At 49.0% G+C, this 66081-nt stretch overlaps 7 protein-coding genes, 3 non-coding genes and 1 pseudogene across 18 annotated transcripts in view; 6 read left to right on the top strand and 5 right to left on the bottom strand.

Annotated features, from left to right (window-relative positions):
- Positions 1 to 2605, bottom strand: part of LST1 (leukocyte specific transcript 1) — a 3046-nt gene extending 441 nt beyond the window's left edge. The window contains exons 1-3 of the mRNA XM_087438330.1: positions 2526 to 2605; positions 944 to 1040; positions 333 to 355 (exon numbers count right to left, since the gene is read on the bottom strand). Of these exons, the coding sequence (XP_087294456.1) occupies positions 333 to 355; positions 944 to 1040 (120 nt within the window). The 5' untranslated portion in view covers positions 2526 to 2605. The remainder of the gene's footprint in view (positions 1 to 332; positions 356 to 943; positions 1041 to 2525) is intronic.
- Positions 2606 to 5416: 2811 nt separating this feature from the next.
- Positions 5417 to 7349, top strand: LTB (lymphotoxin beta). Of its 3 annotated transcripts, XM_087438329.1 has the most exons (5): positions 5417 to 5578; positions 6001 to 6052; positions 6246 to 6317; positions 6466 to 6555; positions 6720 to 7349. In XM_087438329.1, the coding sequence occupies exons 1-5, from the start codon at positions 5417 to 5419 to the stop codon at positions 7172 to 7174; spliced, it is 831 nt and encodes a 276-aa protein (XP_087294455.1). In that variant the 3' UTR covers positions 7175 to 7349. The 3 variants fall into 3 exon arrangements, with proteins under 3 accessions (XP_087294455.1, XP_004424428.2, XP_014638463.1); XM_004424371.3 differs by lacking the exon at positions 6466 to 6555; XM_014782977.2 differs by lacking the exons at positions 6001 to 6052; positions 6466 to 6555; positions 6720 to 7349.
- A 2039-nt stretch (positions 7350 to 9388) lies between these two features.
- On the bottom strand, positions 9389 to 12204 carry TNF (tumor necrosis factor). The gene is made up of 4 exons (XM_004424372.3): positions 11804 to 12204; positions 11170 to 11215; positions 10937 to 10984; positions 9389 to 10611 (listed from the first exon to the last, which is right to left on the bottom strand). The coding sequence occupies exons 1-4, from the start codon at positions 11987 to 11989 to the stop codon at positions 10190 to 10192; spliced, it is 702 nt and encodes a 233-aa protein (XP_004424429.1). The 5' UTR covers positions 11990 to 12204; the 3' UTR covers positions 9389 to 10189.
- Positions 12205 to 13829: 1625 nt separating this feature from the next.
- LTA (lymphotoxin alpha) lies at positions 13830 to 15139 on the bottom strand. Its single transcript, XM_014782980.2, has 3 exons — positions 14960 to 15139; positions 14764 to 14869; positions 13830 to 14524 (listed from the first exon to the last, which is right to left on the bottom strand). Exons 1-3 carry the CDS (start codon positions 15056 to 15058, stop codon positions 14112 to 14114), a joined length of 618 nt encoding a protein of 205 aa, XP_014638466.1. The 5' UTR covers positions 15059 to 15139; the 3' UTR covers positions 13830 to 14111.
- Positions 15140 to 25971: 10832 nt separating this feature from the next.
- On the bottom strand, positions 25972 to 34496 carry NFKBIL1 (NFKB inhibitor like 1). Of its 7 annotated transcripts, none has more exons than XM_087438323.1 (4): positions 34442 to 34496; positions 32651 to 32927; positions 26953 to 27174; positions 25972 to 26773 (listed from the first exon to the last, which is right to left on the bottom strand). In XM_087438323.1, the coding sequence occupies exons 1-4, from the start codon at positions 34469 to 34471 to the stop codon at positions 26187 to 26189; spliced, it is 1116 nt and encodes a 371-aa protein (XP_087294449.1). In that variant the 5' UTR covers positions 34472 to 34496; the 3' UTR covers positions 25972 to 26186. The 7 variants fall into 7 exon arrangements, with proteins under 7 accessions (XP_087294449.1, XP_087294453.1, XP_087294454.1 ...); XM_087438327.1 differs by lacking the exon at positions 34442 to 34496 and adding an exon at positions 34195 to 34266; XM_087438328.1 differs by lacking the exon at positions 34442 to 34496 and adding an exon at positions 34091 to 34113.
- On the top strand, positions 34426 to 36567 carry ATP6V1G2 (ATPase H+ transporting V1 subunit G2). Its single transcript, XM_004424376.3, has 3 exons — positions 34426 to 34563; positions 34836 to 34936; positions 35443 to 36567. The coding sequence occupies exons 1-3, from the start codon at positions 34482 to 34484 to the stop codon at positions 35614 to 35616; spliced, it is 357 nt and encodes a 118-aa protein (XP_004424433.1). The 5' UTR covers positions 34426 to 34481; the 3' UTR covers positions 35617 to 36567.
- A 1522-nt stretch (positions 36568 to 38089) lies between these two features.
- Positions 38090 to 49463, top strand: DDX39B (DExD-box helicase 39B). Its single transcript, XM_004424378.3, has 11 exons — positions 38090 to 38219; positions 39535 to 39873; positions 40683 to 40810; positions 41102 to 41194; positions 43694 to 43877; positions 45269 to 45387; positions 47391 to 47522; positions 48277 to 48386; positions 48480 to 48624; positions 48757 to 48904; positions 49243 to 49463. Exons 2-11 carry the CDS (start codon positions 39663 to 39665, stop codon positions 49257 to 49259), a joined length of 1287 nt encoding a protein of 428 aa, XP_004424435.1. The 5' UTR covers positions 38090 to 38219; positions 39535 to 39662; the 3' UTR covers positions 49260 to 49463.
- Positions 38993 to 39070, top strand: LOC147915673 (small nucleolar RNA SNORD83). Its single transcript, XR_015554197.1, has one exon. It is a non-coding gene; the product is annotated as a small nucleolar RNA SNORD83 (small nucleolar RNA).
- On the top strand, positions 40878 to 40942 carry LOC147915672 (small nucleolar RNA SNORD83). The gene has a single exon (XR_015554199.1). It is a non-coding gene; the product is annotated as a small nucleolar RNA SNORD83 (small nucleolar RNA).
- On the top strand, positions 43929 to 44005 carry LOC147915671 (small nucleolar RNA SNORD83). The gene has a single exon (XR_015554198.1). It is a non-coding gene; the product is annotated as a small nucleolar RNA SNORD83 (small nucleolar RNA).
- Positions 49464 to 58130: 8667 nt separating the features above from the next.
- Positions 58131 to 60532, bottom strand: LOC101390729 (heterogeneous nuclear ribonucleoprotein A/B pseudogene; annotated as a pseudogene).
- Positions 60533 to 66081: the final 5549 nt, after the last annotated feature.

Raw genomic sequence — 66081 nt, 5'->3', positions numbered from 1 at the left:
TCCCCACTCTTAATCTCTCTTACTTTTCCTCTTGGTTTCTCTCTCATTTTCCCAGTCTCTCTCTAATTTTCTCTCACTCCTCATCGCTTTGTCTCTCTCATTTCTTTCTCTCTTTCTCTCTCCTTTCTGTCTTATTTCCTCTTCCTGTCTCTACACCATTTCTTTCTTCTCTTCTCATTCTCTTATTTCTCTTTTCTGCCTCTCTCTCTCTATTTTCTCTGTCCCTCTAACTCTCTCATGCCCCTGCTTTCTCTCTCTTCTCTTGCCCCCCCCTCTCAGCCCTCAGCCCCCTCTTGTCACCCCATCACCCACTTCCCTGCCCCCAGACTCACCCAGCTCCTCTCCAGCCTCCTCACTGGAAGGAAAGAAGAAGCTCAGCACGGCCCTCCCATTGTGTCTTCCAGCCCTCCTCACGTGCTCCCCACACCCCCACGGAAGTGTCCTCACTTGCTGACTTCCCTGTGGTTCTCACACCAAAGCCTTGGCCTTTCTCATTGGACACTCTCCCCTCTCCTCTCTGCCTGACCTCTACCATCTTCCTCCCCCAGGGCGTGTCAGGCTTGATGGGGACTTCTGGGAAAGCAGTAGGAAAGGGTGGTGGCTTGGGGCCGGCCCCATGGCATAGCGGTTAAGGGCGCGCACCCCGCTGCTGGTGGTCCAGGTTCGGATCCCGGGCGCGCACCGACACACCGCTTGTCAGGCCACGCTGTGGCGGCATCCCACATAAAGTAGAGGAAGATAGGCACGGATGTTAGCTCAGGGCCAGTCTTCCTCAGCAAAAAGAGGAGGATTGGCATGGATGTTAGCTCAGGGCTGATCTTCCTCACAAAAAAAAAAAAAAAAGGAAAGGGTGGTGGGGGGCAACCAGGGGCACTGCTGTGGGACGAATGAGGAAGATGAGGGTGGGGCTTACGAGGGTGGGGCTTACGAGGGTGGGGCTTACCTCTCCGATGGAGCCGACACAGACAGGCAGACAGAACAACCACAACCAGGAGCAGGAGCCCCCCCAGCCCCAAGCTCCCATATGTAGGAAGCTGCATCTGTGTGGGGAAAAGGCGTCAGTATTAGAAGGCCCTTTTCTCTCTTCAGTTTACCCATCCTCCTGGTTGGCGTGGATGTCTCAGCTCCCCTCTCCAACAGTTTTAGAGGCAGAAAAACATCCTCTCAGAGAGTCTTCACCCCAGACTATGTTACCTCACCTCCTACGAGAGGTACCCATCCCTTATCTGTTACCCCATTCATACCCAAGACCGCTCACCCCTCAGAGGCTTCCCACCACCATCCCGGCCATCTCTTGGCTTCCCCATAAAGTCCCTTGTCTACCTGTACTGGCTGGTTCTGAGAGGCCCTGGCCACCTACTCATGAACCACACACACTACTTTTCACCTATTGTTCCCTGTGCACCCACAACCCCCTCTGTGCAGAACGTTACCTCACCCACCTCTGCTGATATCATTTGGTTGGAGACTGAAGACTGGCTCATATTATTAGGTCGGAGACTGAAGACTGGCCTGGAGGTCAGGAAACCTAGCCCCTGTTCTTCCAGGCTAAATGGCCTGGGGGAGTCACGTGCCTCAAGTTCCTCATCTGTAAAGTGTGGGGCCCTCTGTTACAATTGTTCCCAGCCTGAGGAGCCTCACTTGTGCCAACCCTGAACCAGGCACCCTGCCATTTGTCACTGCTAATCCCCACAACGTAGGGTATTACGGTGCCCATTTCCCTGGTGAGGAACCCGAGACTTGAGCCCAGACTCTTACTAGGACATTCAGCTGGGGTTCAAGGGCAGCTTTGTCCAGCCCCAGAGCCCACCCCTTTTCCCCTGCCCTAAGCTGACCAGGTGGTTCAGAGGGGCCTTTTCGGCACTGGATAGTTCTAGGTTCTGGTGAGGGGGCTGATGGAGGAGGAGGAGCCAGGGTCTGGAGTGCATGTGGGGACTGGTGGAAAAGTAGGGAAGGCAGTGTCCAGCACCACCTGGCAGCTGGGGCCGCTCCCTCAGCTCCAGAGCAGCTTGGGAGAGCAGAGCCCTACTTGGCTCGTGCGTGCGGAGAGCTGCTTCCCAGGGGCAGATACTGTTGGGGCTGAAGTGGGGCAGGGAGGAGTGTCTGGGGCTGCATAACTTCCCCTCAGGCACTTCCTGCCCTACAACCACTGGTTCCTGTTTGAGGGCAAAGAGGGGGCCACTGACTTCCCGCCAGAGCCAGATGCAGACCAGGGTCTGGAAACTGAGACCTTCCTGGGTTCAAGAGGAATGCTGGGGTGTGTGTGAGGGAGTGGGAAGCAGAAGCACAGGTGGAGAGGAGGGCCTGAGGTGGCCAGGAGGGGCAGTGGGGGCAGAAGTGGATTGTTTTTAATTTCTTTGAGGCGCAGAGATAGAGGCTGGACAGAGGATTCCTCCAGGTCCCAGGGAACCTCAAAGCCATACTCTCCCTTCCCTCATCTTAGCCTCACCTCACTCAGGGATGTGACTGTCCTCCTACCCCCACTGGATTTCCCCCACTAGGGTCCCTGCTCTCTCTCAGCTTACCCAGAGCCTGTGGCCTGTGGATGGACAGACTCCAGACTGGCCAGAGCTGCCTGGGTAGAGAGCAGTGTTGCCACCTCAGACATTCCCACGCCTCCTCTGGCTTTAACTTCTCCTCCGGCCTCAGCACCTCCGCAGTAACGTTAGGAGAGGAAGTTAGGCTTTGGGGGTTAGGGTTATGACATCTTTCCTTTCAGATTTCTGTGACTGTAACTAAACCGGTAATCCCCCTCAGCTCCAGCCATCCTATTGATCCTGCAAGTAGTCAGTGAATGTACACCTCCTCTGAGTGCCTTCCCTGATTAACTTTTTCCCAATTATCCCTCACACTGCATCCAGTGAGGGCTCACGATCTCAGTGTATGTGTGTGGACACACACCCGGCTCCCACATCAGACTGTGAGCTCTGGTGGATTCGGGGTGACTCACCTGGTGTTCTGGGGCTGTACCTAGCAGTGTGCTTGGCCAACTGATTAACAAACAGGAGAGTCAGAGGCAGCCAGACTAGATCTACATGAGCACCGCTGATAGATCTAGGAGAAAAAGTTGATGACAAGTTGGTGTTGGGAAAGGAGGTATGGGCAATCCAGGCGGACTTCCTGCAGGAGGCAGCATTCTGATGTTGGGCACAAAAGTAAATAAGGGCAGTGGTCCGAGGCCCTCTGGATAGAGACCTGGATGAAGGCCTCTTAGTGGTACTGTGATGAGAAGGGAGATGGGTGCTAGAGGATTACACACCCAGTCTTTGAGGAGGGTGATGACCGGGGAGCTCATGTGGAGGCAAAGGGTGAGGAGATCTGGTGCCTGGGTCCATATCATTTGCATTTCCTTCTCCAAATTCAGAAACTTTCTGCTACTTCTGCCCCCTCCCCCCATCCACAATGTTCCCCATGCAGGACAGTAGGACAATATTCAGGGTTTTTTTTTTTTTTAATTTTATTATTAAAATATTCAAACAGAAAAAAATTGAAAGAACTATACAGTGAACATATCCCCACCACCTAGATTCTACAAGTAACATTTTTCTATATTTGCTTTATCACATATCTATCAATGCATCTTATTTTTTGATACCTTTCAAAGTTGCAAACCTCAATACATTTTACCTCTAAACCCTTTACCATGCTTATCATTGACTATCAGTATTTGCTCCCCCCTCCCCCCCTTTTTTTTTTGTGAGGAAGATTAGCCCTGAGCTAACATCCGATGCCAATCCTCCTCTTTTTGCTGAGGAAGACTGGCCCTCGGCCAACATCCATGCCCATCTTCCTCTACTTTATATGGGACGCCGCCACAGCACGGCTTGACAAGCAGTGCATCCGTGCACACCCTGGATCCGAACCTGAGAACCCTGGGCCGCCGAAGCGGAGTGTGAGCACTTAACCGCTATGCCACCGGCTGGCCCCTCCCCATTTCTTTTTTGAGAGGACTGAGAAAGGCAAGATTTACATACACTAAAATGCACAAATCTGAAGTTAGTACTTGGTTTTTAAACTGTCTTGTGGTCAAGGCTCTGGGGCCAGACTGCCTGGGTTCAAATCCTGACTCTGCCACCACTGTGTGATCTCCCACAAATTCCTTACCCTCTCTGTGCCTCAGTTCCCTATTACGGTTTTTGTCAGGATTAAAAGCATTATTATATATAAAGTGTGTAGATCAGTGGCAGGCACATGCTAAATGCTATTTGTATATTAGCCATATTATTATTTTTTGTGTGTATAAGGAAGATCAGCCCTGAGCTAACATCCATGCCAATCCTTCTCTTTTTGCTGAGGAAGACTGGCCCTGGGCTAACATCCGTGCCCATCTTCCACTACTTTATATGGGACTCCGCCGCAGCATGGCTTGACAAGCAGTGCATCGGTGCACACCCAGGATCCAAACCTGTGAAGCCTGGGCCGCCAAAGCGGAGCGCGTGCACTTAACTGCTGCGCCACCAGGCCGGCCCCTAGCCATATTATTGTTATTGCCTGAACATGCAGAGATGTCATCAAGAAGGGGAGATGATCTGGGACCACGTCCAACTTCTTTGGCTGGTCTTTCCCCTCTTCAACTCCTACTGCACTGCCTACCATGCCATTCATTTGATCCTTGCTGCTTTGTTTTGCTTACTCATTCATTTGTCCTTTCTTGCCCTGACTTAACATTTAGTCAGCACCTACTAAAGGTATGGGGCTCATTCCAGACTGCGAAGCTCTTTGAGGGTGGGGGTGTGCCTCCTCTCTCCTGCCTGCACTCTGTGTAGCCAGGGAGGTAATGCTCCATGTCCACCCCTCCTCGGTGAGTCAGTAGTCAGTGGTGAGGCTGAGACCCCTTCAGCTGCCATGGCTGTGGACTGGCTTAACTCTGCCTTTCTCACCGAGCTCCAGGGGCTAGGAGTGAGCAAGGGAATGGGAGGAGGAGGTCAGACCAGTGTGGGGATAGGTTCCTCTCAGGGGACCATTCATCCCTGAAGACCCCAGTTCTTGTCCTATTCCAGCCCTTGACCTCAGGGATGCGGATGTAGCCTTCCCTCCAGTACCCACCTCTGGAGTGTAGAAGAAGGCAGACTGTGCTGGAAATCTGGAGTTCTGTGTCCTCCCTGCAGCTTCACTGCCTGACTTTCTGCAAGCTACCTTCCTGCCCTGGGCCTGTTTCCCTCCCTGCTGAGCCAGAAGATCTCTAAGGCCCCCTCCAGCTCTACCCTGAAAGCCTGTCTCTTCACCCCAACTCCTTCCCCAGTTCAGAGAACCCAGGCATCCAGCTGCCCCACCCTAGCTCTGGGTAAACAGGAAGCTGGGTGAGGGGAGCAGGGGTGTGTGGAAAGTCCCAGCCAGGTGTGTGGGTCTATGGGGAAGGGGTGGCCCCACCCCTGAGCTATGAAAGCCCCCCTGCCCTGGCCCTGGCTCAGTCTCAATGGGGACACTGGGGCTGGAGGGCCGGGGTAGGAGGCCCCAGGGGAAGGGCTGCCTCCTGCTGGCTGTGGCAGGAGCCACTTCCCTGGTGACCCTGCTGCTGGCTGTGCCTATCACTGTCCTGGCTGTGTTGGCCTTGGTGCCTCAGGAGCAGGGAGGACTGGTGAGTGGCTGCAACAAGTCCCCCAGAGGGCTGTCTATTGCTGATGCTCACTTACCTCTGGCTATGCCCGGGAGTTTCTTGGCCTCATCCTGCTCAGCTGGTTTGGTTGTCCCCAGTGGGGATGTCTTGTCTGTTTCTGGCTGGCTCTCTTTCCACATTCCTGTGAGGCTGTTGTGTCCTCATGTCTCCAAGCCCCTTCCTGGTCGTCTGTCTGTCTCTTCTTCCCTTCCCAAGACATACTCAGGCCTCTGTCGCTCTGCCCAAGTACCCATGCCTTGCTTGCTCTCTCTTCCAGGGAGAGGTACGTTGGGGATGGGGCTGGTAGGAGAAACCCCAGGCCTGGAGCTTGGGTCTATGTTGGAAAGGGTGGGGTTGGCGTTAGCTAAGACTGAACTCTGAGCACTGTGACCCCACCCACCCAGGTAACAGGGACCGCTGACCCAGGAGCACAGGCACAGGCCCAGCTGCGATTGGGTAAGAGCAGACCATCTCCCCCTCCCCTGCTCCAGCCCTCAGGGACTTCCAGCTCCCACCCATCTGGATCCCCAGATACTTTTCCTCCAGGAACCCAGGTGACCCATCCCTGGGCCCTGGCACCCTGTCCCCTCAGGGGGACTGTGCGTGGGTGACTGCCCTACCTCAATCATGGACTCTTCGCCCCTTCCAGGGTCCCAGGAGCTCCCAGAGGAGGAGGCAGAAACAGATGTCAGCCCTAGGCTCCCGGCTGCCCATCTCATAGGTAAGAATCTCAGAGACCTCAATAGTCCAAGGTCTGCTCACCCACAGTTAGAGTCCTTTTGCTCTGTTATTGCAGAGCTTGGTTTCCGAGCCGCCTCACCACCTCTCCCCCTAAAGAGCCCACCCTTCCGCTTGCTTCCCTCCTGGAGCATGCAAAACCCGGCCTGGATCTCCCCACCACAGCGCTCCGCACCCCACACCCGGGTGCCCTCAGTCCCCAACTCATACTCATTGCAGAGGTAGCACCAGCACCCCACTCCCCTTCCCCGGCTCGGTTCCTGCAGGGGTTAAAGGTCCCCCTCCCCTTAGCCCCTCCCCGCCCCGCCCCCCGCAGAAGTCCCGGGCCTGGATCGCTCCTCTCAGGATCGGATTCCCGAGAGCTCACAGGCCCGTTTCTTCGCAGGCGCTTGGACCAAAGGGCAGGGGCTAGGCTGGGAAGCGAAGAAAGAAGAGGCATTTCTAAGGAGCGGAACGCAGTTCTCCGGCTCTGAGGGGCTGGCTCTCCCGCAGGACGGCATCTATTACCTCTACTGTCACGTCGGTTACCGAGGCCGGGCGCCCCCTGCCGGCGGGGGCCCCCTCGACCACTCGGTCACGCTGCACAGCCGGCTGTACCGGGCAGGGGGTGCCTACGGGCCGGGAGCTCCCGAGCTGCTGCTCGAGGGTGCCGAGACCGTGACCCCGGTCGTGGACCCAGCCCGGAGGCGCGAGTACGGGCCCCTCTGGTACACGAGCGTGGGGTTCGGCGGCCTGGTGCAGCTCCGGAGGGGTGAGAGGGTCTTTGTCAACATCAGTCATCCCGATATGGTGGACTACAGGAGAGGGAAGACCTTCTTTGGGGCCGTGATGGTGGGGTGAGGGCCGCCCACGTCCCGGGGAAAACGAATGCACGGTGGGAGTGTGGGAATCAGTCCGGATATTGGGGACCCAGTCACCAGGGACCCCATGGCCATGGGAAAAATGTAAGAGACTGGAAACTGATACTGAGCCTGTTGAAAATAAAGAATGTAATGCTTTAGTGCTGCCAAATACAGATGCTGAGATGTTAACTTGTCTTCATTCAGGGTGGGTACACAAGAGTTGGTTAAATATTCGCTGTACTTTTCTGGTTGCCTGAAACGGTTCATAACACTTGGCATGGCCTCTGCTCACTGGGCTGGCAGTCTACCGGTCCCACCCACCCCTGCCTCGGAAGGGCCCTGCCCCAGCATTAGCCCAGTTGGAGGTAGAATGAAGGGGATCTCCTCAAACCCCAAAGCATCTCCAAGCATCCTGATTCTCAGAGCCACCTGGTCCCCACCAGACTCCACACTCCTCCCTTTTCTCTTGAGTTCCTCCTCACAGTGAGAGGGGTCATTACAGGGGAAGGCAAACATCACTCAGAAAGGCCCAGCGCAGGGGTCCCCCCTGGCCTAGCAGTTAAGTTCGTGCTCTCCGCTTTGCAGCCTGGGGTTCGCAGCTTCGGATCCCGGGTGCGGACATAACGCACCATTATCAAGCCATGCTGTGGCGGTGTCCCATATAAACTAGAGGAAGATGCGCACGAATGTTATCTCGTTAGCCCAGGGCCAATATTCCTTAGCAAAAAAGAGAAGGATTGGCAACAGATGTTAGCTCAAGGCTAATCTTCCTCAAAAAAAAAAAAAAAGAAAGAAAGAAAGAAAGAAAAGTAAAGAAAAAAGAAAGGCCCAGTGCAGAGTAAACCCAAATATGGCTGAGGAGTGAAGTACTGAGGTGAACTACTGAGAGAGGGACCCAGCACTTCTCCCCTGCTGGTTACCTGAAGACCCCTTTAGCTACTACCCCACAGCCAACTCTTCTCCAAGGAGCAAGAACCACAGCTCATGGTGTGTGAAGGGGGAGGGTGATTGAGAGAGAGAGATAGGGTGCGGGTAGTGCCTGAGGACACTGGGGAGAACCTGGGGAGGAGGGGAGGGGGAAAAACTGAGGCCATCTGGCCCTGTCCATGGTGGGATGGAAAGTCCTCACCCCTCTTTCACACTTCAGGTCCCCTTCCTGTAAGTGGGCAAGTGTGAGGGCCTCGGGGTGAGTAACAGCAGCCCCTTCACTCTATGACCGACTTTCAGCCCTGGGCTGGAGGAGGCAGAGGGGGACCCAAGGCCCTAACTGTGTCACCCTACCCCTGGGGGACACCACACGATTTTCCCCTGCCTGGCTACCCTGGCAGGAAAGAAAGCCCAACTTCTGAGCCCAATGGGGGCTTCCACTCTCTGGGTCTACATTTCTGACTCCATATTTGTCTTTGACTCTGTGTCCAAAAGACCCTTCTGGGGGAGGGAGTGCTTTTTTCTTTTCAGTTCATCTACCTCACATCCCTCCTCTCATCATTCTCCAAGAAAATTGGAGTGAGCTGGCATGTGAGTCCTTCACTCACATCTTATACCTGTTTTTAAATTTTCTTCAGTCTCTTCAATTCTACCCGCTGAAAGATGGAAGGGGATAGAACAGCTGGGGGCTGGATAAAGGTAGAAAGCCAGAATTCACTGAGTGCTTACTACGCTAAGTGCCGTGCTAGGTGCGCTGAGGTAGCTTAGGTCTTCTGTTCTCTCATGGCCCCATATGTGGTGGTTCCTATCTCCATTTGATAGATGAGGTTCAGTGACTGGTTCAGGTCGCACAGTTAGGACAGGGCTGGCTGAGGGGCCAGGGATCAGGATGATTTGGAGCCCAGGTGTCTGAATGTCTAGTGCCTTGGCTGTGATTCAGGTGCCTGAGAATGTGGCCCTTCCCTGGCTCTCCCTCAGGCAGCAACAGCCGGAAATCTCACCTGAGCACCTGAGCTGCAGGACTTCCCCGGCTGGGATTGGAATTCCCAGAGTTGGAAATTCCCACGCCCTGAGGGAAAGGAAATTAGGTTCGGGCTCCCGTTTCCTGGGGGAGGGGCATATTAGTCTAAGAATTGTTTCACGTCCAGTCTCCTGAGCCCCAGTAATTGGAGGACTGGGGACTAGGTCCAGGGATCTTAAGCCTTGTGGAGAAAGGACTTCAGGGAGTGGCCTCCCACCCTCAGGGAGAGCAGATGCAGAATTAATTCCAAGAAAGAGACCTTGTTTCTTTTCTAAGCATACTTTATTTCTCGCCACTGACCAGTAGGGCGGTTACAGATACAACTCCCCTGGGGAGCAGAGGTTCCTCGATGTAGCGACAGTCGGTCACCAAATCAGCATTATTTAGACAACTTGATCAGATAATATTATTTAAAAACATAAGCAAAAGGAGGCACAGAGGCCAGGAGGCCAGGTGGGAACAGCCTACAGTTCAGCTCCGTTTTCACAGAAAACATGTCTGAGCCAAGGCAGCCCCTATGTTGGGTCTCCCAGGAAACTTCCACCTCCTGAATAAATACATTCATTAGTAAATAAATAAATAATAAATAAATAATAAATAATCACAAGTGCAAACATAAATAGAGGGAGACTGCCCCGTGGGGGAGGGCCTGGGCTCTACATCTCAGGGAAGAGTCTGGACAGATTTGAAAAAAGGGATGCCTGAGGTCCACTCTTGTCAAGTTCTAGGTGAGATCTCAAGGGATGTTCTGAAGTGTTCTGGCCAGAACCAAAGGTTCCCTGGGCCCCACATTCCAGATGTCCCAGGTTGTATTAAGGGATCCAAACCTGAGCCCCTCAGTGAGCTCTGGAAGCCCCAGTTTGAATTCTTGGTGGTGGCCAGTGCCCCATTTTCCAGGTCACACATCCCTGCATTCTAGGTTTCTAAGTGTTGTTGTTTCAAGTTCTAAGCTTGGGGCCTGGCCCTGAGCCCCTAATTCCCTTTCTAAACCAGAAGGGGATGAGGGGGTCTGAAGGAGTGGATAATAAAGGAATTGAGGTGGGCGAGGACAGATGTCCTGCCCCCTCACAGGGCAATGATCCCAAAGTAGACCTGCCCAGACTCAGCAAAGTCCAGATAGTCGGGCAGATTGATCTCGGCGCTGAGTCGATCACCCTTCTCCAGCTTGAAGACTCCTCCCAGGTAGATGGGCTCATACCAGGGCTTGGCCTCAGCCCCTTCTGGGGTCTCCGTCTGGCAAGGGCTCTTGATGGCAGAGAGGAGGTTGACCTTGGTCTGGTAGGAGACGGCGAAGCGGCTGATGGTGTGGGTGAGGAGCACATGGGTGGAAGAGCAGCCTTGGCCTCTGAAGAGGACCTGGGAGTAGATAAGGTACAGCCCGTCCACTGGCACCACCAGCTGGTTGTCTGTCAGCTCCACGCCATTGGCCAGGAGGGCATTGGCACGCCCGCTCAGCCACTGGAGCTGCCCTTCGGCTTGAGGGTTTGCTGGAGGGAGAGAGAGAAAGAGGGAGAAGTGAGTCAGTGTGACCCTGTCAGTTCCACTCTCCACATCCTGGCCCTCAAGTTCTGCCCACCTCCCACATCCGGTTCCTGTCCCCTGTCTGTCTTTCCACATCCCATCTGGCCATGAGGTTCTGAGTATCCCCCTCAAGGCCTGTGCTGTTCCTTCACCCTCTCCTGGAGCGCAGCGAATCCTTGTCACACTGTCCCCAAGCTTTGTCTACTCTCAGCCTGGGTTCAGCCCCCAAATCCTATTCCTCCATATCCCATCTGCTTCTTCATCCCCCAGACACATCCTCGGAACTCTTACCTACAACATGGGCTACAGGCTTGTCACTTGGGTTTCGAGAAGATGATCCTGAGGAGGAAAAGGAAAACAAAAAGGTGAGACCCTTAAGCTTCCCAGAAAATATCCTGCTACTTTGACCTCCATTCCTCCTCCCCCAAAAACAAAACTCTAAATTTCCCCCACTGCTTCCCTCCCAGGACTAACCCCCACCCTCATTCAAACCCAGAATTAGGAGAGGTTTTGGAAACACTTACTGAGTGTCTGGGCCAGAGGGTTGTTAAACGGGAAGCCATTTGGTAACTGTTGGGGAGAAGAGAGAGGATTAGCATCAGAGAAAGTCATCCCTAAGGGAGAAACAGCCAGGCTGTTTACCTAGCCCGTACTCTCTGCCCTGATGTGTCTAGTTTTCTCTCTCCATTCATCCATTTATTCATCCCTCCATCCATTCAACAACTCTTTCATTGAGTTCCTTCCATGTACCAGACATCCTATCTTTATCTTTCCTTATCTCTTTCCCTCATCTCTCTCCTTATCTTTCATATCTCCCATATCTCGTTCTGTCTCACCATCTTTATTCATATTAGTTGTTTTTTCCCCATCTCTCTTCTCACACCCCACATCTCTCTTTATATACATATATCTGCTTGCTCATTCATTCATTCCACAAATGTTTAGTGAGCACCTTCCATGTGCCAAGCACCCCATCTCACCATCCCTCTCTGTCTTCCTCCATCTCTCTCCACATCTCCTTCTGCCTCCCCATCTTTCTCCATGTTTTCCCTCCCACCCCTCCCCATCAACACACCTCTTCCCCCCCCACCTCTCCTCCTCTTTCTCCCCCATTTCTCTCTGAGTAGGAGAATGAGCCAAGGCTGGCAAGGCACTCACCTCTTCCCTCTGGGGGCCGATCACCCCGAAGTGCAGCAGGCAGAAGAGCGTGGTGGCTCCTGCGACGAGGAGGAAGGAAAAGAGGCTGAGGCACAAACACCGTCTGGAGCTCTGGGGGCCCCCTGCCTTCCTGGCAAGCTCCTCCTCGGCCAGCTCCACATCGCGGATCATGCTTTCAGTGCTCATGGTGTCCTTTCCAGAGGGGCTCAAATTCAGCTGGGAGATGGTGGAGCCCTGGGGCGTGTGTTAGAGGGAGAAAATCGCCTGGTTGTTTGTCCGGGGGGTGTGTCCTCTGAGAGGTTATTTCCAGGGGTCTCTGAAGTTGCTTCTCTCTCTCTTGGCTGGTCCCCTGGTGTCCTCGCTGAGGGAGCTTCTGCTGGCTGGGTGTGCAAACAGCTGCATTTATATGCCCCGGGCGAGAGGAGGGCGGGGAAAGGCTCTCATTCAACCAGCGGAAAACTTCCTTGGTGGAGAAACCCATGAGCTCATCTGGAGGAAGCGGTAGTGGGCCCTACACCTTCTGTCTCGGTTTCTTCTCCATCATGGGGGCGGAGGTTTGGAAAGTTGGGGACACCCAGGCATCAAGGATACTTCCCACTCTCCCCACTCAGATTCTGAGGGGGCTTGCTGGGCCGGTTACTGTGTAACTGTGTATGGAGGACCCTGGAGGCTGGACCCCAGTTCTCCTCTCCCCACAATTCCCATTGCCTCCATTTCTTTTGGGAGCCATTTCCCTCTGATTGCTGTACAGGACACACGTAGGGATAGAACTAGCAATGAGAGGGGCTTCAGAAAGCTGAGTCCTTGATGGGGAGAAAACTTGGGGGGGAAGTTGTGCTGGGTCCTTACATGTGTTTGGGTCCCTGGGGAAAAGGAGCTGGGGGAAGGGGAGCTTGAGGTGAGGGGCATGGATGGAGCTTCTGGATGGGCTGGGTGGGAATGGCCAGGACAAGCCTGGGACAACCCCAGAGGGAGTGAAAGCAACCCTGGGAATTCACGAACCCCACGAGGGCAGGCCTTCTTCTTTCATTCTGACCAAGGACTCACGGTGCTGGTTTCAGTCTTGGCTTCCAAGGGAATCTGACGCCTCGATTTTTGCATGAAGCCCCCCACCCCTCAGAGCCCCCGTGTGGCTGTGTATCCCCAAAGAACTCCTGCTCCCTCCAGATTCCTGGAGACAGCTCTAGGCCTCAGAGCCCCTGTGCATGACCATGTCTCCTCAGATGTTTCCTGTATCCTCAGCTCCCAGCCTTGGAGGCTTTCCCACTCCTCAGGGCTCTGCGCATGGCCATGTCTTCCAGGGGGTCCCTGTGCTCCACCTCCATGGCCCTGAATACCCTGTGGTATGATCCCTTCTCCCCAGAGGCCTCCTGTAACCCCCCATTCCTCGGAGCCTCTACCTGTGGCCATATTTGCCCGGGCTCCCCTGACCTCCACCCCTCCAGACCTTGGACCCTCATTTTCCCTTTGTCTTCTCAGCTTATCCTTTGGTTCCCCTGGGGCTATCTAGCTGCCCCGCCCCTGTGAGTTCGCCACATTTCCCCAGAGCTCCTCAGGCCCCTTTATCTCCTTGTATGTCCACAGCTCCTGTCCCCTCTGAGGCCTCTGTCCTCCCTCCTTTCCTTAGAGAGACCTGGGAAATTCTCCCCTCCCAGACAGACAGACACAGACAGACAGCATTTCAGAGAAAGGAGGTTTATTGGGCTTCAACGAGGGCGCAGATGTCTCCTTGTGGGGTGTCTAGTCAAGCAATGACTGGCTCGTAAGAGCCTTTCGCTTCCTTCTAGAGCCCCTCGGTCCCTCAGACCCACTTTATTTCTCTCTCGCTAGGTCATCCTTGTGCCGACAACCTCTTTTCATCTATTGGGCATATTTCTCTCTCTCTTCTTCATATCCCTCTATTATTCCCTTCTCTCCATCCTCCATAAATAAATAATTTAATTTTCCCTTCATAAATAATCCCCCCTCCCTGCCTCCAGTCATCCACCCAAACTCCCCCACATGTCTGTTCCCCCTCCATGTCTAGGGCTAGGCCCCCCCTAGACTGGTAGGACAGATGAAGAGTTCTGGGAGGGAATTCTAGGCAGGCTTAAAATCCTCAGCCAAGCACCCGGGGTAGTTCAGGGAGGTGTGGTCCCCTGGGGTGCCTAGAATTCCTTCTTTTGGAAGCTCCAGGTGATGTGAGTGGGGAAGGCTTGAGACTGTTGGAATGGTCAAAGGAGAGATGTGGTGACCCCTGAAATGGTCAGAATGGAGGCAAAATAGGGAGAAGGCCTTGAAACCAATTTTTTTTTCTTTCTGGATTTTTCTACAGAGCAAAGGCTCCAAAGAAGACGCTACTGGGACTGAGGAGTAGGTGGGAGATGCCGTCTGTGTGAGTGGATAGCTGGTCTCCCTGGGTGAGCAGGAATACAGCCCCCTGGTACACCGAGTGCACCCAGGGTCCCTGTGGCCCTGGGCACACGGACTTCTGAGCGCTGAGGAGAGGCACATGGAAGGGGTACTGGGAGGAGAAGAGCTGGACCTCATGGGCCAGGTAGAGAGGAGTCGGGGTGGCCTTGGGGAAGCAGCCTTCCCCAGAGAAGACCACCTGGGAGTAGACGAAGTAGAGGCCACTGGTGGGGACCAGGAGGGAATTGTTGCTCAAAGAGAAGCCATGGCGGAGGAAGGCACGATCCGTGTTCGCTCTCCAGCGCAACGAGTTCTGGGTGCTGGGGTCTCCTAGGAAGAGCCATTGGGGATGGGGGTCAAAGACCTGGGGGTCAGAGGTCTCAATCCCTAAGGAAGCAGGTGCTGGACTGAGTTCCTAGGGGATGGTTAGGAGGACAGATGCCAGTGGGATGCCTCTGATTTGGGAGTTGGGGAAGTTGAGGGAGAGGTGGAGTGGATGCTTGGGTCCCTGAAGGGGGGTTAGGAGGAGAGCTGGGGCTACATGTCTGGGAGGTCAGGTGGATGTTTACCAACAAGGTGGGCGGCAGGTTTGAGGGTGTCTTGGGTGAAGTGCTTCTGGGGGTGCTGATGGGCAGTCCGGGCTGCTGAAGGTGACAGGCCAACACCAGGGAGCCCCTAAGGGAGAACAGAGTTGAGGGAGGCTCTAGGGCTGGACCAAGGTTCAGCTGGGCCTCCCCCACAGCCCCCATTCTCCTGCTGCCTCACCTGGGCCTCAGGCGGCAGGGCCAGCAGCAGCCCCAGAAGGAGGAGGAGGAGGGGGGTGCCGCACACCCTCGGGAGGTAGAGACGTCCAGATGGTGTCATGGGGAGAACCTGCAGAGAGAGAGACAGTGAGCGGGGCGGGGCGCTGCGGAAGACAGGCCTCCTGCCCGCGGAGACAGCCACCACGAGACACAGGGCGAGAGACAGAGAAGGGGACAAGATGCAGTCAGGGAAACCCCGAGGTGAGCAGGGGGAGACAGAAAGAGAAACAGAGCAGAGAAGGGAACAGAGAAGGGTCGCGGCAGAAACAGAAAACGTGTGAAAGAGGCACAGAGAAGGAGACTGACAGACGGAGCATCAGAGAGAGGGGAACAAACCAAAACCAAACCCACCGAGGCCCAGGCCCAGGCAGGAGTGCAGGAGGGGCCGGGGTGCACGCTGAGGGGCCGAACGCCTGCCCAGGGAAGGAGTCCGCCGCCTGGGCAGCCCAAGGAGATGGGGCCGGAGAGTCTCACCTGCTGTGCAGGGCCCCTGGGCTGGGACGCCTGGGTCCCTTTATAGAGGAAGCGGCAGTGGCAGCGTGGCAGGCGGCGGGCGGGTTCTAGGCCGGGGCTGGGGCCCGGGGAAGCCCCCAGGGCTTAGAAGATGCTGCTGTTTCAGTCGAAGGCAGGAAAGGCTGAGGCCTAGGAGAGAACCGCAGGCTGGGGGCTCAGATGACTGAGTTCTGGGAAAGGGAGTGGGGTCAGGGGAACCGTGGGCTGGGAGGGCCAGGGAGCAGGGTCAGGCTTAGGAGTTCCTGAGAAGGGACAGTCAATTCGGGGGAGGAGAAGGGGGAGCAGCTGGGGTGTGGGCTGGAGGCCTGGTTCCCTGAAGAGTGATTATATATAACACCTCTGCACCCTTGGCTGATTACAGGCTTCTCTCTGGGCCCATTTCCTTCTCTGTACCCCCGTCCTTGTCCCAAATGGTTCAAATCACACTTGTCCCAGTATGTGTACTTTCCAGGTCCTCTGGCTGGTTTCCTATCAAGAAGTTCCATTATATACCCCTGTGCCTGGGACATCCTGGTTTATGCCTGCTGTCCTGGTGAAAATATTCTTGGAGCCCCTTTCGCTCTCAAAAGTGTCCTGGTTTGGAAGATAAGTGTCACGGTTCCCTACCCAGGGGTGAGGCCATGCACTCATGTATGCTGAGGTGTCATCTCACTCCTGAGGATGCCCTCCACCTCATCCTGACCTTAGGGGCCCCCAAAGATCAGATTTATATAACCCCAAACACACGCCAGGATCCAGGAATGTGGGGGACAACTTCCAGAGTTCTCTACCGGGGAAGCTTTGGAATTCCACACAGGAAGATCTTAAGAGTGTTGACCTAGGGTGGGGTGGCAACAGCTAAGGGACTTAGCATTTGCAGAGTCAATACATCATTTTTTTTTATTGAGGTAACACTGGTTTATAACATTATATCAATTTCAAGTGTACATCATTATATTTCGACTTCTGTATAGACTGCATCGTGTTCACCACCAACAGTCTAGCTGCCATGAGTCAATACACTTTTAAAATCATGAAGGATTTCCCCCTTTTACTGATATAGAACTTAGGTGCAGTGAGGTGTGCACACCTCCTAAGTGACAGCCTGATGAACTTTTCCACCTGTGTATAGCCATGTAGCCACCAGCTAGTCCAACATATTATCAGGTCCCCAGAAGGTTCTCTCGTGCCCCCTCTGAGCTGATACCCTCCAAAGATAACCAATCACTTTCTGACCTCTACTATCATAGATTAGTTCTTCCTGCTTTTGAACTTCATATAAATGAAATCACACAGAATGTACTCGTTTGTGTTTGGCTTCTTTCACTTGGCATTATGTTTGTGCGATTCATCTATGTGGTTGCACATATCAGTAGTGTTTTTTTAAATTGCAATGTAATATTCTATTATATTTATCCATTCTTCTACTGATGGGCATTTGGTTTGTTTCCATTTTTTGGCTAATATGAAAAACGCTGATATGAACATTCTTGAACATGAGCCAGTTTTCACTTAGCTTGTAAGTTGCAGGTTTAAAACAACAAGGTTTCTAAAGATGATTTTATTCACCTTTCATAAGATTGAGGAAATAACAATTGGCCACCTCAAATATCATTATTACTCTTACTGATGTTGTTATGCTTTCATGTGGAGGGTTTTGGAGGGGCTGGTGCTGAGGATAGTGGTGATGGAGGCTAAAGTCCTCCCATGTTGCACTGGGCACATTGCTGTTCTCCTTTGGCACAGAGTTCCCAAAGGGTCTTGCGGTCCTGTGGCACAGAATTACCATTCAGGGTGTATATAAGCTATTTCTCCTATTTTCCTCCTCCTACTTGAGGCCCTGCAACTTTGCCTTTCATGCCTTACTAGTCTTATCTGTTATTACTTTTCATTCTCATTCCATCTCTTTAGCTTTCTCTCTATTCCACAAACATTTACTGAGCACCTTGTACAAGGATACAGATGCGAAAGACAGTCTGCTGACCTCCAGGAGCTCAAAGATCAGTGTGTTAAGTTATCAGATAATTACAGTAAAGTGTGATAAGTTCCATGACACTGGGCTTATGGCAGCCCATAGAAAAGCCATCAAACTTTGGCCTGGGGAAGAGGTGATTCAGGCATCAAGTATTGAGCAAAGAAGATGGTGAGGAAAGTTCCAGATGGAAGAAATAGTCTGTGCAAAGACTGGAGGTAAAAGAGACTATGAAGTCTGCTGAGATGTGCAACTGGGTACAAATAGAAGGAGCAGAGTTGTGGCTCGGGAGGTGAGCTGAGAACACATCCTGAGCGGTTGAAAACCAAAAAAAGAAGTTTGGATTTCATTCTAATTATGATGAGGAGCCACCAAAAATTTTAAGTGAGAGAGGGACCCATGCAGATTAGTATACTAGAAAAATGAGTCTGGAAGCTACGTGAAGAATGGATTGGGGTATGGGAATTGCAGGGCAAGGGGGGAAACTGGAAGTTTGAATACCAGTTAGGAGAGTTTTGCAATAAACCAGCAAGGAGATGACAAGAGCCTGCATTTATATCAAGGCAGCAGCAGGAGAATGGAAAAGAAGAGTTTCTAGGCAAAATCTACTGGTCTTGGAGGCTGACCAGATGTGATGGAAGAAGAGCAGTCACAGACGCCTCTTTTAAATATCTTGGCCTGTATCTTGGCTGCTTCTTATTCTTTTAACTTGACTATGTCTTGTGTCACTGTTGGTTTCCCTCTTGGTCCCTGCTCCTTTCCTTTTCTCTGTGTCCCTCTTTCTCTGTGGGTCTCTTTTTCTTTCTGTTGTCTCTTTCTGCCTCTCTAATGGTAGGAGCTGATGGACTGAGAGACCTCAGCTATATTAAAATATAAAACAGTGTTGTAATTAACAGTGAGAAACAGAGAGAATGGGAGAGACTTAGGTCAGAGAGGAAGACTGTGGAATTGAGGGACAAAAAGGGGAAGGTGAGAAGGAGTGATGGGGAGACATGAGAGACAGAGAGGAAGGAAGGGCAAGAACTGGGCTGAGGCTCTGTGTCACGGGCGTTTACGATGTGCTGAAGGATGCTCCTTGAGATGGGCCAATCTTGGTTTCAATCTCAGTTTCGGAGGTTGTGTGAAATTCGGTTTCTTTCTTGAGGAGACCAACAGTTGGTTTGGGGCTTTCCCTGGGTGGGAGGGGTGATGACTGGAGTCTTGTGCCCCAAACTCAGGGACATACAGTCTCTATAGTGGTCTCTGTGGAGAAACCAACGAAATCTCTGAGGCCTCCAACTGAGGCTGAAATGACATTAGCCTCAAATTTGAACTTGCCTCAAAACCTAAATGGGTTTTAATACCAACTTTGACCCTAACCCAAATTTAACCTCAACCCAAATCACAACTCAGACTCAACCCTAACCTCAAATCTAAACACATCCCAATAAGTGAATCCTCAACTAAAACTTATCCTCTAAACTAACCCAACCCTGATTGTAGAGCTAATCTTGACTCATCCCCATTCCTAACTTTATAATTAAACCTGACTCTAAATGTAAGTCCAATCTGAGCCACAAACCTAAAGTTGAGCTTTATACTGCTTTATTCCATTATCTATCCTTCCCTCCATTTAATAAGTATTTATTGAATTCCTACTATGTGCTGGGCACTGTTCTATAGCGGCAATCAAGTCAGACAAGGTTCTGGCACTCATGGGGCTTACATGCTAGTGAGGCAAGGCAAAAAAGAAATACACTGAAGAAGAAATCAGTAAGTAGTGCTATGAGGAAATAAAATAGGGCACGTGATAAGAATGGCTGAGAACTACTTTAGACACAGTAGTCAGGAAAGTCCTCCCTGAGGAAGTGGCATTTAAGCTGAGACCCAAATGACAAGTAAGAGTGATTGGGTGAAGGTCTGGGGGAGAAGCATTCCAGGCAAAGGGAAGAGCTACTGCAAATGCTGGAAGGTGGACATGAGCTGGGGGTGTTGAGGAACAGAAAGGGGGCCAGTGTGGCTGAAGCAGAGAGAGTGGGAGAGGGGTGGGAGATTAGGTCAGAGAGGAGGGCAGGGGCCAGGTCACACAGAGCCAAGCAAGGAGAAGTAAAACATCTGGATTTTAATCAACAATGGGAAGTGTTGGAGGGTGTCAGTGTGTGTGTACATGTGAGAGAAAGAGATGGGTGTGAGGCAGAGGTAATTGGATTTACGCTTTTAAAAAATCATTGTTGCTCCTGTGCTTAGACTGGACTGCAGGGGCAAGACTGAAAGCTGGGACACCAGTTAGCAGGCAGTTGCAGTAGTCTTGGAGAGACGATGGTGGCAGCCATGAAGACAGAGAGACGCAGATAAATTTGGGATATAATGGGATATATTTCAGGGGTAGAATTGACAGAACCAGATGACGGATTAGATGGATGGGGAGGGCGTGGAAGATGGGGAGACGGGGAGAAAAGCAGGATTCTGATGGGGTGGGAGAACCAAGAGTTCAATTTTGGATGTGTTAAGTCTAAATCTACTGGACACACATCCACGTGGAAATGTCACTTGGCAGCTGGATATGAGTCTGCATTTCAGAGGCAAAGTCAGAACTAGAAAGAGAACAGTGGGAGTCGTCAACATGAAGATGGCATTTAAAGCCATGGAACTGGAAGAGATACCTTATCTTGTGCACCCCCCTAAGACGCCTTCAAGGATTTCCCTCACAATAAATGCAATGTGTCTAAATTCCTGAAGCAGCAGCCTCTTGCTTCCAGAAGCAAAACCCTCCACACTTTTTCTTCTTCTCCAGAACTCTCACTGGGATTTAACCTCCCTGGATGTGATTCCCTACCCCACAATGGACGCTTCTACCAGTCCATTTCACAATATTCTATGTAACTCCTCATGTACTCAAACCCTCTATTTCATTTTTGAAAGCATCTTCCTTTGGCACTTTGAAACCTAGCTTTTCCCTAAGGATGCTCCTTCTTTCTTTGGTGAAGGCTGCTCTTTCTTCCACCGCCATCACTAGGGGCAGGGGGCAGAGGAGAGGCCACTATTCTGTCTCCTCTCTGCATAACTGATAACCTCTTCCTCCTCTCTTGAAGCCCATGCCTTTTGCATTTGCCATGCTCTTCCGGTCTTCACAGCACAATCTTCTCCACCAACATCTCTACCATGCACTTAACAACTTGTATATCCAGCTCAGTTTCTCTCCATATCTCATCCTCTATCATCATCTTTAGTGACTTCAAAACCACACCGATCAGGTGAGTCTTACACTCTGGCTTCTCAGTGCTTCAACTTGCTCAACTCCAAGAGCTTTACAGCCTCTTTCTCTGCTCCACTTTAGCCACCCATGGGCAAGGTGGTACCTCAAACCTCAGCATCACTTGGAAGGGGTACACCTTTGAGATCTTGAACCCTGAATTTTCCCTCATCACAACCACCCATCTTTCATATCTCCTTCTCTCTCCCTCCCATCAAATCAGTTCTTCATTCTCACCAAGACTTCCAATTCCTTCTTCCTTCCTTGTTTTGCTTGTCTATTTGGTTTAACTTGTACTGTATGGTCAAAAATTTCATCTGCTTTCACTAGTACTTTAGAATCACTTATCTACCTGATTTTCTACCAAGACGACTTTGAAAAACGTGATTTGGGTAAACTCAATGGTCTCATTCTTGGTCTTTCTCCTAGGCTGCCAAGCACTGCAGGAGAGAGTCATGTTACCCTAAGAGGCCTACTACCAATCCTGGCCATCTAACCTTGGAGAGCTCTCAGTGTTCCTTTATTTATTTATTTATTTATTTATTTATTTATGAGGAAGATCAGCCCTGAGCTAACATCCATACTAATCCTCCTCTTTTCGCTGAGGAAGACCGGCTCTGAGCTAACATCTATTGCCAATCCTCCTCCTTTTTTTTGTTCCCCTAAAGCCCTGGTAGATAGTTGTATGTCATAGTTGCACATCCTTCTAGTTGCTGTATGTGGGACGCGGCCTCAGCATGGCCGGAGAAGCGGTGCATTGGTGCGCGCCCAGGATCCGAACCCGGGCCGCCAGTAGCAGAGCGCGTGCACTTAACCGCTAAGCCACGAGGCCGGCCCTCAGTGTTCCTTAATCCTGCTTTGGTGAGTCCGTTAGACTCCTGCAGGTGATGTTCTAAATCTCCATGTCTATGACACCCTCCATCTTACCTCTTTACTCTCAGTTGATGATGCTGTCAGCTATTTTATTGAGCTTAAGGTCATCCAAGGTGGATCTCTTTACTTTCTTCTTTTCCCTCCACTTTATGTTTCATCTTTCCTTTCTTCTTGACTCAGGATTCTTTCTCCTGCCCAAGGCTGATCCTTTGGATTCTGTATCCCACTTTCTCTGTCTTTACTATATTCTTTCGCCCCTTATGTTTTCAGTATCTCTCTCTCTTCATGAGCCTTCCCTTCATTTTACATACTCAATTTTACTTCTTCTTCTTCTTTTTTTGTGAGGAAGATGAGCCCTGAGCTAACATCCGATGCCAATCCTCCTCCTTTTTGCTGAGGAAGATTGGCCCTGGGCTAACATCCACGCCCATCTTCCTCCACTTTATATGGGATGCTGCCACAACATGGCTTGACAACCGGTGCGTCAGTGCGAGCCCGGACCTGCGAATCCTGGGCCGCGGCAGCGTAGTGTGGACACTTAACTGCTGTGCCACAGGGCCGGTCCCTCAATTTTATTTCTTGAAAATAAAAAATCCTTCCCTGGACTCTCTTTCTCCCCCAAATGTCCATTCCATCTCTCACCTTCCTTTTCTGTGTGATGTCTCAAGACCAGCCCCCTTAACTACTTTTTCGGGAACTAGTAAAATTTTCCTCATCTGTAAAATCTGTGGGTTGAACTAGAGAAGATTCTTAGTTATCTTCTGTATTTACCATTCTATGACTTTGTACCCACCACCTCCCTTTCCTCACCTCCTACTCATTCCTCAACCCATGTAAAGCGATTTCTGCCCCTCTGGTAAGTGGAAACTGTTTTCTCAAAATTTGTAATCGTCTAGTTCCTGAACCCAAAGGATCTTTTCAACCCTCCCCTGCCAGACCTCTTTGAAGCATTAGACGCAGCCGCCCAGGCTCTGCTTGGCACACCTCTCCCTTGTCCTACTTCTGACTGCTCCCCCAACCTCTCTCCTTTACTGGTTCCTCTTCTTTGATCATCCTCAGGGGTCTGCTGATCACCCCCTCTCTTGGTGATCCTGTCCACTCAGAGGCTCAATCTCCACTGGGAATGGAACAATGCCCAAATCTATCCCTTCAGCTCAAACTTCTCTCTCGAGCTCTAGATCTGCCTGCCAGAGATCTCCACTTGAGTATCATGCTAGCACCTCAAACTCAGCAGGTCTTCTTCAAGCACTTTTATTACTTGAAGCAGGTGCAGCTCCCATTATTACCTGTAGTTGTTACTTGTACATCGTTTCCCTCATTAGACTACAAGTTCTATGAGAGCAGTGACTATTTCATTTATACCCACTATCTAGCAGAGTGCCCCACTCCTATAAGGTTGCTTAATAAAAATTTATAGATCGTCTGAAATTAGCTTATCTTTCCCCTCAGCCACGCATCTCCTCCTTGGTTTAGGGCATTATCATCTTTCCAATCCCCTCAGTTCAAGATTTGGAGTCACCTAAGACTCCTCTTCCCTCACTCCCAGGACCCAATCAGTTGTCATGTCCTAATGACTTATCCTCTCAAAGTTTATGAAATCTGTTCCCTCCTTTAATGCCATTTAGAGTTACTGGGACCTAAGTACAAAGTACACGAGTTTTGGAGTAAGACGAGTTTAATGCTAATTCCACTACTTTCTAGCTGTGTGGCCTTAGGCAAGTTACAGTAGGTTTATGAGCCTCAGTTTCCTCATCTTTGTAATGGAGATCCACCACCACCTTTTGGACAGTTGTTGGCAGGATTACTGACGTTAGGTAAAGGGCTTGACATGGTTAACACATAGTAGGTGTTCAAAGAGTGAGAGCTGTTTTCTTCTTTACTCCTTGTCTATACTCCCACAGCACTTTCCTGTCCTCCCTCTTCTTCACAGTTGTCACAGTGCCACTGCCCACAGATGAAGTCCAAATCCTTTGCCTTGGCATTCTGTGGTCCTTTCTTCAACACATGCTCCCTCACACCTGTACTTCATCTACCTCGGGACACTCAACTTTTCCTCAACATACTGTGTTTTCTGACTCCTGGCCTCTGCTCAAGGCACTTCATTTACCTCTGGAGCCCTTCCATCCACCTCCACCCACAGAAATCCTACCCATTCAACAGCACCAGCTCAAATGCTCTCTCCCTTTTCAGAGACCTCGTGTGCTTTCAGATGGAGTTCACCGCCCCCTTTTCTAAGTCTGCTGTACCTTACTCTAACGTCTACTCAGCTTGCCTTGAATCACGGTCAGTTAGCTATGGGCCTGCCTCTCCTACTGGAATGTAAACTTGAAGCAAAGTTTGTATTTATCTTTAGGCTACTGGAGGCTTCGTTAAACTGCACTGAATAGAGTCCCTTCCAGATCCTTTTTCTAACTTAACTCAAACCTGCCCCAACCCCAGTCCCCCAAATAACCCACCCCAATCTCACTAATCTTGCTCCCAATCGTGTTTCTCTAACTGAACCCCACTGCATCCTCCCTGAGGATCAATTCCTCGTTCCAGCTCTAGAGAGCAGATACGCACACTTCCACTTCCCCAGGGTTTCATGGTAGGCACTGAGTCATCCCTTGGGGATCCCAGGGCCCCCTCCCTGCCCCCACCGTGCTGGACAGGATGCCTGCTGCCTGGCCCCAGGGGGTCAGAGGAAGCCAGGGCCTCTAGGGCTCAGTATTTTTATCAGCCTAGGAAACAAGAGACACAGAAGCGGAAACGGTGTGGTCAGAGAAAGTGAACAGCCCTCATCTCAGGGGAACCCCCAACAGGGCTGGGGGCCCGACACCACGGAGGGATGTTGAAAAGAGGGAGGTCTAGGGGGCCAGGTATTGGCTTATTTTGCTTTGGTTTTATGTAACTCTTGCAGGAGGGAAATGATGTGCTTAAAAACCAGAGAAAATTCTCCTGGGTGGAGGAGCAAATCTGGACACCAAAGTTTGCTGCTGCTTACCTCTCAACCCCCAGCTTAGGGATCCTAACCCCAACTCCCCCCAACTCCAACCCGGGCTCTTTGCATGCCACTTCCGAAATCTCCGGCCTGTGAGAGGAACCGGACGCCTGGGTTGCTCACAGCTCACAGTCTCTTCTCTGAATCACAGCAGCTTCCTCTCACAGGATCTTTCTCATCAGTCCCTCCTCCTCCTGCCCCCTGAACATCTGTCTGGTCCCTCAGAGGCCTTGGGCCTCTTGGCTCTCTGTCTTCTCTGAGGGTCTCATGCCTACCCCATGTTCCCATGCTTCCAGAGGCTCCTCCTCCCTGTCCCCTACCGCCCTCCACTTCTACTCCTGGGACTCTCCTGTGTAGACTGGGGTTCCAAACACGAAAAATAAGTTTCTGATCATAAGACTCTCTGATATAACCACGTGCACGCTGTGCACACAGCAGAGCATGCCTGCACTGTCCTTTCAGTCCTGCCCTTTCTTTTCGCCAAGTTCCCAGATGTGTCTTGGGGGATGGCAGCGGGGTGTGGTAGTGTCTACAATTTCCTATCCCAGTTCCGTGGAGTTGGAGTGGGAACTGAGTATAAACAGTGTGAGGGATAGCGCTCCCCACCTTCCTCCATGGGAATCCCAGACCCTCTCTCTCCACCCCTCGGGACCTTTTCCTCAACCTTAGGAAAAGAAGATGTTTATCTGGAAGGCCAAGCCTGGGCTGCCCAGAGATGAAGCCCAGGTTTGGGATGGGGCAGAAGCTGGTTGGAGGGAGCCAAGGATTGGCACCCTGGAGAGGAGAGATAGGACTGAGAAGCTAGAGGGGAGAGAGAGCCTCGGGTGTGGATCCCTGGTTGCCCAAGAACAGACAACCCAGGTTACATAATTCGGCTATTTCCGCCTCCTTCCCCTGCTCCTAATTTTAGCAACCGAAATTCCACTCCCCCACAGGCTCTTCCTCCCTCCATTCTGTTTCTATCCTGTCCTCCCACAACCTCCTCATGGTCCCCCAGCTCCAGCTGCCCCCAACTCGGATCATTCAGTGACTCAGCAAAGGGAAAGCCCTGCGTTGGGGGAAGGGGGTGATAAGTGGGGAGGAGGATGTGGTTCTGGCTGGGGAGCTGGGGAGGGGAGGGAAACTGGTTTTGTTCCCTTTTTTGCCTCTGTTCACATCTATTTCTCTGGCCGCTGACTACAGAGCGGAGAGAAGCCCAGCGTAGGGAGTGGAGTGAGACTAGAGGGCAAACTGGGCCTTCTAAGGGCCAACCTTGCGGGTGGACGAACAGGGGGCTTCTTGTCTCCAGTTGAGCGCACGTGTTAGCGTGTGCATGCGTGACACAGGTGTGTAGGAGCTGTGGGTTTTGGCAGGCGGGGCGGGCAAGGAGATGTCATGGGTGATGAAAACCACAGTAATGGAAAAAGGCAGAGGAGACACTGGGAGTGATATGTGGAACCAGGTCTTATTAGGAAACGGCAGAGTCAAGGAGTGGCGGTGGTGGCCCATACTCCCCCCGCCCCCGCTCACTACAAGTTTCGCTCCCACCCTATATCCTCTGCCGTGCAGCATCTGCCTCTTCCTCGTCGTCCCTGACATACCCTTCCTACTGCCCTGCCCCTAAGGCAGCATTCCCTGCAGTTCACGCTCTTTCCCTGGGCTCACTTGAGGGCCTCCGCATGGCGATTCAGGGCCTGAGAAAGGGCTGTCACAGCTCCCATCACGCGGCCCAGCTCCCAGGTCTCAATCTGGCTTCGGAATCGCTGCAAGAAGCGGTCAGGGTGCCAGCGGACCTGCTGGACCCTCAAGTACCTCCTCAGAGCCCCCTGCTCCTCCAAGGGGGGACCCCTGGCCACCAGGGCTGCAGCCATGGCCTCTGGGTCCCCTCCCCCAGGACAGGGCCAGGGCACATCACCAAAGCGCCAGAGGCTGCCCCTCCCTGCTCCTCCAGGGTGCTCTGCCCTGGGTCCGGCCCTGGCTAGCTCCGGCCCTCGGTCCCCACGAGCCTCCTGCGCCCTCCTGGCTTGGCTCTCACGCAGTTCTTCCTCCTTGGCCCGGGCTCGCTCTCGGAAGAGCCGCTGCTCCTCCTCCTGCTGCCGCCAGCTCTGACTGGAGCCCTCAGCCTGTGGGGGTCGGCAGGCTCCCTCTGCCTCTCGCTGCTGCTGGCGCTTCTGGGCATGTTCCCGGGCCAAGCGATCTGACCAGGCTGCGAAAGATTCAGGTTCCTGGGTCTCATGGGAAGCATCATCTGTTTGGGAGGGCAGGATGGGGGTGGTCGGGGAGAGGCCGTGAGAAGGTGATGGGTAAGAGAGGCAGGCAGTATAGAGGAAGGGGCATAGGAGGCCAGTGGGAGCATTCACGCGATGGGTGTAGGAAAAGCAGCCAACAGGGAAGAAGGGCGGCTGTGGATGGGAATGGATTCCTCACCTTCAAACCTCCCAATGACCTCCTGCCACTCATCTTCCAGCTCTCCCTGCAGCTTCTGCCTCCACTCCTGCTCCCTGGAGGCCTCATCTTCTTCCTCCTCTTCAGCAGAATCCCAGGGAGGTCCCCAGCCTAGAATTTGCCCAGGGGTCTCCCCATCCTTATTCTTTATTCCCATGGCAGAGGGACAGCGACTCAGCAGTGGCAGGAAGAAGTCCGTGTAGGCTGTTGGTGGGAGAGCAGTGAGCAGAAGTTAGCTGGGACTCCCACTCCTTGAATCCTGCCGCCATCTTGAATCCTGCCGGTCACTCACTCCCTTGGTCTTAGAGCAATGGAAAGGGTTGCCCACATGGAAGCCTCCTGGGTATTAGGAAATCACCGTCACAGACAAATATTTACTGATAGTTTACCACATGCATAATAAATGTGGTAGTTGAAAATATTCTGACCTGTGTCCCCACAAACTATTTTAGTGTCCTGGGAGCTCTATGATGTCAAATGACATTTTCCAGCCCCCCTCCAGGCACCTAGGGCAATGTCAAAAACCTCTGACTATGTATTCCATTTCTGGCTTGAAAATATTGTCACTTTATATCTCTTATTGTGTTTCTCACCCAAATCTATACTTCAGACTGGTAAAATATCTGAACATTCTCCTCTATACCTTTATAAATATACAAATATATAACAGTTATCTTTTTATATCACTTTTCAATAAACTGAGTAAAATAAATGTTTTCAGGGGAATTTCTCTCAGCCAGCCTTCCCCAGGGCATGTTGGGAGGGAGTAGGGAGGTAGAAGGTCCAGAAGAGCAACGAGTTTGAGTCACAGAAATGTTCCCAGCAGCAGAGCAAGCTCTTTCCAAATGACTGCTGACCTAGGGCAGGGGAAAGGGGCTGAGACAGAGGGTCCCACTCAGGGGCTGGCTGACGGGAGGCTGGGGGAAAACAGGACAGGGACCGACATTCCTGAGCTCCCCTCTTCCTGAGCCCTGACCTCACTGCATCTGCTCCAGTGTCCGCCAGGTGCCACGCTGCTCACTTCACTGCCAACTCAGCACCCTAACCCTGGCCAGGTCCACCCACCACAGCCACCAACCGCCTCTTTCACTCTCAGGACAGAAGAAGGTGAGTGAGGCACCCTCCCTTCCTGTAGACCTACTTTCTCTCCCTAGGGCAGGAGGAAATGGGCCGGCAGTCCTTAAATCTTTATTTTGTGGTGCTGGAAAGTACTGGCTATCTGGCAAAAGTATGGCACAGGGCAAGGATTGTCCTGTCACTGTCAGGAAGGCAGGAAGACAAGATGGGCCCAGCCTTGGCTGGCCAAGGCCCACTGCCCCCCACCCATCATCTTCCGGCACACTTGAGTGCCACCCAACCCAAACCACATCAGGACGAGGGGAGGGGTACGTCCCTTTAGTACATGGGTGACCTTTCACAAGCCCTCCCAACTTGGCCCACCCAGCAAGTTCCTGGTCCTGTCTTTCAACTGTATATTCCCCACCAGCTTTCACGGCAGGTGTGAGGGTGGGTGGGTGCTTAGGTTTGCATGAGGTTTTTATATTCATAGGTTTTAAGGAGTAAGGCCTCCAACTATAAAACATGATAAGTAAAATATGGTACAGAATATTTAGTAGCCACTAAAAATGATGTTTGTGTGTGGAAAAAGCTGGCTACAAAACTGTACATAAGATCCGATCATAACTGTGTAAAAAAAGAAACCAAATCCTATGGTTAAAAAAAATAGACTGGAAGGAAATATGTAAAAATTCTAGTCTCTGGGTGGTAGGACTATGGGTGGCTTTCCCCAATCTTATTTAATTGATATTTTAATGTGAAAGGGATATAACTAATATGAAATTTTCTTTTTAAAGAATGAAAAATAAATTTAATCATTGTTAACGGTTTGCTATGGTCACTTCCAGTCCTGTCTTGGGGCATATAAAAGCAAACATATGACAATTTTTTCCCAAAGACATGTGACCATACTATGAATTGTTTGGCAACTTGCTTTTTTCATGTAACATCTCATTTATATTTTTCCACAGGAGTATAAGCAGTCTACCTCATTCCTTTTTATGACTATGTAGTGTTCCACTGTGTGTATGAAACAAATAAACCTTCCCACCTCGAATTGACAAACTTTGTTTCCAAAAGTGATCAGTCTCATATATATATGCCTTTGTGGACTCCTTACAGTATTTCTGTGGGGTAGATTCTCAGAAATGGAATTTCTGAGTCAAAGAACATGCGCAATTTTGCCAAATTACTCTCAAAAAGTTTGTGCCAATGTACACGCCTACCAAGAATACGAGTGCCGCATTGTCCTTTACCAAAATTGATATCACCCTTTTCATTTGCCTATGTGATAGATGGAAAAAAATGACTTTATTAATGAAATTTTGTTCTTTTTCATACGCTTTTTGGCTCTTTGTGTTTCTTTTATGAATAACTTGTTCATATTCTTTGTCTACTATTCCCCTGGAAATTACGTATGTAGATATGAGAGCTCTTTATATAGTATAAATATCAACGCTTTGTGTCTGCTACATATATTGTAAATATTTACTCGCATCTTTTAAAAATTTTTATGTAGTTAAATCTGTATCAATATTTTCTTTTATAGTTTTTGACTTTATTTCATTCTTAGGAAGGCTTTCTCCACTCCAAAAGATTATAAAAATATTGCTTTGTGTTTTTTTCTACTATATTTATTCTTATTTTTAGAAATACAAAAAATTCAAAAAAGTACAAAGTAAAGTACAATAAGCATCCCTGGTCCCATCACGGGGTGTGTTAATATATTTTCATTTTTGCAACATCTTATTTTAAAGAAAGAAAATCATCATAGAGAAAGCTAAAGTTTTCTTTCACACTGCCTTCCAAGTTTTATTCCCCCAGGGAAACTCCACCCATGAATTTGGTATGTACCCTTCCTGCCATATCTAGGTGTTTAACCTGCTACAGTTTACTTTTGAGTCAGGTCAGAGGTAAGACTTTTTCCCCAGAGAAGCCAAATGTTCCAACTGTTTATTAAATAGTTCACCCCCCTCCAGTGATTTGAAACACCAACTTTATCATCAATTTAGCAGTACAGATCAACTTTTCCCAATGTTCCTTCATTAATATGTCGTGCTTTTATACTGGGGAAAATAAATATGAAAAAAAGTTTTGTGGAATAAAAATGCACTTTGTCATAGTGATGGAAGCACTGCTCTTCCCTTACCCATAACAAGACATGACTTCTACCTTAAAGGGATGTTATACTGACTGGTACAATACACTTTTTAAAAATGCCAATATCAGAAGCTTATATTGAGTGACGATTGACTAAGGCTCAGAGGAGGGAAAGGTAACAGTGAGTGGGGAGGTTGGAAAGGGCTTCAATGAGGAGGTGGGGCTTACTTTGGGCTGAGAAGGGAGGATAAGTTAGCAAAGTGGAAATCAGGGGGACAGGAAGGTGACAGGCAAGAGACAGGCAGGCAAGCTTCTGAACAACATGCTTGAGGTCACTGAAGACAGAGCCACGTAGCTGGAGTCGCGGGTTTGTGGGTGTGCCGTGGGAGGTAAGGCTAGAAAGGCAAATGGAACATAAACTGATGGCTTAGCCATCTGTAAAATGGGGCCACAGCCTACTTCTGTGCAGATCAAAGTGGGTAATGGATGACAAACATCTGGTACCGTGCCGGCACAGAGCAGAAGTGCAGGGAATGTTACATCAAAAAAATACCAGGCTGGCTTTGGACTTTATTCTTTTTGCAAAGATTGTGAGAACATGACCCCCTGTTTCTCAGTGTTCACTAACTCTTGCTGTATGTAGAGAATGGATATTGTCTAAGGTGTGTTTATACAGGAGTCTCTGACAGCTAAGATCACTTCCCCATGAGGTGATAGGTCCCAAAAAGAAGTTACCAAAAGCCCCAAAGATAGAGGCCATTCACGGACATCTCACTGGGTGTGACAACCCAGCCCAACCAATCCAGCATGAACTGACACATTCCTCGGACCTAATACGGGAACTGAGGGGAACACTGCCCGTCCCCCCAAGGGCTTCTGGCTCATTTCATAGATTCAAAGAAAATATTTGCATTTTAAGGCAGAGTGGTCTCTAAAGCAGCTGGAAGCTGAATTGAGATGGGCCTTTCTACCAAAGAGTTAGAAGGCCACCTGGTGGCAGGGCTGGCAGGGGAGCAGGTGCAAGTAAGCCCTGAGAGTACACCAGGGCTGGGGAGTGACCTGAGTGCAGGCTCTCCTTTGGAAAACAATGACCTATCAGCTGTGAGACTTCAGAAAGTTCCTGAACCTTCCGGACCCTGCTTTCCTCTTCTGTAAATGGGATAACAATATCAATTTCACATGTTTCTTAGAATTCAATACAATGAAGGAAGCACCTACCATACTATGAAGGACATTTTTATTACTCAAAAAGCCTTAATTGAATAATATAAGCATAAAAATAACAATACTCATCATCCAGTGAGTGCCAAAACTGCACGAAGTGCCTCATTTACTCATCACAACCTCCATTTCAGAGAGGCAAATTAGGTTCACAGAGGTTAAGCTGCATGTCCCTGTCACACAGCCTGTAAGCGGTAGAGCCAGAACTTGGAGATCTGAGGTCTGTCTGAGGGTACTCTGCTCTGTCGCCATGCACGTCAGTTGTCGAGTTAGATGCCTGCACTTTGTAAACCTCCTTTGTTTGTTTTTAAGTTAAAAAAAAAAATCTGAATATGCCAGCCTATCTCACTTATGTTAAAGGAAATTTTAAAAAAGCAGGATTTTTGCTATATGATAACAGCAGCAATCAAACTGAGTGAAGGTTGTTCATCCCAACCTAGAGGTTTTCCTCTAACGTTCCTACTCTAGAAGGGGAAAAAGGGTTTCACCTTTCATTTTCCTAAGGAGGGCTACACCTCTACCGAGCCGCCTCCACTGCCACCACACTATCAGCAGGTCCCCATCTGAAACCCTCTGTGTCAACGGTTTTTCAGAACTCAGATGTTTTTGGGATTTGAAGAGCTGATCTGGAACTACATACACTGTCTATTATACACTGTCTATCACACAGGATAATGCCATCATTAAGACCACGAATGGTCTAGCTAAGCTGCCTGAGTTACACCCCCTGCTCTACCACTTAATAGTTGTGTGACTTTGGCAAATTACTTAACTTCTCTGTGCTGTTTCCTCATCTGAGAAACAGGGGATATTAGTACTTACAATTCACAGGGTTGTTGTGAGGATTAAATGAGTTGCTTTGTGACAAGCACCTGGCACATAGCAAGGGTTGTTATAATTTAGTTTTGCACATGGGCACTAAGCCTCAGAGAAGTTTAGTAACTTGCCCTAGAACACACAGCTATTAATTGTGGAGCTGGGATTTGAACCCAGGCAATCTAACTCCAGAACCTACTCTCTATCCTACTTTTTATGCCACAGGCAAACAACTAGTCAAGAGACAAACAGCTACTAATCTAGAAAGACGTGGAATTTGAAGATCAGTTGCTGTTTTGGGAACGTTCGGCTCTTCAGACAATGGTAGCTCAGTAACGTAAAGGCACAAATGATAGCCACATGCCAACTTGGTTAACTACCTCCCTAGGTCCCAGTGACCAAATAACGAGCTTATTTTTCCACTGTTGGACTTTATCTCAGACCCGATCAGTTGCCCATGACCTTATTCCCCACCAGGCTGACTCACCATCAGGGCCCTGGCGGGCAGCAGCGTGCAGCGCCGTGTCCCCATGGCGGTCCTGGTGGGCAGGGTCGGCCCCCAGCCGAAGAAGCAGGCACAGGGCAGGTGCATCGTGGCGGGCACAGGCCCGGTGCAGTGGTGGGGGCTCCCCAGCATCTATGTCAAGGCCTGGGTGTCTCTGGAGGAGGGCCTGGGCTCGGACTAGCCGTCCTGCAGACAAGTAACGACGGAAACGACGCTCTCGGCGTTGGCGGCGGGAAGTGGAGGCCATGGAACTCTTGGGCTGAGGAAGAAGGAAAAAAAGGCAGCAGTCAGGAGCCCAGCCTTGGCTGCTCCCTCCCCCTCCATTCCATACATTCCCTCTGTTCCTCCCTTCGGTTCTCTGTTTCTTCTTGGATCTTCAGATCCTAACCCTCATCCCTTACCAGATGATGGACTGGAAAAAAATGTTGAAGGTGGCTGGGGTCACAGATTTAATTTTTTAATGTAAAATTTGAGAAAAGGGTAAATAATTGCTTTGAGGCTCATTAGCCCAGGTAGATTTTTAATAAAAGACTTTGAGAAAGACGAATAGAGACTGATGGGGGACATTTTTATCAGCAGAAATTTGAATTAAAAAAAAGTCACAGATAATTTCAAATAATGATCTAGAAATTGAATATAATGTACCCGGCAGACAGAGGTAGAGGCTTCTCCCTCTGGGACCTGGGGGGAGGGGTTACTCATCAGACCTGCCCCCCGCCCCCCTAAGTACCCCCAGAGCTGTAGGCCCGAGGCCTGTGTTTAACACGCTCGGAGGAAAGAAGGTGGGAAGGTCGGAGACACTCTAGCCTGCCGGAAATGGCGCAGGCAGAGACGCAGGTAAAAGGCGGAAATGAACTGTGAGGCGCGTTACCGGATGTCGTTCCTCCCCGACTGTGCGGGGGTGGCGGGGGTTGTTTCCTCAGTCTGGCCTCCGGAGGGAAACTAGAGAACTTAAGATAAAGGGTCCGTCTGAAACCGGAAGACTGGACTCTAGGCGAGGAAAAGGAGCAGAGGCAGGGCGCGGAGAAAGGAGGGCGATTTGGAGGTTTATCCCCGCCTCCCGCAACTGGGAGGGGAGAGGCGACGGTTTAGTGACAGAGGAAAGATGAGAAGACAAAGAATGAAGACAGGAGAGATAAAGACAGGATAAAAATCACAATGAAGATGCAAAACAAAAACAACCACAGTGAGGCCAAGAACAGGGACAGATCAAAAAAGGGAAAAAAACAGACAGGGAAAGACATAAGGAAACAACTGTAGGACAAGGCAAGTGAGATGGATGCAGAATTGGGACTTGGGAAAGATGTAGAAAAAGGAGATTGAAACGGGAGCGAGAGGGAAAAAAGAGGGGAAGAGAAGTTGGAAGAATTCAGAGGAGCCCAGCATACTCTTCTCCAACACCCGACACGTTGACTTTCTTACCTTCTCACCCCATTCTCAGCCCGTGTATGCCTCCTCTCCCAAATACTCCTCCCTCTCTCACCCTGCCCCCATTCCTAGACGTTCCGACCGGGAAAGCCCTGCACCTGCCGTGATGTTAGCGGGCAGCTTTGGGCCTGGTCTCTGCAGCTCCCAGACGGTCCTTCTGGGTACTGCCAGAGTGAGAGGTGGGAGAGGAGGACCAGCCATCAATGAGAGGATCAGTTTGGGGGAGACACCTTGTGCAGGAGGCTGAGCGAAAGGGGCGCACTAAGACCCAGGAGTAGTGGAGGACTGCAGCAACGAGCTAGAGGAGGAGGAGAAATTGGAGGGGGGCGGGAAGCCATCTGGTACCTTGGTAGCATCCACAACAGCATCGGCCATAACGACAGAAATGGCCAGCCAGTCCCAGGGTATCCAGCAGCTCCTGCAAGCTGAGAAGCGGGCGGCTGAGAAGGTGGCAGATGCCAGAAAGAGTGAGAATCTTCTTCTCTCCCTTAGGAGTCTGGAAAGAAAATTGAGGGTGGGGGGACAACAAACATTTGGGTCCTTAGGAAAACCCAAGGCTGGTGGGGAGAGAGCTGGGGACTGGGGTGGCTGATTAGGAGGGAATATATGGGTGGGTGTTAAAATCTAGCACCTGGTTGGCTGAGAGAAGGCAGAATAGCTTTCTGGAAAGGACTGACCCCTACTATCACAATTTGTGGGGGAGTCTACCCCCATCCCCTGTCCTTTCTTCTGCCTCCAGGGAAGGCCCGGCGTCTGAAGCAGGCAAAAGAGGAGGCACAGACGGAAGTGGAGCAATACCGCAGAGAGCGAGAGCAGGAATTCCAGAGCAAGCAGCAGGCGGTGAGTTGTCGGGGAGTTGAGATGGGACTCTGGGGTGCAAGTTGGTGAGTGTATCTGGTGAGGTGTATACAGGGTGATTCTACAAGAAAATAAGGTGGTAAAGGGCTGAAGGGGACCCTGGCGGGGACCATGACACTGGTCAGGCTTTGTGATATGTAAGAGAGTCTGGAATTTTGAAGGACTTGTACAGCTTGTGGGGGGAATTACCACAGTCTATGTGAAGCATGATGACATTTGGGGTGGAGGGCAGAGTTTTAAGGTAATGGATGGTGAGGTGGTGGGGATTGCACAGTCTGTTTTAGGATGAAGTTGCATGTCAGGTTTTAGAGGAAAGGGGATTGTGTTGCTCTCTTTGCTGTCTGGCTATTTCTGTGGGATGGGGGTGGTTTTGGAGAGGGCCTTTCTTCCTGGCGTTGCTCCAGGATCTTTCTCTCCACATGCCTGGACTCTTCTTTCTGTGTTTCTGCTTTTTCCTTTCTCTCTTCCACCCCTTCCCCAAACCACAGGCCATGGGCTCCCAGGGGAACCTGTCGGCTGAGGTGGAGCAGGCTACAAGGCGCCAGGTGCAAGGCATGCAGAGCTCCCAGCAGAGAAACCGTGAACGCGTCCTGGCCCAGCTTCTTGGCATGGTCTGCGACGTCAGGCCCCAGGTCCACCCCAACTACCGGATTGCTGCCTAGGACCCACTGTAGGGCCTGACTCCTCCTGCCAATGCCCTGCCTCAAAGAAATCCCCATGTCGAAATCACCTCCCACCAGCATCCTTCTCTCCTTTCCATTCCCTAGAAAGTCTAGGAGGCAGGATCCAGTAATTCTTCTGTGAAATTTATAAATATCTTGCTCAGACCTGAATCTCCTTATTGTTCTTTAACCTTCACTTGGACCTTTAAACTCTCAAGTCACTCTGATCCAACACCTCTGTGAAATTTGCAGCATGAAGTAGAGATGTGCAAAACACCCTGACTTCAGAGCCTGGCAGGCTTGGGACCCTCTCCTGACCCTTCCACTTGCTGGCTGTGCAACCAGCACAAGCTACTTAACCTGTAGCCTCAGTGTCCTCCTCTGCAAGACTAGAATGATAATAATAATAGTAATGCCTACCTTATGGGGTTGCAATGATTAGGAATCATTCTGTAAAGAGCCTGGCATGGTGTCTGCCTTGTGGTAGCTGATTCAATAAATGGCAACCCTGTGATATTATTCCCACTCCCTGCCTCCCTGCCAAAGCCTAAACACAGCTTCCTCACTTCTGTCCGTGGTTCTCTAATTCTGCTCATTCATTCTGTGACCTGAGTAATTCTCTGAAGAATTAGTTCTTCCCACCTCTCTTTTCTCAGAGACCTTATGATCCATGAAAAGATGAAATGATGACCTCATTTAGCCCCTCTGCAGTGGTTCCAGGAAGATTTTGCATTTCTTAGCCACTCTTTTTCTCTAAATTGGTCTTTCTCTTTATTAGATTTTCCCCTTTTCCTATTTCCCCAAAGACCCATCAGATGCTCACTGCTTCTTGAGATCTAAAGTGATGCTGTGTCCCTTCGAATGCATGGCCCTCCTTTCTACATCCTCAACACCTTACTTTCCCTTTGTAACAATAAAGAAGTGTCAATAAAATAGCTATGGGCAAATCAATTGGTGTGTGGAAGCAGCCTCCTTTTGCTTCATCATTTCTCATTTTCAGTCACTCTCTTGTTCCTTGTTTACATATTCCCCAAACACCCAAAATGGATGTCCTTTGAAACTTGGAGAAACAACAGCAAATAGTACGTTATTATTTCTCTCAAGTGAGAAACATGTGGTTCCTTATTTGGGAACCTGAGGACTATACTTGGCAACTGTAGAGAAAAGCTGGGATGTAGGGACAAGCACTTTTTGCCCCTTACTTTGCTTTATTTTCCTTCATAGCACTTACTGTTACTTGATGTGTTTATGTGTTGTTTCCCCTGTTATGTGAACTCTGTGATGACAGGGCTGTTCACTGCTGTGTCCCCAGATTCTAGGATAGCTCTGCGCACAGGGTAGGCAATTGATAAATACTGTGAATAAATTGGTATTTAGGGTTGGAAAAACTGCCCTTCTATAAAACTATCCTTGGATCATTGTTATTTCTTTTGGCCCCAGAAAGCAAGCCTGCTTCACCAAGGACTTGAACCAATGAGGTAATCCGTAGTGTATTTATTAACCAGACTCCTTAAGCAAGGAGGCAGGATACAATAGAGAATAAGAGGTGTTTACATCCTGGCTTTGTCACCCTACTAACTGTATTACTTTGGACATGTTTTATTTCTCTAAGTCTGTTTACTTGTCTATAGAATGGGAATAATGGGTCCTACCGCTTAGTGTTAAATGGTTAAGTGTGGGTAACAGGTAAAGGGCGAAACCTTTGCTGTCATTTTTGTTGAGCAGCAAGACGTCATGTCTGACTTCTGTAGCAAATCAAAGATGGGCGTATCAAATATTTTATTCAGGGAAAAGATCCAGGCTGAACAATGGAGCTGTTGGGGCCGGGGCTAACAACATTCTGGTCGAATTAACAATATTTATGGAATGTTGTATGACCCTGAAGCCCTATCATTTGGCTTTAACACTTGGGGCAGGATGTAGACCCCGGATCCCCACTCGGATTCAGAACACCCTCCTGACTCGCAGCCCCTGCCCACCAGCCTCAGGGCCCCTGGGGCATCAGCTACATCGGCTAACATTATTTTGGCAAATGCCGCCCACTGTCCCCACGGCTGGGGAAAGGGTAAGGGCACGACCCCCGAGCACGGCTCATTTCTTCTCAGCTAGGGCCGGGGAGGTTCCACAGCTCCAGGGCTGACGCCCCCAGGTCACCTTGACTACTGGATCAAGGACCCCGTGGGAACTCGCAGCCCCCTCGCCACCCTTGTTTCTTCTGCGTCCACGGAGGGATGGCCAGAGATAAGACCTGCGTGGCAAGACCCTAAACGAAGAGGTGAGGGGCGTGGAGAAGAATAAGACAAGAAGAAGAAGATAACAGTGTGAGGGGATGCTAGTTTCCTTTATGCCTTTTGTTACTGGCAATAGCGGAGAAGTTAAAAGTGGCTTTTGAAAAAAATTTCAGACAGGCATTTTCTAAAGGCAACCCCGGAGCGCGCGGGAACTATAGAACCGCAGAAGGTCCTTAGTCCGGTCCCTCGCGCCTGCGCGCTGGCCGCCGAGAAGGCGGGAGGCCAGAGTATAGGGAAGCCGGGAACCGGAAGTGAAGGCAGATTCCCTCTTTCGTTACTCTTGCTGCCGCCATACACGCTCGTCTTGCTCAGGTAAACTTTGGTCTTCAGTACCATCCGCCCCCATCTGCGTTTCTCTGTGGCCATCGTGTCTCATGGGCTCCTGATACCCCTTGCACAGGCTATTGCCTGGTCACTGGGGCCTAGTTGGGTCATTATTTCCATCGCTTGCATCCCTTTCGGGAGCAAAGAGCTTCTGGGGGAGGTAGGGAAGCTGGCGGAGGGGGGGGGCAATCCAAGATGGTGGCCCCGGCGCCATTGTGTTTCCTTTGCTCCCGGCTTCTCCGGTGAGCACCTGGTTTACCAGAGGTCCCAGCGACGCTGAGAGGCGGCGCGGGCTGTCCTCGGGTCCTTGGCATTTGCAGAGGGCGGGGCTCTACTCATCTTCTCTCGTATCTCTGGGTTCTCTCTCGGCCCGCGGTTGGAATAGGAGGAGCCACCTTCTGGGCCTAGTTGGACCTTTTTTATCTCGACTTGCCCGCCTTTATTTGGAGCACTTTCCAAATGGTTTACGAGTGGTGTCGTTGTGTGTTTTTCGGAAAGGTGTCTCACCTGAGGAGTAACGCAACGGTGATGTGAGACCACTTAGTAAAGGTTCTGTTAAAGCCGGAGCGAGGATACTTCTTTTTCTCTCACTATATTGCTTGCCTTACTCATTGTACGATGGAGAGATGAATACTTTTTTCCGACCGAGGCATTTCTCTTACCCCTCCCCCCCCCGCGATTAAATTACACGGCGCTTCCTTAAGCACCAGAAGGAGATACTGAGGAGTGGGAGGCTGGAGAGCTGTGGGAGGTGGATGGCAGCCACATGATGTTTTCATCTTGAGAAGTGAGCGCTTTGCGCGATGATGACCTTAATCTATCACCCTTGACTGATGGCTGCTGTATTAGGGGTTGGCATCTTGAGATTATAGGGAAGCACAAGGTTTTCGAGGATTTTTCAGGAGTTGTTTTCGTTTTGTCATCTCCATTCTCCACTCCCTTAAGTCATTAGTCGCATTCTGCTTTTCATTATGTATTTTTCTTTTTCTCAATATTGTTAATTTACAGATCAGGAATTTATAAGCAGGTGTTCCCCTTTCAGCTTTCTGGTTTCTGCTATTCTGATCCTAATCTTGTTGGGAACCTGTGTCCTAACCACCTCCGCTGGAACCACTTTTCTCATTCCTTGGATGACCTTTGCTTTTATGTTTTGTGTTTCTTTGTTACTTTTCTTTCTTGGCTAAGGTTTCATAGGTTCGGTGGAATGTTTCAAGTTTAAGTGGGAAGAGTGTGGGGATGGAAAAGAGGTGGTTGAAGGCTCTGCTCATGACTGATAAGTCTTCCATCTGTTTTTTTTTCCTAGCTCTTCTGCCAGAAACTATTGTTTCTTTTCCTCTACTGCTCCTCAAGCCCCACTCTCCTCCCTTGTTTTCGCTTATTCTGCGTCAGCCCATCCAGAGACCCTCCCCTTCTCTCCCTGCCGGCCTAGTTATGGCAGAGAATGATGTGGACAATGAGCTCTTGGACTATGAAGACGATGAGGTGGAGACAGCAGCTGGGGGAGACGGGGCTGAGGCCCCTGCCAAGAAGGATGTCAAGGGCTCCTATGTCTCCATCCACAGCTCTGGCTTTCGTGACTTCCTGCTCAAGCCAGAGCTGCTCCGGGCCATTGTTGACTGTGGCTTTGAGCATCCATCAGAAGGTAAATTTTCTGTTGAGCATAGAGTACTCATTAGGTTCTTTAAGGATACAAGAAACAGATGAGTTCATGGTTCCTTAGGTGATACAGATTTAAATTTAGAATGGACCAGGAAATAAGGAAGGATTCTCCTATTTTAGCAGTAGAAGAGGTATATAGAGGTCGATTTTTCATTCATGATAGCATGAAAGTGCTAGTGATTCAAAGCAACTTAGAGGTCTGCCGTTCATTCTTGTAACTGGCTTTTCTCCTTATTTGCTTGTTTTTAATTTTGTCACTTTGACTTCTAATTTTAAATTTCCAGAGCGGGGCTAATTGGACCTTTAGTGCCCCTCTTGAGCCAGGCCAACTCTGATCTCTGGAAACCTTTATGGCTGGTCTAAAGATGGCTGGCTTCTGCGTCAGGTACCAAGTCCTTCATTTTGTCCAAGGTTGCAGAGTTACATGACCCATCGCATGGCAACCTAAGTAGGAGAAATGGCCTGTGGCAGGCACTCAGCTGTCATGATTGTTATAGCTTAAGGAAAATAAGGACAGAGCCAAGAACACCAAAGGTGAGCTGTTGGTAGGTGCAAGAGGGTTTGTTAACAGGACGGGGGAGCCTGGGGCTGGAAGAGGCTAAAGCTAGAAGGAACTAGGAGGGTCTGATTTTGGGATGAATTTGCTTGAGGGAGCAGAGAGGTAGAAATGGTCTGGAAGTTTACAGAAACCACTTAAGAATTGAGTGGTGAGAAATGGATTTGACGTGGTGAAAAGGGTTGTGGAATATCGGGAGACTGAAGTGTAATTTATCTTTTTTTTCCTACTTCTAGTCCAGCATGAGTGCATCCCTCAGGCCATTCTGGGAATGGATGTACTATGCCAGGCCAAGTCAGGCATGGGAAAGACGGCAGTGTTTGTGCTGGCCACACTGCAACAGCTGGAACCAGTTACTGGGCAGGTAAACTTGGAGAGTGCTGGGGAAGGCATTTTGGTTAGAAATTTTCGGGAAGAGTGTTTTTGTCTCAGTTACATGATGTGCTGTGTGAGTGCTTGGTGCTAAGATGACCTCTGCCACCCTTGACTGATAGCCATGTGGAACATTCTGTAATAATCACGGGGTTAACGATTTAGATTTCAGAATTGAAGTCATTTATGATCTGCCGTTTATGGTGTGCTTTTGTGACAATCACTACCCGAGAGGGGATAGTGAAGGGATATACTGTATGTCTCCATTTCCTTCCCCCCCAAGGTGTCTGTGCTGGTGATGTGTCACACTCGGGAGTTGGCTTTTCAGATCAGCAAGGAATATGAGCGGTTCTCTAAATACATGCCCAACGTCAAGGTAAGCATGATAGAGACCTGGGACAGTGAGGGTGTGGGGAGTTGGAGGCATCAGAGACTTGTAGATCAGCAGTCTTCATGTCCCACAGATGTTAAATACCTACACATGAACTTCAGTTACGTGTAATAGTGAGTTCCCGCAACCTTTGGTGTACAAGAGATTTACATTCCAGGGCTCATTTGGATATGCTCTATAGTTTCAGAGGTGCTTGCTATATTTTAATTTTGGAGAGGCTTTAGTTTGCCTTGGTTTTTAACACATTCTGTAAATATGCCTCTGTAGCAGGAAACTGCTTGATTGGGCTATGGAGGGGTTTTACCACAGGACCACCCTTGTGCCTACTACTTTTTTTTTACTGACTTTGAATCATTTCACTCTGCTTTGGTTGACAGTTTGAGAATTTTGGGGTGTGTGGCAAGAGAAGGCTGGAAGCTCTGAAACATCTCTAGTGTGGTGTGAGTTTTGAGGTTTCTTTAAAATGTCAGAAAATTGGAAGATGTCTTGGGGCCACAACAGAGTTGGCTTGACTTGTTTTCCAGTTTATAACCTTGATATTTATGGTGTGGTTCCCAGATCAGTAGTTTCAGCATCATTTGGGAGCCTGTTGGAAATGCAGATTATATGGGTCCCACCCCAGACCTACTAGTATGAATATGCATTCTCGCAAGATCCCCAGGTAATTGGAGTTTGAGAGGCAGTGATGTATATACTTTCCTATCCTCCTGGCTAGGATGGGGTGAAGAACAGTACTTTTGTTCAGATTGTTATAATTTTCCCCTTTATCATTATTTTATATTTTAAAGGGGACTAGGAATGTTTGAGTCATAGCCCTAAACTAAAAATAATTTCTTAAAACCTGAAGTAGTAGTAGTAGTAGCTGTGCATGGTAAAAATGCTTCAGTAATCTGGAAGGCCTCGTAATGAAAAGATTTGTTCCTCCCGCCTCTAGTTCCACTTCACAGAAGGGAATCGCTTTTAACCTTTTTAGTTCTAATGGTTCTGTGAAACCAGTTTCTCAATTCATTAACTTATAGGCGTTTTTGACTTCTTTTCATGAAAGATTATTTAGCTTGTTTATGCTATTGGTTCTCACACTATTTGAAAATGGTTAATTTTAATTGTTTAAATATGATCTGAATGCCACATATATATGTATGTGTCTTTGTTACATATACCTCTGTTCTTAAATTGTCAGTGTTAGCAGCATTTATTTTCTGTCCTTTCACGGAGCAGTCTTGTCTGGGTTAATTCTAATAGTTGAAAACCAGGAAACAGTTCCATTGTTACAACTGTGGAAATGGGCATTGTTGAGCTCAGTAGTGAGCTAGGATTGCAATTCCTCCTGTATAGGTCCAACTCATCACCTTTGTGCCACTCATAAGAGAATGTTCTTGGTGTCAAGATCAAACACAGATTGTCGTGACATGTTCTTATTAGTCTTACTTTTGTTCAAAATTATGCTACGGTGACTTGTTGAAGAGGCTGGGCTAGTTCAACAGAATGTCCTACCTCTGGATTTGTGTGGTTACTCCCTTACGGTGTTTTTTAACTTATTCTTTCTTCCCGGTGTTTCCTGTAAACTGAAATTTATATTTGAAAGCTTAACTGATTCAAATTAAACATTTTTGGCAAGAATTCTTCATAGGTGATGCTGTGTACCTCCTGTTTAGTGGCAAACCTGGTTGTCCCACAGTTAGTGATTTTAGGTTTACGATAGAATAGGGGTTATGACAGTCGGATACCTTGATTAATCTTTACCCCCCTTGAAACTAGAAACCAGTTTCTGGTGTTGTTTGGTACTGTACTTAGGCCGGATCCTCAACAACCATTTCCTTAATGGTTTTAACACAGAGGAATACTTTCAGCGTGAATCAGTAATTTCATAGGGTTTATGCAAAGGAGTTTAAAAATCTGGGTTCAGTTAGGAAAACTTGATGTTCCATGAACTTTTTGTGGTACTTGACACTCTGCTGATTTCTTGCTGTCCGCATTCTTACAAGGAAGCCAGACCTTAGAGTCACAGGAAGGAAGACTGTTAGATTGAGTCAGAAGAACTAAATGCTAGTCCTGACTGCCCTGATTAGCCACATAACTTTGAGCAAGTCACTTTTGTTTCTTAGCTTCAGTGTTTGGGGGACGTAATAAGAATTTGAGGTTAGGTGACCTCTAATGTTTCTTTTTTTTTTATTTTGCTGAGGAAGATTTGCCCTGAGCTGCCATCTTTTGCCACTCTTCCTCTATTTTGTATGTGGGCCACTGTCACAGCATGGCCACTGACAAGTAGTGTAGGTCCCTGCCTGGGAATTGAACCCAGGCGGTCAAAGTGGAGTGTGCTGAACTTAACCACTAGGCCACTGAGGCTGACCCCCTGATGCTCCTTTTAGCTCTGAAACGTTCTAAGAATTGTTTTAGATCAAGCCGAGAGGGTCAGAAACTGTGGGGAGATTGGAATCTTTCCTTCCTTGTGAGACACTCTTTCTTTTCTTCCTGGGTTGGCAGGTCGCAGTGTTTTTTGGTGGTCTGTCTATCAAGAAGGATGAAGAGGTGCTGAAGAAGAACTGCCCACATATCGTCGTGGGGACCCCTGGCCGCATCCTAGCCCTGGCTCGAAATAAGAGCCTCAACCTCAAACACATTAAACACTTTATCTTGGATGAATGTGATAAGATGCTTGAACAGCTCGGTGAGTGGCAGTGCTGGGCCTGTGCTAGTGATCTGGGAGTTGCCCTTTGGAGCCAAATGATGTTTGTTTGATACAGAAGCACTTCAGTGCCAGGACGACTCTTAATCTATCACCCATGACTGATGGCTCTGGCTTCCCTGGATGGTCTTTGTTAATGCTTTTTAAGCAGGCTTGGTGATCAGGGAGAAGGATGTCTTGTTCTTTCTTCCTGTGATAGATGTTTCTTTATCTTTGAGTGGAGGGACTTTGTTCATCTTGGGCATCAGTCACACCACCACCCTTTCCTTTTTAGATTCCCATACTGGGTGTCATAGGGGAGATCTTAAATTGAAGGAGGGGACAGTCTGCCCCTCTGGCATCCTCAGCATAACATAGATTATCAGAATTTATAGCTGAATAAATGGCTAGACTTAAGTTCTACAATAAGTGTGGAGAATGTTTGTGGGGGTTTGTGTGGTGTGGTATTCTAGTGTGCTAAGTGGGGTTAAGAAAAGAAAATTTTCTGTAAGAACTCAAATTTGGGGGCTGACCTGGTGGCTTAGTGGTTAAGTTTGTGTGCTCCGCTTGGGTGGGCTGGGGTTCGCCGGTTCAGATCCTAGGCATGGACCTACGTACCACTCATCCAACCATGCTGTGGTGGTGTCCTGTATACAAAATAGAGGAAGATTGGCACAGATGTTAGCTCAGGGGCAATCTTCCTCAAGCAAAATAGGAAGATTGGCAACAGATGTTAGCTCAGGGCCAATCTTCCTCATCAAAAAAAAAAAAAAACACCTCAGATTTGGTGAGTGAGAATGTAGGGATGGGCATAGCCCCAGGGACAAGTCATTCCACATGGTCTTTGGCTATTCTAGATGGTGAGCTGTAAGGTGGGCTCCAGGTAGAGATGTCATATTTGCCTGATTGGATAGGGAAGTGTGATCCAGACGAAACATGGAATGAACTCTTAACAGCTGGAAGGTAGTAGGTGAGAGATATTTGTAAACAGCTGGGGCTTGAGGAGAGAGGAGTAGGGAGAAAGGTCTTGTAAAACATTTTTCAAAGGTCTTACCTTGTGAGTCCTGCAGTGGGCTTTATCCCCATTTCGTAGTTGGGAGCTTTGGGGTTTTGTCATCGTATGTCTTGCCTGGTTAAAACACACAGAGTTGGCATCTGACCCCAAATGTTTATTCCAAATTAATTGCTCTTTCCATTGTGTTACTACTACGGATGAGATTTTATGGTGTCAGAGAAAATAGAGTAGAGAGAGACAGACCTGAGCAAATCTTTTCCTGAAATGACTCTCTTGATTACCCATTTCCAGCAGTCTTCACCTCATTGAATCCTATCGCTGGTTTTTGTTTATGACATAGGCTTCTTTTCTCCTATAAATTTTTTCCTTTATCTTGTAGACATGCGTCGGGATGTCCAGGAAATTTTTCGCATGACCCCCCATGAGAAGCAGGTCATGATGTTCAGTGCTACCTTGAGCAAAGAGATCCGTCCAGTCTGCCGCAAGTTCATGCAAGACGTAAATACCCTTATACCTTCTCTCCCTCCACTCCCCGTCCGCTGCCTCCCCCACTTCCGCGCCCTCTTCCTCCAGACTCCCTTGTCCTTCAAGTACCAAGAAGGGGGCATGTGCCCATCTGGGAGTGATGACTCCTTGAAGAAACACACAGAGGCAGAGACAGCTAGTGTTAGGGTCTGCGCGGGCGCCAGGGAAACTCCGGAAGACTTGATCGGGTTAACGTGAGAGCGGGTAGTGTTCGACTTTTTTTTTTTCAATCATAGCATTTTTGAACCTCTTCTCCCTTTTTGGGGGAGGGCAGGCTTTTCTGCCCTACCACCCACCCATTGTCTCCTACACAACCCCTACAGCCACGCATCCTCAAGGTGGCATCGAGCATTCAACTGGAGCCTTCTGCTCCCCAAAACTCAACCTCCCGGTGGCAGGAGAGCAAGAGAGGGACAGACAGATGGCAGGGCATGTCCGAAAGAAGAGCAAACAACACAAACGAATCCGCTCCCTCCCCACCTCCAGGGGTGGGGGCCTTTGGCACCTCAATCCCCAATCCCCTGCACCTTCCCATCCATACCTCCTTGCACCCATCTGGAACCTCGGTTGATGTGAGCCGGCGGCAGAGAAGCACCATGGCGCGGCGGGGGAAATGTGGACGGCACCCAGCGGTGGATGGCGGCAGCGGAGGCTGCGCGGAAACCTGCCCAGGAAGCTGAGGACCAAACCAGCCTCTTTTTCTGTTCCTGGTTTTTTTCCTGAACCAAAGGCGTGCTGTGCTCCCCATTTCCCCCCATATGTGTTGGGGGGAGGGGTGTCCTGAATGGGGTGGTAGATTTTTTTCTTTTTTTAAATCTTTTTGTAATACTCAGAGGAGAGGGATATGGGAAAGGTAAAGCGATGAGCTCCACTTGGATGAAACCAGGTGGGTGTTAGGGTTTGGGGCTAGGTGGGGCCCGTTGTATGAGCAGTGGAGTGTGTCCCTTCCCTCCTTGCTCTGTTCCTTCCTGTGGGATGATAACTCTTTATCTCTACTGGAGTTAGATTTGAAGGCGGCCGTGGACTTCTCTTTGGAAAGCCTGCCTTTGCTAGCCTGTCTTCTGGGATTGGGTTTCTGGTTTTCTCCCATGACACACATACATCCTTTCCCCAAATCTTGACCCTGGGTCTTCACGTTAACTGTGTGCCCCAAATTAGTGAAGAGTGCTAGAAGAATTGGGCTCTGGAGTTGAGTCTTGTGTCAATTTCTCTTTTTCATGCTACCTTCCTCCCCTTCAAGGGTTATGGTTGTTTTTTTCTTTTTTTAAGATGAATGCATGTCTGCTGCTCTGAATTTGTTAGCACTACTTATTGATACTGTCCATGTAACACTATAGTTGGTTTGACTCTTAGTTCAGAGACCAATCTCATCTAAAACTATTCCCTTGTGGTCTGAGGGCAGGTTGTTACTCACTTTGAGTAGTTTTTGCTTGTCCTTTCATGACATTTTGGTCATGTCCACTGCAGCGTTCTGATCCACCCTTTTGATGTGTGTATGATTCTCCTAGTTGAGAGAGTACTCAAGTGGAGCAGTCCTTGTCCTCTCTCCAATATTCTTATCACCAGCTCTGATAGTTTTCCCATCATTTCCCAGGAATTTGGATCATGTTTTCTCTTTGAGAATCATCTCCCACTGTTTTCTTCCTCCACCACCTCCATTTGAGGTGATGGCATCTTGCCATTGGGTGGTTTCACTCACTGCTCCTTTTCCTCTCTGAAAAGTTCCCTTCCCTTGACAGTTTTCAATTGGGCAATCTTAAAACTCAACTGATAGAAAGGAAATTATGTCTAATGTGGAAGAGATCACATTAACGTGGCTATTTTTGGGGGTGGGGTGTGGTTTTCAGTCTTCTCTCTTCTCCCCATCTCCCCCCATGGGGTGTATTGGAGATCAACTTCCTCCACCCCCCCCAGGTTTAACCCCCCCACTCTGCCCTCCTCCCGTTCCCCACCCCCTTCCTCCCCCTCCCCCCCAGCCAATGGAGATCTTCGTGGATGATGAGACGAAGCTGACGCTGCACGGGTTGCAGCAGTACTACGTGAAACTGAAGGACAACGAGAAGAACCGGAAGCTCTTTGACCTTTTGGATGTCCTTGAGTTCAACCAGGTCAGTTGTTCAGCGTCCAGTAGGGAGATGAGCACGTCTCCATCTGTAGCAGAAGCCTATATTAAGTACCCTTTTATTGAGGAAACCACATATGTGATTTGAGAGAGAATGGTGGAGAGATGCTGTTAAATGAGAATATAAATGTCTTTGGGGGCTGAGCGTGAGCAAGATGGGAACTGCTTTTCAGTTCCATGGCTGGCACAGACAGGTCCTCAGTAAATAAAAACTTCAGTAAGTAAACCTCAAAATATAAAACCCTTGAAGACTTTAAATAAGTTTGTAAAAGTCTCGAGATATCTTGAGTCTGTTAGGTTCTTAAATTTGTTTGTTCTGTTTCTCACTGAGGAGAAGTGTTCCATCACTATACTTGTTGTGTGGTTTATTTGCACTAAAAACTATTTTCTAGAAGTAGGGTAGGTTGCTTATGTTTGTTTTGATGAGCAGGAATATTGGTCATTGTCTTTGTAGACCTCAGTTCTAATTTTTACCACGTTTTTATGAGGTAGCCTCATCCTTATCTCCTAACATGTCTGGTAGTTTCAGTTACTGTTATCTGCACTTTCTCTGTGACATGTCTGCTTAGGAAAAATCAGCTGAGAGAGGGAGGCCAAATGATATTAAGAACAGAAGAGCAAATATGTGATGGGGACTAAGGAATTCCTTTAGAAGAGTGTAACTGAAAACTCTCTCTCAAACGTAATCTCTCTCACACACACCCATGAACCCACATCCCCCTTCTCACTCACACACACAGGTGGTGATTTTTGTGAAGTCTGTGCAGCGTTGCATTGCCCTGGCCCAGCTCCTGGTGGAGCAGAACTTCCCAGCCATTGCCATCCACCGTGGGATGCCCCAGGAGGAGAGGTGAGTTGGGGAAGATGTGTTGTGTCCTTGGGAGGAAAGATGCCACTGAGAGAAGGGACTCTCAACATTTTTCTAATTTCCTTTCTCATAAAGGCTTTCTCGGTATCAGCAGTTTAAAGATTTTCAACGACGAATTCTTGTGGCGACCAATCTGTTTGGCCGAGGCATGGACATCGAGAGGGTGAACATTGCCTTTAACTACGACATGCCTGAGGATTCCGACACCTACCTGCATCGGGTAAGCCCCACACTCGGTGTCCTCCCCCACTTGCTTATTTTCTGTATCTTTTCATGCCTTACATCTTCATCCCTCCTTTTGGGTGTCTTCCCTATTTGGAGTCTTGTAGTTCTATCGTCTGTTTCCTTCCAGGTGGCCAGAGCAGGCCGGTTTGGCACCAAGGGCTTGGCCATCACATTTGTGTCAGATGAGAATGATGCCAAGATCCTCAATGATGTGCAGGATCGCTTTGAGGTCAATATTAGTGAGCTGCCTGATGAGATAGACATCTCCTCCTACAGTGAGTATTGATGTCATGAAACTGGCTCCCCAACTCTTTAGATTCCCTTTGTTGTTTAGTGTGTTTGTCTTAAATCCTATTATGTACATAAAGCCTCTGCTGCATACTGGGCACTTGACAACTTCTTGCCCCCCTGGCCTTGATGCCCTGTTGGGATGTTTAGTTGACCTCAACAGGAGTCCCTTTCTTGTCAGGTTGTTTATTTTTCCCCTCTCTGAAGTCATTCCTCTGAACCCACACACCACACAGACATCCGCATGTATGGTGGTGTGTGTTTCTGCCAACCTTGCTTTTTCTTTTCCACGTCTTATTCTAACTGTGCCATGTTTTCTCTTCAGTTGAACAGACGCGGTAGAGGACTTACCCACCCATTCTGGAATGTGACAGCTGTCCCTCTTTAGGTGACGACACCAGGCCTGGGGGTGAAGGAGACACTACTGCCACCTACCCCTGACAACCTACAACCCCCACCCCATGGCTTCCCTCTTTTGCATCACCACCACTCCTAAACCTCCATTTCCTGATTTGTCAGAACTTTTTTTAACAAAACTAAAAAACACATGCGTCTGTGGTGTCTGTAAGCGCTCCGTGCCTTTATTGGTTTTGGGGTGAGGTTATTTTAGGGCATGATCCAGGGTATATTCCTGGAAGGACTGTGTGCCCTGCTGTGGGGCAGAGGTCAACGGGAGGGGTCAAAGTGGGGGATGTGACTACAAACACTGCAGAGGCCCTGGCTCCCCACTACTTTCCAATTTCTGGCCCTTTGTGGAGCTGTCTTCCGTTTTTCTTAGTGACCTGGGAGAGGCTGGGATGTTTCTGATGGAAGGGCTCGGGTGCTGGTGCGCAGTATTTCCAGTGCTGGAGGGTGAAGTGGGAACTTGTGAAAATCTTAGGGGTCTCCTTTCTGGCTCTCTCTGTGTCTCTTCATCTGTTTCTTCAGCTTCTGGATCTTGAGCACCTTGGGAAGCCCAGGCCCCTTCTTGCCCTTCCATTAGGGCCTGGTACAGCTCCAGCTGCTGCTCTAGCATCTCCTCAGGGCCAACTCAACTGTGGGGTGGGCTGGGGACCCTGGGTGAGGGGGGCATTGGGGAGGGGGGGGTCAGCCAGGGCAGGGGGCTGAGGCTCGCTGGAAGTCCAGAATTATGCTTCTGTTTATCAATTCCATTTAAGGTCATCTGTACTGCGCAGCTAAGGTAGCTTCCTGTCTTGGGTATAGGCCTCTGGAGGGCAATTTGAGATCACTGGCCCCCTTGTATGAGGATGTGGGGTCATGGGAAGGAGAGGACTGGCTCTCTCTATTCCTTAAGAAATAACTCTTAGATGAGGGGAAATTCCTGTTCAAGTACTTAATGGACTGTGCAGGGAGGGAGGAGTGTAGGAAGAGGGAGCCCTGAGGTCTGGAGTGGGGTGGGGGTGGGGATGGTGCTGGGGAGCTGAGAACTGGAACTAGGAAATAGGCTCCAGGGGTAGGGGTCCTGGTATCTGCAGACTGGTGCAGGATGAGATTGAGAGGATCTCCCTGCAATACAAATCCCCCCTTACGCCCTCCACTCCCACCCTTGGTGCGACTTACCCTCATGTTTTTACTGCCTGTGGAGCTGGTCTGCTCTTTCGTGCTTGCTTTGGGGCTCTGGAAGCAACACTTCCAGGAGCCTTGGGGTGCCAGGGGCCAGGAAGGCAGAAGGGGACAGCAGCATCAGGAGAGCAGGACACAGGAAGGCCCGTGGTGGGTGAGGCAGGGAGCTGTCTGAGCCGCCCAACAGCCACCAGGGACTGGCTCCCTCTGGGCCTTGGTCTCACTTCAGTGCCTGATCCTGACCATGCCCTGCTCTGCTGACTCCACGTCCCTCCCAACTGTGCCCCAGACAGAGTCCAGGAAATTGTCCTGTTACTGATGTGAAAATGTTCATGCCAGTTTAGGCAGAACTTGCATTAGAACACTGGTGCCCAGTGTACCACGTGTCTTGTGTCTGTTTTTCTTAGCACTATGTTTTTCCTCACTTATTCCTCTCAATTCTGCAAGGTAGAAATGACTGCTGGTTTGCAGATGAGGAAACTGGCTCAGAGGATTTCATTCAGCAAGTATCTGTTGAGGCCTCCTCTGGGCCAGATGTGCCCAAAGCTCCACAGCTGGCTGGTGGAAAATCCTGGAAGATTCAGGCCCAAGTCTACCTGACTTGAAAGTTCATATCCGGGCCGGCCCCGTGGCTTAGCGGTTGAGTGCACGCGCTCTGATGCTGGCGGCCCGGGTTCGGATCCCGGGAGCGCCCCGGGGCACCACTTCTCCGTCCAACGCGAGGCCGGGTCCCACGTACAGCAACTAGAAGGATGTGAACCTATGACGTACAACTATCTACTGGGGCTTTGGGGGGAAAAAACCGAATAAATAAAATCTTTAAAAAAAAAAAAAAAGAAAGTTCATATCCATTCACCTGACTCAAGTATTGATTTCCCCTTTACTTCCCTTGTTTCTTCCTTTTTTTTTGGTGAGGAAGATCAGCCCTGAGCTAACATACATGCCGACCCTCCTTTTTTTTTTTGCTGAGGAAGATTGGCCCTGGGCTAAAATCCGTGCCCATCTTCCTGCACTTTATATGGGACGCTGCCACAGCATGGCCTGAGAAGCAGTGCATTGGTGCACGCTCGGCATCTGAACCCGGGCTGCCAGCAGTGGAGTGTGTGCACTTAACCGCTACACCACAGGGCCAGCCCCCACCTTGTTTCTTTCCATGTCCCTGTTGTGCACTGCAAGGTTTGCCTTTACTGGTAGGTCTGGGTAGTATTGTATCACTTGTACCCTTGGATCCTGAGAGAGCATGACACAGGTACAGGTTTCAAGCTTTGTTGAACTAGTGAGCTCTCCGTTGAAATCTGCACTAGAACAAAAGCCCTGTCCACACACTGTGTGTGATCCTTGTGTATACATGTGCTTCCTGCAGTGTGTTCTGCAATGTTCTGTTGTGGCTGGAGGGCATAGCTACACCCCTGTGGGCAGAGGTGGCTCAGAAAGGGGTGGATGGTCCCAGTTTTGATCATCTGGGGAAAGGTAGGTCTTCAGACAAAAACATGCCTCAGAAGGAAAGACTGCCAGGGAGTGGACAGCTGCTAACCAGCTCGCTATCTTTGGGACATCATGCTGAATTCAGAGGGAAAATGGCCTCTGCCGTGGTGTAGGTGTCCAGCAACCAAGGAGGGAGACCTTCCTAGAGGGCAGTGGTTCTTGAACTTCGGGGCTGAAGCACCTTTAGATGAGGCCAAGGATGTTCCTCATTAACTGACGTGTTCCTACTCTTCTGTGGAAAAAGAACTAAGGACCCATGTAAGATTTTTGGGGAGAGAAGCTTTCCCTCACGTCTCTTAGTGATAGAGTTATGCATGATTCATATTTGAACTGCAATGTATGCACAGCTTAAAGTCTTAATTACTGGAACATAAGAGTTGTTAAACTACTTATGTAGGGCCGGCCCCATGGCTTAACGGTTAAGTGCACGTGCTTTGCTACTGGCGGCCCAGGTTCGGATCCCCGGCGCACACCGACACACCGCTTCTCCAGCCATGCTGAGGCCGCGTCCCACATACAGCAACTAGAAGGATGTGCAACTATGACATACAACTATCTACTGGGGCTATGGGGAAAAAAAGGAGGAGGATTGGCAATAGATGTTAGCTCAGAGCCAGTCTTCCTCAGCAAAAAGAGGAGGATTAGCATGATGTTAGCTCAGGGCTGATCTTCCTCACAAAAAAAAAGAAAACTACTTATGTAAACTATGCTTGTTAAAGATAAGTGAAACTATCTAGTATAGGGTTAAATAACCCACAAGCAACTAACATTGAAGCTAAACCCCATTTATAAGATTATCAGCTATTAAGAAAATAAAACAGATGAAACTTCTGTAAGACGGTCTAAACGATGCATGAATAACAAAGTATCTGTCCTGTAAAGTAGACATTTCAATCACCTGAGTTTTGACTTTAGGTTATGAACTCCAAAATGGACTAATCTATAATTCACAGTAGGTAGTTCTAAGCCCTAAATTAAAATAGAGTCTGTGGATTTTGACTTTGTTCATCTATGAGAACTAAAGAAAGGGCTGGTATTGGGATAAATTCAAATCTATTGGATGAGCTGTGGATCTCACAATTACGGAAATGAAGGAATGAAGATAATTATAGGTAAATACCTAGTTTTATGTTACTATGTATATTTATTTTTGTTATTCCTGAGTGTCTGTCTTTTTTCTCCCTTTATATTAAAAGACTTGACTTATGTCTTATAGAGTCTTAATCAAATGAGAGTTCTGGCCTTGTCTCTGCAGGAGGGCCTGTCTTCAGCCAGGGACAAGCAGAGGATTATGGGAAACATCATCCACAACATCAAGGGTCTGCAGAGCTCCCTGAGGCTAGTGCACTGATGGCACCTTCAACATTGCATTCTACTAGTGGATTGGCAGGACTAGGGTGACTGACATGAATCATTGTACCCTTCATGTGAAACTGTTGTGGAGATGGGGGCTTAGGAATATTGAAGTCCACCCGTTAGATTAATGTGAGAGAGTACTAAGTGTCAAAGACCCTCCTGGGCACTTTTTGTTTCTGTCACAGGTGACCTTCATGGTAACCTTTCAAGAGAACTTTCTCATTTCACTTCTTTTTACATGTGGATGTTCAGTTGCAGCACCATTTGTTGAGAAGACTATTGTTTCTCCATTGTATGGCCTTTGCTTCCTTGTTGAAAATCAGTTAGCTATATTTATGTGGGTCTATTTCTGGGTTCTGTATTCTATTCCATTTATCTACTTGTCTATTATTTCACCTATACCACACTGTCTTGATTACTGTAGCTTTGTAGTAAGTCTTGAAGTCAGGTTGTGTCAGTTCTCTGACTTTGTTCTCCTATGGTGTGCTGGCTACTCTGGCCCTTTTGCCTCTCCATATAAACTTTAGAATCAGTTTGTCAATATCCTTGCTGGGATATTGACAATATCACCTGTCGGTATCCTAAATGACTTGCTGAGATTTTGATTGGGATTGTGTTGCATCTATAGATCCAGTTGGGAAGAACTGACATCTTGACAATATTGAATTTTCTCATCCATGAACATGGAATATTTCTCCATTTATTTAGTTCTTTATTTCTTTCATCAGAGTTTTGTAATTTTGTTCATTTAGATCTTGTACATATTTTGTTAGATTTATACCTAAGTATTTAATTTTTTGCGTGCTAATAGAAATGGTATTGTGTTTTTTATTTCAACTTCCACTTGTTCATTGCTGGTATATGGGAAAGTGATTGGCTTTTGTATATTAACCTTGTATCCAGCAACCTTGCTGTAATTGCTTGTTGGTTGTTATTCCAGGAGTTTTTTTGTTGTTGATTCTTTTGATTTTTTATGTAGACAATCATGTCATCTGCCAACGAAGAAAGGTTTCTTTCTTCCTTCTCACTCTGTATACCTTTTATTTCCTCTTTTTTAAATTTCCATCTTATTGCATTAGCTAGGACTTCCAGTATGATGTTGAAAAGGAGTGGTGAGAGGGGACATCCTTGCCTTGTTCCTGATCTTAGCGGGAAAGCTTCTAGTTTCTCTCCACCAAGTATGATGTTAGCTGTGGGTTTTTTGTAGATGTTCTTTAGCAAGTTGAGGAAGTTCCCCCTCTATGCCTAGTTTGCTAAGAGATTTTATCATGAATGGGTGTTGGATTTTGTCAAATACTTTTCTGGCATCTATTGATATGGTCATGTGATTTTTTCCTTTTTAGCTTGTTGATGCAATACATTACACTCATTGATTTTCAAGTGTTGAACTAGCCTTGTATACCTGAGATAAATCCCACTTGGTTGTGGTATATAGTTCTTTTTATACATTGTGGATTCATTTTGCTAATATTTTGTTGAGGATTTTTGCATTTATGTTCATGAGAGATATTGGTCTGTACTTTTCTTTCTTGTAATGTCTTTGTCGGGTTTTGGTATTAGGGTAATGTTGGCCTCATAGAATGAGTTAGGAAGTTTTCCCTCTGCATCTATCTTCTGGAAGAGATTGGAGAGAACTGGTATAATTTCTTCCCTAAATGTTTGGTAGAATTCACCAGTTAACCTATCTGGGCCTGGTGCTTTCTGTTTTGGAATGTTATTAATTATTGATTCAACTTCTTGTATAGATATAGGTCTATTTGGATTGTCTATTTCATTCTGCTTTTTAAAAATATTTTTTGAATAATTTTAGTTTGCAGAAGAGTTGTAAAGCTAGAACACAGAGTTCCCATATAGACTTCACCCAGCTTCCCCTTAACATCTAACAAAACCACGTTAAGTTTAAGAAACTAAAAAATTAACATTGGTACAATACTATTGTTAAACTATAGACTTTATTTGGGTTTCACTAGTTTTTCTGCTAATGTGCTTTTTCTGTTCCAGGATCCAATCCAGGGACCTTAATATACATTAAATTATTGTGTCTCCTTAGTCTCCTCTGATCTGTTGAGTTTCTTAGTCTTTACCTGTTTTCATGACCTTGAAAATTTTGAAGAGTATTGGACAGATAATTTGTAGAATGTCACTCAGTTTGGGTTTGTCTGATGTTTTCTCATGATTAGATTGGGGTTACGGGTTTGGGGGAAGAAAACCATAGAAGTGAAGTGTCCTTCTCATCACATCATGTCAGGGGGTGCATGATGTCAACATGACCTTTATCACTGATTAAATTATGTCTGCCAAGTTTGAGTGATTTTTTCCTCTCCGTATTCTATTCTTTAAAAGCCGGTCACCAAGTCCAGCCTGCTTTCAAGGGAAGGGAAATTAAGCTCCACTTTCTGGTAGGGGGATTCTCTTGCATCTATGTACATGAGGACATAACTTGGAATTCTTGCCCATTTAAAAAATTTTCAGTCATTTAGATATTGCAGTATGAACTTGATATTTATTTTATCTTTGGGGTTATAATCCAATACTCTTGTTATTATTCAGCTCAAATTGTTCCAGCTTTGTTCATAGGGAGCTCTTTCAGGTTGGCTCCTGTGTCCCTTTGATATGTGCCATTTTGGGGGAGGTGCGCTTCCTTTCTGGCATTACAAGATGTTCCAGGCTCTTCTTGTGTTGTTTTTGTCTCAGCTCTAGAATCAGCTATTTACCTAAGGATCCCTGGTTCTTTTTACTGGAGAATGATATTTAGAGACCAAGACCTGGGCACTGGGTGCTCATTTCACTTTCTAAAGAGGACACAGAGGTTCAAGAGCTGCCCAAGTTCACACAGGCAAATAGGTGGCTCCCACTTCAGCTCCACATTAGAGTTTTTCAGTGCAGACTTTGGGACCCAACACACCCTGGCCAGTTCTCCACACATGCCTTTATTTGTTAAAGCTTCTGTTTTTTCAGTCTGCAGGGCTTAGACATTAATAATTTAATTCTCTAATATTTGGAGACTTTCCTAAAAGAAAAATTTCAAGTTTCACTTACAAAATTGACCATAATAGGCAAGAGGAAAAAGATAGGACATAAAGGAATCTCTGATATTTTTCTTTCATGTGGAATATTTTCCTCCTCCTGCTGCTCTTTCCATGTCCCTGGGCCTGGGGGAAGGATGGTTCCCTGAACTATGAGAGAAAAATGATGTGGAAACATCTTCCTTCATCACCTCCCCAACCCTTCAGCTTCTCCTCTGGCTGTGCCCATCCTCCCTCCCCAATCCCTGGCCCAGGAGCCTTTCCTTCCTCCAGCCTCAGCTATAGCCCAGTCTCTCACCTAGAGCTGCTCCTCAGTGGGAAGTGAGCCGTTCCTACCACAGGAGGGCAAAGAGGAGAGAGAGAGGGGTCAGAACCTGGGGCTATGGGAGAAGATGCAGCAGGAATGAAGGAGGTTAGAGCAAGAAGGACTTCCAAATGAGGATGATATACGCGTGATCAGAAGGTGACTGAGGACATTGGTGGCAGGAATGAAGGGAGGGCCTTGGGTGCAGGGGCAGAGAGCATGGGCAGGGTCTGGATGAGGTTCACCCTCACCTTCACCCCTGTCCTTTGACAAAGCCACCCCAGGTCACACCAGAGGGGCCCTTCAGGCCCAGGTGCTCCACCAGGCAGGTGTATCTTGGCTCCTCTCTGGAGAGGACCCTCATGGCTGCCCAGCCCTGGGTGTGTCTTGTCCCCCCTAGGTTGGGTCCCCCTGAGTCCTGAGTCCATCATCAGCCTCTTTGTCTTCCTGCAGGCAAGTCAGCATGGGTTTGGCAGGTAAAGAGTCAAATGCTTGGCCTCTCACAGTGTGACTGCCCTCAGGGTCCTCCTTGTCAGTCACCCAAATCTTGGGGGACACTGGAGAGAGATAGCAGAGAGATGGAGTGAGGGTGGCGCCCCACCTCTGCTTCCTCCCTCCTCTCCTAGTCTTCCTCCACGCAGCAGTGCCTCTCCCTCCCCCAGCCCCAGGACTCCTGAAAGCCCAGGCAGGAAAGGGAGAAGCCCACACCTCTCAGCCCGATGTCTTTCCACAGTGTGCCACTTCCACTCCCATTGCAGTTTTAGGGCCTGCTCAGTGAGAGCCCTGGGCACTTGCAGAAGGTGATCCAGGAATGTTTGTCCTCCAAATATCTGCATGGCTCAGTTCCTCACCTGCTTCATGTCTGCTCAGCTGTCGCCTGAATGAGGCCCATCCTGACCACCCTGTTTAAAATTGCCACCTCTCTCATCACCTTGCATTGATTGTTATTTTTTGGGGGGGGGGGCGTTACATTTTTATTTCAAAAGCTTGGATGGCTTCAATATCCAGGTCGTGGCAAAATCAGGACACGTCTAAAGTATCTTACATTAGATTCCCAAAAGTTATCACGAAGTACAGTAAAATTAACACTTCCATTACAGGAAATGTATGACACAAATTATATGAAGTTAACAGGTGAATAAAAGGTGATACTGGTTTCCTAAGATACAATTATACAACCAGGGTCCACGGTCCAGGCTGCAGAGCAGCAGCGGGAAGCAGACTCTAATCCGGTTCTGGGTAACCTGTAATAAAGTCAGCCCGCAATACCGCTCTGGCCTGAGACACCACATGCTGCCTAACCAACTAGAGCTCTGGAAATAGTAAACAGGAGACTGAGTTCCAGGGGACATTGTAAATGAGAGGCACATGGGACAGGCCGTAGAAAGTATGTCAAGTTAGATTTGGGACATCATTGTTTGTGTTCACTCGCTGTCCAAACAAAGCATGCGAGGTTGGTTGGGCACGCTTGCTGAAGCCTCAGTGTGGCCTGTAGTTACTCTGACGGCCACCGCGTCTGGCTCTTCCTGTTCTTTGCACTACCCTGACTTCCCCCACTTCCACCGCCACCACCGCTGCCTCAGTTCCCCTGGTTCGGTTCCCGCGGCCCCCAGAGCCATCCTGCTGCTGTTGACTCTTTGGGCTGGGCCACCTTGATGTCACACTTACTTCCACAGATAGTGTGAAACTTTTTCTCCAGAACCTTCACAGGTTCCTCTTCTTTAAAGGTGATGAAAACAAAGCCTCATCTTTTGTTCGACTTTGGATCCACTGGAAGCTCAAAGGCCTCAATCTCCCCAAACTTGCCAAAGTACTCTCTCATCTTTTTCTCGGTGGCTTCTAGTCAGACCTCCACAAAAATTTTCTTTAGTTGGTCCTTCTTCATGGCCATGGCCTTTTTGGGGTCAATGACATGGCCACCCAGCCAGTGCTCCATCCGTCTAGGACCTTCTCCACACTGATTGCATCTTTGAAGAGGATAAACCCAAACCCTCTTGACGGACCAGTGTTGGGATCCATTTTTATTGTACAGTTGACGACATCTGCAAATTTGTTAAAATAATCCTTTAGGTTCTTTTGCTGTTATCCCAGCTCAGGCCACCAAGGAACATTTTTCCCGCGTCCTCCGCGTTCTCGCTGGCGTTGATCGGGTCGCCCTGGGCGCCCTTCTGGTTGCCGGCCGGGGCAGCTGTGCTCCCGCCTCCAGCGCCTGCCGCGGCCCCACTGCCGGCCCCAGCCGGGGACGCGTCCTCAGGGGCGGCCTCGTGTCCCTTCTTGGTGGCGCCCGTTGTCTCCATGTGCTGCTCCTCACCCACCGCTGACGTGCTAGGCCAGGGCGCGCATACTGCTTGGTCTCCACCTGAACGCCACGGACAGGCGCGCTCGCTCGGCCCGCGGGGTGCGGCCGCCTCTGATTGTTGACTTTGCACAATTTTTTTCTCTGTGTCTCCCGTCACTTTCTAACACACTGTGAGGGTTTCTTTTTCCAAAGATGGCCTCCACAATATCCCCCACCCCACATGCTCTTTTGCAATGTGACCTCTTCATCTCCTACCTAGAGGCCTTATTCCCCTCCTCTTGGATCTGTGACTAGCTCTGGTGACTAGAACATGGGAAGGTGACACTGCTTGACTTGTGAGGTTCTGACATAAGACGCCTTGTTGTTTCTGTCTTGGCTGCTTGAAATACTCCCTCCTGGAATCCACAGTAGACAGGTGGCGCCCAGCCACCAATTGCCCCTAATGTCTCTTGGGCCAGGCAAAGGAGTCTGCCTGGGTTGCGGGGTCATGGGTGACTGCTGCCCAAATCGCAGCCGTGGCTCAGCGGCAGCATGTGGGGCTCTGCAGCACCGACCCGTGGCTGTGGACCCCCTGTCCATTTGGGCTGCTATAAGAGAATACCCATCAACTGGGTGGCTTATAAACAACAGAAATTTATTTCTCACAGTTCTGGAGGCCGAGAAGACCAAGATCAAGGCGCCAGCAGATTGGGTGTCTGGTGAGAACCCCCTTCCTGGGTCATAGACAGCCGTCTTCTCACTGTGTCCTCACACGGCGGAAGGGGCTGGGGAGTGCTGTGGGGTGTCTTTTTTAAGGACACTAATCCCATTCATGAGGGCTCCATTCATGATCTAACCACCTTCCAAAGGCCCCACCTCCAAATACTATCACATTAGGGATTAAGTTTCCGTATATAAATTTTGGGGGAAACACAGTCTCTAGCACCCCAAAGTCCTGGCTCTGTCGTCAGGGCAGAAATGATATTTGGGGCCAGGGCTGCAGAGCTCCTAAGTTCAGGGGCTGGGGTAGCAAAGAGTGGGGCCTGACAAGTCCAGTCTGAGGATCTGGGTACTTGGGTCACCAGAGAGGAAAGAGACAGGATCCCAGAGTCCTTGGGCAGCGAGCTGTGGAGGGTGCAGGAACCGCTAACAGGAAATGGGTGGTTGGTCGCCTGGGTCCTATTGCCGAGGTCCTTGTAGCCCAGTGGTGTCCAGCCCCACCACATAGTCCACACATGGTCCTCAGGGGCCTCTTGGCCTGGCGCAGAGGCTCTGGTTGTCTTAGGGGAGGAAGGGACAACTGAAGGCTGTAACAAATGGCTGCTTGGGGCTGGGCTCAGACATGGCCGTGATGTTCTGGCACAGGCAGTGGGAGCCTGGAAACCCCAGGAAACTCTGGTTCCTGCAGGAGTGGCACAGTGCCTGCCCTTTGCTCTCTATGGCCCAGTACCCAGAAAACCCTCTCCAAACACAACCCCACAGGTGTCCCATAGGCCAGCCCTCCCCATGTCCCTCTCTTCCCTGGCTCCTCCTCCTCTCCTGCTTGTAGCCTCTACCCCCCGAAGTCCTTATTTCTGCCCTATCCTCACTTCCTCAGGAACATCGTCTCCTTCTTGGACCTAACACCTCAGGAGCTCCTCTTTCCCCAGGCCCCCATTCCACGTTCTGAGACTCACTGGACTGAGTCCAGCCCCAGAGGCAGCAGCAGGGACACATGATAAGGACTCAGGAGTCCTAGGTCCCATCCCGGGAGACTAAGGGAGTCTAGTTTGTTTGTGGGGTCTATTCTGGACCTGGGAACCAGCTGTTATGGCCTGGAGACCTCACTGTGCCCTGAGGCAGAGTCTACGGTGATTTAATGGGGAGGAAACATCTATGTCAGTATGAATTTGGGAAACACATCACACCCTGAGCCTGAACGAGACAGGGGCACGCCCGTGTGTGCAGAGCCCTGTCCTGCTGCTGGGAGCCCAGTGAGACCCTAGGGAGGTCCCGGCTGAGCAGGAGAAAGGGGAGCTGGGTCTTCTGTCCTCAGCCCTGTGGCCACATGGGGGCACCACTGCTCCCCTCTCAGATTGTAACTGACCTGCTTGGGAGGGCCTAGGCTATAAGTTGGTCAGACATGGCTGACCTGGTGGCTGGGCATCAATGGGGGGAAGAAGCTTCTGAGCAGCCTTGGACTCCACAGGTGTCAAGGTCAGGGATGGGACAGGGCTTGAAGGAGAAGAGAGTTCAGGAGCCCTGTGCCGACTCTGAGGTTTCCATCTCCTCCCCGCAAGCCCTCTCCCAGCCCCTTGATGACAACCGTCCCTGGGAAAACTGAAAAGAAACATTTTCTTCTACTCTCTGCTTCTTGACAGTACTCCTTCTTGATGTAGCAACAATAACAACATTTGTATAAATGTTTCTCAGGAAAGATACATCAGAAATTGGTATCATGCTCATGTCTGGCAGGGACCTGAGGGGGCCTGGGGAGGGAGGAAAATTTCCTACCGTAAACACTTTGGAATGTCTTGAATGATCTTTTCAAAATACATTACGTTAAAAATCTCTTTCACTTGCAAGACCCTGTCCACTTAACGTCCATTTTACTCAGATGTGGCCGTGTGATGGGCCCAGATGCGGGCCCTACACTGTGTGGTTCCTCCAGCACGCCAGGGTGTCCATACCTCAGAGCCTTCACTGCTGTTCCCCGGCCTGGCCTGAAAACACATCTCCCAGGCAGCACTTCCCTCCCTGACATTCTCTTCAAATGTCCTCACCGAGAGGCCCTCCCTGCACCACCCCTGCCCATGGCACCTTCAGCCTCCCTCCACCCCTGCCCTGCTTTGCCTTTGTTCACACTCTGTTCACTAACACACATTTTTACATGTAATTATTTAATTGTTTATTGTCTGTCTCTCCTCTAGAATATAAACTTTATGAGGACAAGGATAGGATTTTTTTTTTTTCTTTTGCCAGGGAAGATTCGCCCTAAGCTAACATCTATTGCCAATCTTCTTCCTTTTTTCTTTTCCTCACCCACTACCCCCGCAAAAAAACCACAGTACATAGTTGTGTATAGTTGTAAGTTCTTCTGTGTGAACCGCTGCCACAGCATGGCTACTGAGAGACGAGTGGTGTGGTTTTGCAGCCAGGAACCAACCCTAGGCCGCTAAAGCAGAGAGTGCTGAACTTTAACCACTAGGCCATCAGGGCTGGCTCAAGGATAGAGATTTTGATTATTCACAGCTGTATTTCCATTGCCCTGAAAGTGCCTGGTTGTTGATTTTAAAACATTTGTTGAGTGAATGAATAAGTGAATGCACACTCAGACTGACACACTCACAGACATACACACTACCACACACCAACATGGAGATACTGATACATATTCACACAGAACACACTCACATACACACATAGACACACATTCTCACACACACACACCTTTTTTTGTTTTTAGGAAGATTGGTCCTGTGCTAACATCTGTTGCCCATCTTCCTCTCTTTCCTCTTTCTCCCCGAAGCCCCAGTACATAGTTGTGCATCATAGTTGCAAAGCTGCAGTTCTTCTATGTGGGACGCCGCCTCAGCATGGCTTGATGAGTGGTGAGTAGGTCCATGCCCAGGATCCGAAACGGTGAATCCCGGGCTGCCGAAGCAGAACGCATGAACTTAACTGCCATGCTACCGGGCCTGCCCAACACACACACACACATACTCTTGAAGCCTAATTTCATTCAATATTATGTTTTGAACATTTACCATGCCATTATGCATTATTATTTAAAAAATTTTCTCCAAATTATTGTGAAAAATTTAAAACATACCTCATGTTTTAAAGAATAGTAAAATAGTCATGCTAGATTTAATCATCTTAATGTTTTGCCATATTTTATTTATTATATAATAAATAATATTTCTATAATATTTGCTGAAATCCTTGAAAATCACTTGCCAACATCGTGACCTTCATCCCTAAGTAGTTCAGTATTCATCTCTTAAATAATAACCTTTCTTTTTTTTATTTTATTTTTATTTATTTTTTTCCCCCAAAGCCCCAGTAGATAGTTGTATGTCATAGCTGCACATCCTTCTAGTTGCTGTATGTGGGACGTGGCCTCAGCATGGCCAGAGAAGCGGTGCGTCGGTGCGCGCCCGGGATCCGAACCCAGGCCGCCAGTAGCGGAGCGCGTGCACTTAACCGCTCAGCCACGGGGCCGGCCCAAATAATAACCTATCTTTCAAACAATATTATTATTACACTGAAGAAAAGAACTGTAATTCCCTAATACTGTAAAATGTCAAAGTAACATAAAATTCTCTTCACTTTCCTCCGAATGTCTTTCATTTGGAGAAGAGGAGAGCTCAGTATTGCTTGTGCCGTCTCTGAGGTTTCCGTCTCCTCTCTCAACCCCTCTCCCCACCAACACCCCAGGAAACTAAAAAGTAGAAACAATTTCTTCCACTTCCTGTCTCTCAATTTTTTGAATAAAATCATCTCTTATTTGGGAACAACATCTCAATGTCTACATAATATTCCATAGTGTGGATACGCACATCGGGAATATTGAGACTAGGAGCATAGCTGCCCTCGGTTTTCTGTCCCCCTTAGTAGGGCAGAAGAGGGACCCTCGTGCCAGGGGTCACACATGGGGCCCCAGAAGTCACACTCCAACAGCAGGTGTCAGACAGACCTGAGCAGGTGTGAGCACACTCCCCTCCCTCAGGGTGAAGAGTGAACATATGCACAACCTCTAGACCCCTCCTCTCCTTCAGGCACTCCATCCCATCATCAGGGGGTCAAGAAATGGTCCACGGACTAGAACCACCCCAAATATCATCTCCATCGACAGAACCCAAGGGAGAGCCCCAAACCCCTGCTCCTCCCCACCTTCATCTCTCACAGACTCACCACCATTATCGGCCTTGAATCCACCAGGACTAATCTCATCATGTCCTTTTCCCTGTATGTGTCAGTCACTAGGTCGCTAGTCACTAGGTCCCCAAATATCCTGTACGCTCATCTCCACAAGGCTCTGCGCACCCCTATTCTGTCTCCTCTTACTCCCCATCCCCAACTCCTGAAACCTTTCCACTGTGCCCCCTGCAGTTGTCAGCCCATGATCAGCAACATCTCCAAAGTGCTCCCTCAGGATGTTCTCTTCACCTCGCAGCTCTGTCAGAAACCTGGGTCTCCCAGAGAACACGGCTCCCTATGAGGTTCTCTCCCACAGGGTGTTTCCTCTTGCAGGGACCTTGTAACCCCTAGGCCTGGAGGTGGGTGGGGTCCTTCCTCCTTGTTGCTGCTTTCAGACATTTGTCCCTCTCTCTTTCCCAAACATCTTCAGGTGTGAGTCTCTTGTCATCTTATTAGAGCTCTCACTCCCCTCATCGTAGGTATTCCCTATGGACCCCCAGACCATTCCCCTCATTCCTCAAGTCTTTTAGCTCCTGGCCCACCATCACCCTCTCCAGTAGTGCTATCACCTTGATCCTTGGTGATTTCAACATAAGCTGATGTGGAAGACTGAATAGTGGTCCCTAAAGATGTCCATGCCCTAATACTTGGAACCTGTGAATAGGTTGCCTTACATGGCAAAAGGGACTTTGGTGATACAACTAAGGTTAAGGCAGCCCTGGTGGTCTAGTGGTCAAGATTTGGCACTGCTTTGGCCCAGGTTCATTTCATGGTCAGGGAACCCCACCACCTGTCTCTTGGTTGTCATACTGTGGTGGCTGCATGTTGCTGTGATGCTGAAAGCTATACTACCAGGATTTCAAAGACAAGCAGGGTCACCCATGGTGGACAGGTTTCAGTGGGGCTTCCACTCTAAGATAGACTAGGAAGAAGCACCCGGCTGCCAGCTTCTAAAAATTGGCCATGAAAACCCTATGAATAGCAGTGGATCATTGTCTGATATAGTGCTTGAAGTTGAGAGGTTGCAGCAAAAAGACCGGGCAGAGTTCCGCTCTGCTGTCCACAGGGACGCTAGGAGTTGGAATGACTTCATGGCACTAACAACAACAAATTAAGGTTAAAGACCTTAAAATAGGGAGATTATCCTGGATTATCTGGGTGGGCCCAAACAAATGACAAGAATCCTTAAAAGCAGAGAATTTTCTCTGGCTGAAGTCAGAGAGATGCTGCAGAAGAGACGCAGCAGAGGGGAAGTCAGAGAGGTTCCAAGTGGGAGAAGGACTGGGTGTGCTGTAGGGGGCCGTGTTTGAGGAGCAGAGAGAATTCTCTAGGAGCTGAGGGTGGCTCCTGGCTGATAGTTAGCAAGGAAATGGGGACCTCAATCCTACATCTGCAAAGATCTGAATTGAGACAACAACCTGAATGAGCTTGGAAGTGGTTTTTTCCAGAGCCCCCACTAAGGAACACAGACCTGCCGACACCTTGATCTTAGCCCAGCGAGAACATGTTGGATTTACAACGTACACAACAGTGAGATAATACATGGGTGTTGTTTAAAGCCGCTAGGTCTGTGGTAATTTTTTATGGCAGCGATAGAAACCCCCACAGCAGAGAGGATGCTCTCACTCCCTGAACTCCTCTCCTCCCTGACCTTCTACTCTGCTCTCCCTGGGCCCCCACTCCCTTGTACCCCCTAGATCATGCCATTGCCAATAACCCAGCCCTTCCACAGTCTCCATTTCATGCTTCCCACTCGCTGACCTTCATCTCTCCTACTCGTCTCCTTGCAGGGTGGCCAAAGCTCTGGAAACACTGATACTATTATTTTATCATATATTTATCATATATCTATTGTATATTGCCCCAGAAATCTCATTGATACCCACAGCATCAATCATGTCCTCCCCCTTAGAGTGGGGGCCTATAGAGGCCAGGTAATAAATGGAATCCTGGACAAAGTGTGGCTCAGGATGGGAACCCTGGGTCCAATTATAACCCAGTGCATTATTGGCACTGATATACTTGATAGTCTATGTAACCTCCACACCGGGTCCCAGGTCTGTGGAGTACGGTCTCTCTTTGTGCTGAAGACCAAGGAAACCTCTGAAACTGGCCCCATCCTGGTCAAATCAGAAATGATACTGTGTCCCAGGGGCAGGTATTGTGGAGGTTTTGCAGGTATTATAGAGGTTAGCACCACCATTAGAGAGACCTGACGGATGAAGGGGCGGTGGTGGTGTTGCCTATTAT

Source organism: Ceratotherium simum, chromosome 13, assembly GCF_057802395.1.
Source record: "Ceratotherium simum simum isolate JZ-2026a chromosome 13, ASM5780239v1, whole genome shotgun sequence".
In the NCBI taxonomy this organism is placed as follows: Eukaryota; Metazoa; Chordata; class Mammalia; order Perissodactyla; family Rhinocerotidae; genus Ceratotherium; species Ceratotherium simum.
The sequence above is the reverse complement of the archived record's forward strand: the minus strand, read 5'-3'. Positions and strand labels throughout refer to the sequence as shown.

Coding starts and splice junctions, on each gene's coding strand:
- LTB (XM_087438329.1), top strand. CDS start 5,417: ATGGGGACACTGGGGCTGGAGGGCCGGGGTAGGAGGCCCCAGGGGAAG. Junction 6,053..6,245: donor ACAGGCCCAGCTGCGATTGG/GTAAGAGCAGAC, acceptor CGCCCCTTCCAG/GGTCCCAGGAGCTCCCAGAG. Junction 6,556..6,719: donor AACTCATACTCATTGCAGAG/GTAGCACCAGCA, acceptor GTTTCTTCGCAG/GCGCTTGGACCAAAGGGCAG.
- TNF (XM_004424372.3), bottom strand. CDS start 11,989: ATGAGCACTGAAAGCATGATCCGCGATGTGGAGCTGGCCGAGGAGGAG. Junction 10,985..11,169: donor CCCTCTGGCCCAGACACTCA/GTAAGTGTTTCC, acceptor TTTCCTCCTCAG/GATCATCTTCTCGAAACCCA. Junction 10,612..10,936: donor GCCTGTAGCCCATGTTGTAG/GTAAGAGTTCCG, acceptor CTCTCCCTCCAG/CAAACCCTCAAGCCGAAGGG.
- LTA (XM_014782980.2), bottom strand. CDS start 15,058: ATGACACCATCTGGACGTCTCTACCTCCCGAGGGTGTGCGGCACCCCC. Junction 14,870..14,959: donor CCCTGCCGCCTGAGGCCCAG/GTGAGGCAGCAG, acceptor GTTCTCCCTTAG/GGGCTCCCTGGTGTTGGCCT. Junction 14,525..14,763: donor ACCTGCCGCCCACCTTGTTG/GTAAACATCCAC, acceptor GGCTCTTCCTAG/GAGACCCCAGCACCCAGAAC.
- NFKBIL1 (XM_004424374.3), bottom strand. CDS start 33,370: ATGAGTAACCCCTCCCCCCAGGTCCCAGAGGGAGAAGCCTCTACCTCT. Junction 27,175..32,650: donor TGCCCGCCAGGGCCCTGATG/GTGAGTCAGCCT, acceptor TCCCACCAACAG/CCTACACGGACTTCTTCCTG. Junction 26,774..26,952: donor GGTCATTGGGAGGTTTGAAG/GTGAGGAATCCA, acceptor CCTCCCAAACAG/ATGATGCTTCCCATGAGACC.
- ATP6V1G2 (XM_004424376.3), top strand. CDS start 34,482: ATGGCCAGCCAGTCCCAGGGTATCCAGCAGCTCCTGCAAGCTGAGAAG. Junction 34,564..34,835: donor GGTGGCAGATGCCAGAAAGA/GTGAGAATCTTC, acceptor TTCTGCCTCCAG/GGAAGGCCCGGCGTCTGAAG. Junction 34,937..35,442: donor TCCAGAGCAAGCAGCAGGCG/GTGAGTTGTCGG, acceptor CCCAAACCACAG/GCCATGGGCTCCCAGGGGAA.
- DDX39B (XM_004424378.3), top strand. CDS start 39,663: ATGGCAGAGAATGATGTGGACAATGAGCTCTTGGACTATGAAGACGAT. Junction 39,874..40,682: donor CTTTGAGCATCCATCAGAAG/GTAAATTTTCTG, acceptor TCCTACTTCTAG/TCCAGCATGAGTGCATCCCT. Junction 43,878..45,268: donor TAAGATGCTTGAACAGCTCG/GTGAGTGGCAGT, acceptor TTTATCTTGTAG/ACATGCGTCGGGATGTCCAG.